Source organism: Callospermophilus lateralis, chromosome 11 (assembly GCF_048772815.1).
Source record: "Callospermophilus lateralis isolate mCalLat2 chromosome 11, mCalLat2.hap1, whole genome shotgun sequence".
NCBI classification, from domain to species: Eukaryota; Metazoa; Chordata; class Mammalia; order Rodentia; family Sciuridae; genus Callospermophilus; species Callospermophilus lateralis.
In genome coordinates this window covers 76446391-76518479 of record NC_135315.1, presented here as the reverse complement: position 1 = coordinate 76518479, position 72089 = coordinate 76446391, and the positions used below count along the sequence as shown (strand labels likewise).

At 37.5% G+C, this 72089-nt stretch overlaps 1 protein-coding gene across 1 annotated transcript; it reads right to left on the bottom strand.

Moving 5' to 3' along the window:
* Nucleotides 1-17479: 17479 nt before the first annotated feature.
* On the bottom strand, nt 17480-54635 carry LOC143410615 (A disintegrin and metalloproteinase with thrombospondin motifs 5-like). Its single transcript, XM_077110641.1, is given in 10 exon segments — nt 17480-17659; nt 19477-19620; nt 19622-19653; nt 20012-20195; nt 21623-21906; nt 29512-29679; nt 42704-42836; nt 53634-54234; nt 54236-54422; nt 54632-54635. Coding segments are annotated over 10 exon segments (1917 nt in total).
* Nucleotides 54636-72089: the final 17454 nt, after the last annotated feature.

Here is a 72089-nt window from a genome sequence, read left to right as displayed (position 1 = left end):
ACTCGTATTCTTTAACAAAACTTTAAGAATCCTTAAATAAAAGCTTTTTATTTGAAAGAACCAATATCTAACAGTGAGTGAAACTGCATTGGAAACTGAATTGGGATTATTGTTTATGGTGGCAAGTTTTTGGACTTCCTTGAATTCCCCAGAAACTGGAACATACTCATGCACAGCAATTACTATTTAAAACTACATGCTATTTGCACCTAAAGTAAGATTTTGAAGGAACAAAACTTTCATTTTTCTCAATTCTTTTCATTTAGCTTTATGGAAAATATTCTACCTAGCTCATTTAGAAAATGTGCAAGCCTGGCTTTGGGGACAACACTAATTTTCTAAAATGAATTGGCCAGAGCCGGTTTCCATAGATTTCTCACAATCAATTGCATGTGGTTGGAAATTGGACTTACAGTGATTTATGGTAATTGCCTGTCATCAGTCTATGCCATGCTCACCTGCATAATTCATCAAGTATCCCAATAATGCCCAGGGTCCATAATCTGCCTGAGTTTATTTGGTTCTCAGGAAATGCACACCAAAAAAGAAAAAAAAAAGGAAAGGAAAGGAAAAACAAAGTGATGTGTTCCAAGAATCAGCTCACAATCAAATCTGCTGTTCCATCTTCTATGGCAGCAAGAAGAGTCATAGGGGGCTGGGGATGTGGCTCAAGTGGTAGCATACTCACCTAGTATGCGTGAGGCACTGGGTTTGATTATCAGCACCACATAAAAATAAAATAAAGATATTGTGTCCACCTAAAACTAAAAAATAAATATTAAAAAAGAAAAGTCATAGGCATGTTGACTTACATCTGCTTAGAAGGTAAGAGGTACTCCCCTGAGAATGCTTAGCATACAGGCAGACCTGGAAAGAGTGATGTATTCAGGAAAAGCTTCTCATCCTCAGTATTATTGATACTCTGTATGGGATAATTCTTAATTGTGGGATGCTGTTCTGTATATTGCAGTTTCTCTGGATTTTGCCCACCAGGTATAGTACCATTGCTCTCACTATTGTAACAATCAAAACTATCTATATTCTGTATTAGATATCCCCCAGGGGGCAAAATTTCTGAAATGAGATAAACTATACCTAGGTGGTATGATCTGAATATGGTTTGTGTCCCCAAGGCTCCATTGTGTTTCAATATTGGGTCCCCAGCATGATGCTGTTGAGGATTGGTAGAACCTTTGGTAGATGGGACCTGGTGGGAGGTCCTTCTACAATTGGAGCACGGAGTGTTCCTTGTATGAACCCTCAATACTTTTTTGGTGACTGCTTTGGTAGTTCTCCACAGATGGTGGTTCTAGAAGCCAGAGTTTGACTTTGCCCAGTTCTATGTTCCTGGCTAAAGATGTGCCAGTGTGGTTACTTGCTCAGGCAAGTGGAATGGAAGTTACTGAAAGCAATGTGTCTGCATCATATCTTGTTGCTCCTGTAGTTGCCATCTGTCGTTTGCCATGAGGTTCTCAACAGAATTTAAATGACATTGATGCCATGCCTCTAAACCTGCAGTACTATATATACTTTTTATCTATATAAAGTTAGATGCCTCAGGTATATTTATAGTGATGAAAACTTATATACATAAGGAATAATTAAAAATAGAAATTTTAATAGGTCAACATCATGTACTAGTGTATGAAGTATAGAGCAGTCTACAAGATGAAAGAAAATATTGTTAATCATACTTAAAAGTAATGTATATAAATACACAGGATATACTGATACATTGGGGAAACTTTTTATTAGGGGAGAAGTATAGTTGAAATTGAACCTCTACTGTTACACTACTTCTGAAGCATGTGTGATTGGAAGAACTTTCAGAACATGAGAATGGTAGAAGTGTTCTTCTCCATTGATTCTTACTTTGACCAACTCACTGGTTTTTCATTCTATCCTTTCTTTTTGGTTATCCAAAGAAACAAACAAACAAACAAATAAAAAAAACACAATTGGCTTTCCTTCCTCTTTTGTTATGGTTTGGAGATAAAGTATCTCCCAAAGACTTACATGTTGCAGGTTTGGTCCCTAATGAAACAGGGTTCAGAGGTGATTGGGTGATGAGGACAATAGAGTCATCCATGGATTAATCCACTGGTGGATTCATAGCTGAATGAACTATTGGGAGGTGGTGGAAACATTAGGAGGCAGAGTCTAGTTGAAGGAAGTGGATAGGTCATCGGGAACTTGTGCTTGAGGGGTTAATCATACCATGTCCCTGCCCACAATCTCCGTCTGTTTCTTTCTTTCTCACTCTTTCCTTCTTTCTATTCACTTCCTAGCTGTTATGAGGTGAGTCCATACCCTCCCAACCTGCACACTCTACCTCACATAGGCCTAAACATGGAGCCAATAAACTATGGACTGAACCTCTGAAATCATGAGCAAGAATAAATATTTTCTCCTTTAGGCTGTTTTTCTCAGGTATTTTGTCACAGAAATAGAGCTAAGATATTATGTGTTTGCAACTATTCAAAAACACAATCTGTATCATTTTAATATTCTAACTTTTTCCCCACACAAAATAGAACATAGGTTTCTTTATCTTTCCAGTCTCTTTTCCCTAGTGTGCCTTCCTTCTGTTTACATTATTACTAATTTTTTCTATATCAAGGATTGAGAAATTCAATTCCCATGAGAAGATGAACCAAAAATACATGTGTCAGAAAGATGCAGAACATCCACTAGTTATCTAAATCTCAAAAAAAAAATGTTTTTTTTTTAATAACAAGGAATCCAAAGGCAGTTGATAGTTGGCATTTAATAGCTCAAAGACCTAGTCTTGCTGGGCACCTGCCCTACTATGGTTACTATGAATAATCAGGGAAGGTAAGTGGAATGAATGAGAAAATTAGAAGTTTGTTATATATTTTGTGAAGCAGAACAGGAAGAACATCAGTCTATAATTGTATAAATGTGCTTTAAAAGCTAAGTTGCTTCTATGGCAACGATATTACATAGTTGATACTGCATTTTACTAATATCATAGAAGAAATTACCTTGTAATGTAATTTTCTTAGCACTTATATGAACATTACCCCACATTTGAGCTGGAACTGTGTCTTATATGCTATTGCATCCCAATATTATCAGAGACCATATTACAAGGTACTCAGGAAACATCTTTTTTAAAGATTACCAATGTTTGCAAAATATGTTCTAATCTTACCAGCAATTTTTTCATTTGTAAGAAGATATTTACTAGAAAAATATTTTTACAACATATCTCTTGTTTCTGTTACATTGAATTCCCCTATTTATCTTTTAGAGTTTTGTGAATTCTTTAGAAATTGTATGCAATATTTTGTGTATATGTTCATTTATTAAGTAAAAAAACATAGTTTTAATTTAATCAGGTTCTTTTTTTCTTTATAATTGAACTCAGTGGCACTCAATCACTAAGACACATTCTCAAGCCTTATTTCATTTTTATTTAGAGACAGGGTCTCACTGAATTGCTTATTGATCTGCTTTTGATAAGGCTGGGTTTGAACTCAGAATCCTCCTGTCTCGACCTCCTGAACCACTGTCATTACAGGCATGAGCCATGGTGCCCAAATTTAATCAGGTTCTTAAAGAAGTATTCAGTCCCTCAAATTTTAAGTTCCTCTTCAATAAGAATTTTTCAGAAAAATGTAAATGAAAGATCAGAGGTAACGGGCCTTGAGAGAAGACTTATTTTCAGTAAAATAATATATCCCTCTAAGGCCAATTGTGCTGTAATTTATGCTTCTTCTGATGAACCCAAAGTGTTTTAAAAAATGTATTTACTATGACAGTTCTGGTTCTGTTACTGAGGTCAATGCCAAAATTCATTAAAGGATTTGGGAGTCTATCTCTAGTAGATTACAGTAATAGCAACAATGGGCTCTAGAAACATTCTACCAAAATTTAGTTTCATTTTCTCAATATGAAATGGATGCAATAGAGAAGCTGTCCTTTCAAAGAACTTCTGTTCAGCTGTAGATGCTTTTGAAAATCAGCCTGATTGCTCACATCGTTCATAATCTCTGACCCCAGTAGGACCAATAGCAGAGAAACTGACAGTATTTAGGAGTAAAGTTTGTCAATTTAGAGGAGTTGGAACTTGATTTTTTTTCATTAAATTGTTCCAGATTAAAGTGCTATAGACATTTCCTAAATCATGTATTTCCTGTTTTCATCCTTCTAATTAAAGAGGTTTCTATTGCTCTTGAAATGATCTAGCAGATGTTTGAAGATTTCTGTATAACACTCTGTACATCTGGCTTTGCATATTTAGGGGAATGATGATGTGTGGCTTAACACATTTAACTTTGTGTTGAATAACATCAAATTGATAACAACTTCATTTGCAATCTTAAATCTGGAAGCTCAGACATTCCTGATCTACAGATTTAGAAAATCCTTTAGAAATGTTAATTCCTCCCCCTCTCTCAGACTCCTAGAAAGACATGCAGATTGGTAAAAGAAAAGAAAAAAAAATATCAAAATTAAAACAACAACAACAACAAGGAAAAAAAAAACACCAGAAAACAAAAAACCTTCCCACCCAACCAGGAAGATTCCCCACTCTGGGCTGGTACACCAAGTTAATTACAAGCCTATGTGATTTACTGTCTTCAGGCAGCTTGTTTTGTACTCAAATGAATACAAAGTGTAATGCTTTCCATTTAATTGTTGACTGTTATGCTTTTGCAATTCTAAACATTGTTGTTTCTGAATGAAAGTCTCCTCTTCTTTTGTGTGTGTGTGTAAAATGATATGTTAGCAAAGAAAAATGAAGAAGTTGGTAACCAAAGAACAAAAGGTGGCATATTTTATAATTTTTAAACTTCTGGAAGAATCAAGGAAGGATCTTTGAGAGTTGTTGATTCACATAATGGAAAATTTTTACTTAGTGTGATTAAGAGATGGAACTTGAAAGGATGGGATAGAAAAAGCCTGGTAGATTACTCTTGATTCTCTGGAAACACCTGCTCTTGGAAATACAACATGCTGTGTAAGAATTTTGAGAATACTGCTGGAGAGGATCCTACTTGGAAAGATTACATGAAGACAGATGGACCCAGCTGGGACTGACCTCCTGGCTGTCCCTGCATCAACACCAGGTGTGTGATTGAGCCTGGCTTGGACATTACAGTTATGTGATGTGTGAGCAGTCATATCACTGGGCTGAGCTCTGACTCATGAAATCACTAAATTTGGGGATGGTTGGCTAACAGCACTTTATGAACAAAAATCTTCATTAACTTTTAAATTATGTGACCAACCTTTCAGCAACATTTTTACTTATCCCCACTGTGGCTACAAAGTCTTGCTCCACACCAAGATTTTAGATAAACCTGTCTTTGAGTCAGAAGGTATATCTGGACCCCTCGAGTAACTCTGTACAAATATTAGATTGGATGGTTGGTGGTCTTTTTCCAAGATATTGTGCCAAATCTAGTAGCTGTGATACTTTGTTTTTCTTATGCTCCTCCCTTGTAGTTTAGCCCCAATATCTGCTCAGGTTTCTAATGTGGCAGCCTTCCTTTTGTTCCACTCTAACTTGTGATCTTTATCTGTTTTCATCTATAGAATCACTTTCTATTAGTACCAAAACCAAAGTCAAGCATTCAGCACCTGTTGACAGCACTCCTTCATTATCTCAGGGTTCTGGAGGCTCAGAGTGTCTCAGCCAAGTCTCTGCTCTGGGTTTTACAAGGCTGGCATTAAGATATTGTAAGGCTGTGTTCTTCTGATCCCTCCAAACATGAATCTGATTCCATGTTTGGCTTAGTCAGTTTTCTGCTGCTATATTAGAATACTACAGAATAGGATATTTATAAAGAAAAGAAATTAATTTCTCACCATTCTGGAAGATTTGGAAGTCCAAGGTTGAGAAGTTAGCATCTGATGAGGGCCTTCTTGCTGCATCATAACATGGCAGAAGATGCAATGGTGAGAGAGAACTATGGGGGTTGAAGTCATATTTTTATAAGGAACCAATCTAGAGATAACTAATGTCCTCCCAGAGCAATGGCATTGATCCATGCATGAAGTCAGAGCCCTCACGACCTAATCCCCTCTTAAATGTATCACCTCTCAACACTGTTACACTGGGTATTGAGTCTGTAATACATGAATTTTGGAGTACACATCCAATTTCTTGCAGTTGTGAAACTCAAGTCCCTGTTTCCTGCTGGCTGTGGGTCACAGTGGTTCTTAGCTTCTAGATGCACCCGGATTCCATAACGTGTGGCTCCTTTACTCCATCTTCTAAGTCAGCAATGAAACCATGGAATCCTTCTCAGGCTTGGAATTCTCTGAATTTCCCCCTTTTCTTTTCTCTTTTGCTTTTTAGACTTTGTGAGATTACCTTGGGCCTTCCCAGTTAACTTGAGATAATCTTCCAATTGTTAAGTAGTAACAATTAAGTGGCACAATACTTTCACAGCAATACTAAGGTTAGTGTTTGATTTAATAATAAAGGGATGGAAATTGTGGATATCTGTAGAAGTCTGCTTTCTAGCAAAGCATCAAAACTGGAACAGAAGAACCATCCTGGAGTCAAATAGCCGAGTGTTTGCAACTATTCTGAATCCCTTGATTCCTTAGCCTAGACCTGACTTGACTTTTTTTTCTAAAACTTTTTTAAAAGCTACCCCTCACACCAATTTATACCTCTTTACACTTGCCAGTAACTTACTAGTTTTCCAAGTCAAATTCTCTCTCCTTTCTCCTTCAACAATAGTCTTTTGTTCCACTTTGGCTTCTGATTTTATCCATACTGCTTGCCTTATACTCTGTCGTTTTCTTGCAATTTTTATTGGAATTTTAAGACTGCTCTTGATTTACTGTTGGGGTCCACATTTGGGCCTTTAAACAGTACATTCAGTACATACTTCTGCACTTCCCCAATCTCTCACAGTTCTCCATTCACTCAGTAATCCCTCCCTCAGACACATAGTCCATAAAGATTTAAGATTCTTAGTGATTGATAATAAATATTTAAGATACTCTCAATTATGCCTGGCACTTGGGTGAATGCTAGATAACCACTGATGGTAGTCATATCATGACAGTCATCTGTAATACTGGAATCTTAAGACCAACCTCACAAGACCACAGAGATGGTTTGTGAGATGTTTACTACAATGTCTGACCCAATGAAATGCTTAACAAATATTAGCCATATTGTGATGACCAAGTTTATATATTATCTTTTTAAAAGTATAGGATTTTTTCAATGATTTCTTTGAAATATATATGTCCTACTATGGGTAAAATTTAAAGTATCATTATTCTAAACTACAGTTTGAGATGAGAGGGAAATTCAGTGTTTGCAACATACACTAAAGTATAATGATTTCAGGATTTAAAAGAAATAAATATCCTTAGGTAACTTAATGCTATAAATTTGTTAGCAAATATAGAGTTTTCTAATGAATTTCAAACTAAAAAAATATTCTATGCTTGTATTCATATCTCAACTCTTTCTGGAATAAGTTTATGCACAAAAAATTAAAATGAAGCCAAATTTGTTTGCTGTTTAATCTTAATACTAAGAAGACTTTAGAGAGTGATAGTCTGCTAAGAAGAGCTTGAAGCAATAATTCTATAGTAATTTAACTAAGAAAAAATACTGTCTATGACAAAGTGGTTGAAAGATGATAGAATTACAGATCACCTAGGACTTCCTAGAGACCTATCTATGTGCTACTGAGGTTATGGGAAAATTAAAAATATATGGACAATAGTTTTCACCTCCAAAACATTCAGTACATACTTTACCCTAGTTTACAATTTGTATTTATTATGTCCACTGAAACCACAAAATCAATGCTTAATTTTACAGTTGTTAAGTCATACACAGGGAAGTATTTTACAAAGTAGGATTGCTGGGAGCCATCAGCCAAGTAGGTATGACAAATTCCTTGCCAGCTTACTCCCATGCTGTCTAGTGGAAGGACTTCTGAAAGGTGACCTTGCTCAAGGACTAGGGCAGTTTAGCATAATAGGAGAGTAGGGTGTTCCCCCTTTAGAATAGGGCAGTTTAGCATAATAGGAGAGTAGGGTGTTCCCCCTTTAGAATAGGGCGTATCCTGCTGCTGAGTTCCTCTTGAGTTCTTAGGGTCAGATAGTATATTTTGGGAGACAGAAGCCCATGCGGAGTGGATTTGGGCAGAGAGTGGATTTGGGAGAGAGTGGATTTGGGCAGAGAGTGGATTTGGGAGAAGTGGATTTGGGCAGAGAACATGGATTCCCCCAGAATGTGTTTGTAGACGGCCGGTGTGAGTTTGGGAATAAAGAATTGCTGTTTGAATCTACAAGCTGTGTGGAGACTCGTGATTTGTGCCCAACCAGAGACTGCGGCATAGGATATTGTTCCTCAATGAAAAATATTACAGAATAAGTCCCTGGAGGCTCAGTTCAAGCGGTTTACCTGAATAACAGAGCAATTATGGAATGCAGGCTACAAGACACAGTAATGCTTAGAGTATTTATTCCAATTTGTAGTTTACCAAAGCTGAAGAGACATTTAAAACAAGATGGTCTTAGTTTTCCACAATTTTTGGTCTTTTGATTGCATTATACACCATCCCTTCTGGAATACTGAGGATAATAAGAGCTTACATTTTATATTTAATATTTAGTTATGTAAATCTTCATTATTATTGTCTACCATAAAGGTATGTTTCAAAATGAAACCTACTTAGATTTACTACTTGAATTTACTCACAGACAGTAATTCAGAATTCAAAAATCTGTGCCACTGCTTACATCAAATGTAACATATTTATGCAATCTACTTAGTTATCTGCAGTTTCTATTCACAAAGCATGTGCAGGATTTTCACTGACTGATAAATCATTGATAAAAGGTAAGCAGAGTTTGTCAACTGCTAATTGCAGTGAGACGCACCAATAATGCCATGCCTGAGTGCATAATGCGCATACTATTTCAATATTTCTTAATCAAAAGTTTAGCCTTACAAAGTTAAACAGAGTATAAACTTCTATTTTAAACATACCATCAGTTTAGGTAGCAATGCTTCTAGTAGATTGAGTTGTTAAAAGGCTAAGATATGATCACTAAATATTTAGTATGGTCATAAAATATTGACAAGTTTAAAAAATGTTAGGCCAAGTATACATGGAAATTTGTATGGAATGTGTAAAGCATGATTCATCTACTCATGAATCTGGCCTGACATTCTTCAAGTTTTGAATTTAAACATCCTCAGAGGTACAGAGGGTTTATGCTATTGACCATGGTTGGTCAAAAAATGACCATTGAATGTGCTTATTTATTGAATGTTCAGTATTAAATGATGCTCAAACTTGACAAAGAAGCTTGGAGGCCTTTCTCGAAAACTATAGACTCTTGTTAGAAAAAATAATAACTTAGAAATAGAAAAGAAACCAGGAGAATAGAAGAAGGGGAACAGGGGGATTGATGAAGAGAGGCACAAGGAGGGTTGTAGAGAATGAAACTGACCAGATTCTGTGGTGTGAATATAAGTATATGTAACAATGAATTACACTATGTATAATTATAATGCACCAATAAAATTTTTTTCAAAAAGATATAGCACATTTGATAGCTGATTAGGGAAAATGTTAGCACCTCAAAAAGAGTTAAAATTCTTCATTAGATGTGCCAAAGAAAAAATTTAAAAAATCAATTCCCTGTTTTATTTATAAATGAGTTTTTCCTCACAGTGTTGTACCATGGGTTGCTGATGTGGCAGTGCCTTAGAACATGGATTTTTATTTATCTTTTCATTTGACCTACACAGCTCACAAGTAGTTAATGGAGCCACAGAATAAGGATTAGAAACAGCAAAATTATTGCTAAAGTGCTAGTATATTGGTAAGGTGCAATTAACTGAGACAGCTACTGTGTATGCTAGTCTAACTCTATTACAAAACCAACAACATTTCACAACATATTCCTTTATTTTCCCCACAAAACCTGCACTAAAATCATACCATGACACCAGACATTTGCTTGATTAAATGCTTTGCTGATCCAAACACCATCTGTATTCCCATTTTTTGGTTGACTAGTGCGTGGTTTCATGTTTCAATATGTTCCTATATTTAATTGAATAGAAAGTATGTGTTTCAAGGTGATATAATTCAATATGTTCTTTCTATAATTCATGCTAACAGAGGGCTATTAGGAACAATTTTAGTTTTATAAATTGATCTAAAACGATATGTTTCTGACAAATGAAAAAAACAAATAAAAGAGAAAACATACAAGTACCTTTTTGGTGTACCTAAGTGATAAAGCACCTTGAATTTGGTTCTTTTATAGCTTTAGATGTCCACTTCTATCCTAGGGGTTATTTCGTTTATTTTGTGCTTTGAAATGTTAAAAATGTAGGGTATTTGTGTGACCTCAAGTTTAGTTATAAAGGAATCAGTACTGTTACCCATCATGCAATGAGATTTCACATTCAACCTGACTCCTAGTAAAATTCAGTTATTATTAAATTCAATCTTATTTTATAATAGTGACCTCTAAGTCAGAGACTTCTGAATCTAGCTGATGTCCTCACCTACACTGTTACAGAGACCTTGTTTGCAAGGAAGAAGTTTGCAGGGAAGCATCAGAACCAGAGAACGACCTTGGAAATGGTCAGTGAGTGTAAGGGTGCTTTGCCTCATTCCTGGCATCAGACTGAAGTCACAGTCAGGGACAAGCTGGTCTCAGCAATGGTGTCTGCCTATCCCAGGTACAATCACCATGCTCTGTGATTGGTAGTCACAAAATGTCACACACATTCAGTCAATGGATAGCCCCATTTGAAGAAACAGGACTACCAGCATCTAAACCACACAAATCCAATTTGTACTCATGTATGGAATCCTACAGATACTGGATATTAACTCATATTGCTTTTGGGAAGTATCTCTAACATCAAAAATCTAAATCATCAAAAGATAATTTCAGGTTTCATTATCATTCATGTCTCTCAGAGGTGTGCATGTGTAACTTTCAGATCATGCACCAATAACTCCTCATCCATGTTCATCAGTGATGTGAACGAGTCTGTCTTGTTGTTGTCATAGTTTCTATGGGAAGCTCCCAGCTATGTATTGTATTCGAGTTTGGAACTTGCAACTTATTTGATTGAATAAGCATTTTTCTTGTCTGTGACTTGGTAAAAAGAGTGTTATGTGATATGAAAGACTTATGAACAGAGCTACAGGTAAAGAACACCTCTAGTCATAAAAGATTAAAATTTTTCTTACAATGAAAAGTGATAGTGTCAGAGTAAGGGTGCATAAAGAATATATACACATACACATAAGTCTATTTCATGCAGAAAGCTTTCTGTAAAAAAAATACAAAAGCAACCAGTGCTGTATATCATGTAAACTCACAAAGTGTACTTTATACACAAACAAGAAGCATAAATTAAAAGCAGGACAACAGCAAAACATTTAAAATATAGAAGAATTTGCACATACTTTTGTTAAATAACAATAAATAATTTTATCACACAAATTCACATACCAGTTGCAAAAACAATAAATTACTTATTTTTCAGTGCTGCAACATTTTTTTTTAATTTGTGATTCATCCCTTAATTCTTACTTTATGGGATAAAACTGTTTCCACAGGAAGGCAAAGGGAGTTGAATTTGTCAAATAAATTATACCAACATTATTATACTTCCAAACAAAAAGTCAGGGGTTAATTAGATCTTTTATGATCTAGAAAAAATACATGTTATTTTCTTCTGGGCTCCCTTTGTACCTAATGAAACTTATGCTGAAGCATTTAGTGATACAAGTGAGATTAGATTCTTATAAACCTGAGCATTTTTCAAACAAACTATACATTTTCTTCTTCTTTTTTAACATCCTGAATCCTATACTTTAAAAAAAAATTTCAAGATGCAACAATGGAAAGGTAAGACAGTACAATACCAAACTGGACTGAATTAGATGGAGTTGTAAGGTACTTTTCCCTTTGTTCATTAATCTGAACACTCCACCTCTGAATTTCAGATTCCAGTCTGTATCATGTTTCTCAGGAGTTTAGACTTGCATTCCTCAGTCAATCTATTAAAACTTATTTTTTTAAAAAAAGATAAAGAAGCTCCTTATAAACATGGAATAGTGGTTTATTTGTTTTAATCCTATTAAAATTTTTTTCAAAGAGAAGTGTAAAACTTCATTATTTGGGGGAAGAATGAGTCATGGATAAATCCTATTAAAAATCTATGAATACAGTAAAGAAGAGTAGGAGAGCGCCTTGTGTACTCTTCAATTGTTTTTTTAATGTTGTTGGAAGTGAATCACAAAATATAAAAATGAATCTTGTGATATTTGAGTTGGTTGATTAAAATTATTTTTTAAATTAGGAAAAATATTAAAACTATAAAGTATCTTTGAATTAATGAGATTTTAATTTTTTTCTGACCCATTTGACCGGCTTTTGTCCCTGCCCTAGTATTTGGTGCTCACCATCAAATGTATGTATCAGTCTTATATAGACTCCATTTTTTTGAAATGATAATTTCTTAAGATAAAACTACTATTTCTAAAGCAAAGTCAGTCTGTGAAAATCTGGATAGTCATTTGTTTTGTAAAATATTATCTGTTTTACAAAAGGAATTTCCAGACAATACTTCAAAGAATGAGACATCCATATTCCTGATCCACTGAAACAGATGTGATAAAGCCAGATCAACTGGGTAATTCTTTTATGTTATAAAATATTATAATAAAAATAAACTCTCAATGGTTTAATGAAACTCCAACAACAATTCCCTAAGATTTTTGTATGCAAATTTTTTAACAATAGGCACATTTGGTACGATTATTATAAAATTTTATATAAAACAATTAATTAACTTTGTGATATCTCACAAAGAAGAAATACCAGTGAAATAAATACCTTTGATTTTCTGAGTTATGAAATGGGAGAATGCAGTTTACAGTATTTATTTTAAAAAGACTTTTATATGCATGATTGTAAAATATTTTCAATGTCTAACTGTTCAAACTTATAACCTACCTATGGAACTAAAAACAACAAACTTCCTGGAAATCATGATATTTTTTGTCACTCAAACACTTACTGATTCAACCAAATAGTTTCCAGTTGGGAAAAATCTTTAGTAAAGTAGAAATATATTAAAATATTAAGAAATTATTGCCTATGGTGTGGAAACAGTCTTATTCATGTTAAACACTATTTTTTTTGCATTGACCACATTAATGATAATGATCTCTTCTAGATATGACTAATTTCCAAGTGATTTTTAATATTCCTATTAAACCAGGTTGACAAGAAGTACAAAACATTGCAGGTGTTTTGGAACCCATCAATAAAACAAACAAACAAGCAAAAACAAACACATTTTAAAGGCTTGCTGGTAAGAGGTATACCAGTGTTGAGGGTGTGGGATGTGGTTTCTGCATGTACATTACACATTGTGAGATATCAAATGAGAGCCATAGAAAGAGAAAGAAGTTGTGAAAATCTAAATTGAAAACTGGATGACATGTGTTTTTATCCTTTAAATTCCAACACGAGGAAAACTGATTTTTAGACTCCTGAATGCTGACCACATACACATACACACACTACTTCTACATCCTAATCATATATTAAATTTGGCTGGCTGCCTGAAAAAAATACAGGCATTCAATGATTTAAGTAAATGGACCCATATGTGTATTTAAATGACTAGATACAATGAGATCCTTTTCCTTTTCAGAATTGCTCAAGAGATGCTTGCTGTTAAAATGTTTTTTGAATATGTTTTATCTCCTGTGTTCAGAAAACATACTAAATCTTGTTAAAACAGCAGCAAGTTCTTAATTTCCAGTAAAACATCCACAGCTCTTTCTGGAAACTGGTCACTACCCAAACATTAAAAATCCAAGTCTTTCCCCTGTTCCAGAATTTCATCTGGATGGAAGGGGAAGCTCATCCTAAGAAAGTGCCCTGTTTATTGGGCATCTGTTCCACAGTAATTGCCAAGTAGGTATCAGAGTTTCTGACAGTGTTGAAGAAAGAAGATGCAGGCTGAGGATATTGCTTATTCCAGCTTGATTCATCATTTCAATTTTCAAATATATTATGTATAATCCTTTCTTCCAGACCTTTTTTGTTTTTGTAGTGTCTAATACCAATCAATGATATGCAAACCCATGGTGGCTTCAAACGACAGCAGGAAGAATGTTGGGGAATCTCATCTTTCATTCAAAGCTAAGAAAAAGGGATATTTTCAAGTATTTAAACAAATTCACTCTAATTCACTAGTGGAAGTATTTAGCTTAGAAGTCATGTCTCTTGAATCCCAATTTGAGTTCTTTTTACCATGTCCCTTGCCTAAAATCCTTATGCATATTTTATAACAGTTAACTGAAACTAAGTTCTGGTTATAATGATACTAAACCAGATATAAGAAAAAGAAAAGCTAAATGGTAAGAAAAGTGGCAGGAGAGCTTTTTGTTTTTATCTTGCTCCTCAGAGCCTGTCTCATTTTGCTGAGAATCAGTGAGGTCAGCACCATAACAGGTTTTCAAGCTGAGTTTTACAAGGCACTGGTAAGGCTGAGGATTAGTGCCCTGATTTCATAGGCACTAATTAAAAGATGGGTTCCATTATCTTGTGATTAATATTTCAGTTTCTCTACATCCTGTTGGGTATCATTTAAATTCTGGAGAGCAACCAGGTTCCCTGACTACCATAAATAAATGAGGTTGTTTTCACTTAACTATTATAAAGTCTGACTGGCAGAGCAAGAGAAGTTGGGTTTTCCAGGGCTATCTGCACAGTACCAAGAACAGTGCCTGCCTGCAATGAAGGAATAAATTCATTCACATACTTAGCATTCTGTTACGGAAGTGACATTTTAGGGGGCAGTAATACCCCCCCACTCTTCCCCTAAATAAAATTTATATTTTCTGAAAAGAAACACAGCAAGGTCAGAAGACAGAGTAATGGCGGGATTGGGGGATGGTCTTCCTGCTCATTAGCGTAGCCATTATCTGGGAAGGTGATATTTGACAGAGGCCTACAGAGACCACAGCTTATTAATTGGGGAAAGTGTGCCAGGCAGAGGAAATGGCCCATACATGAAAGTTGTTTGCTTGAAAGGAATCAGGAGCAGAGCGAGAGGACTAGTGTCAATAAGGCATCACCCAGCAGGCCATGGGACAAAGCAGTCTTGGACACTAAGTGACATGGGGCCATCAGAGAGTGTTGACCAAGGAACATCAGGATCTGATTAGGTAATAAAGCAGCTGCTCTTCTCACGGGAGGAAGAAGAGGCTGTGAGGGGCCAGGGCCAGAGTGATCAGTGAGAAGACTGCTGGTCAGCCAGGCAAGACTTGGTGACTGGGAGGGATGGGGATATAGCTCAGTTGGAAGAGTCTTTCCTGGCATGCATATGCCCTGGGTTCAATCCCCAATATAAAAAAATAAAATAATAAAATAAAAAAAAAGACTTGGTGACTGGGGAGGAAGTCATGGTAAAGGGCAACACATCTGGATAAATGGTGGAAAGCAAGCCAAAAGGATTCACTGGTAGATCAATATGGGGTGTGAGAGAAAATGAGAAGTGAAAGCCAACTTGAAAGTGTAGGCTTAAGTAATTGAATTACCATTTACTGAGCTGAGGGAGGAGTGGTCATGTTTGTGAACAGGTGTGAACTTGAAGTATTTTAATTTGTATTGCCTCATTTAATCCTCACCTATGCTTTCATTAATTGCAAGATAATTGCTCTTATTTCCATTCTACTTTTGAGAAATATCATGACAAAAAATTTAAATGACCTTTCAAAGATTACATGGCTAGTGAATTGTTTTTTTGAACTAGAGCTTAATTGCAAATATTTTAGCTCCAAGATTAATGTTACTCCTAGGCAATTTATTTGGGACATTCAAACAGATTATTTGTATCACATAATGTAGTCTTGGTCAAACCAGTTTGCAAGTGGTTGTACTGCACATCATCTGTCTTTATCATGGATTTCTTCATCTTTTCATGTGACATCTAATGTGAAGATATTAGTTGTCAATATAAAGAAGTTAAAATGTTATATTTAGCATTTTAAATCTTTTTAAAATTTTAATTTCTTTCTTTCTTTCTTTTTTTTAGTTGTAGGTGGACATATTATCTTTATTTATTTTTATGTAGTGCTGAGGATCTAACAAAGTGCCTCACACAGTCGAGGCAGGCACTCTACCACTGAGCTACAGCCCTAGCCCTATATTTAGCATTTTAAAAGTGAGTTTAAACTTCATGTAGAAGAATACATAGAATATATATCTATGATAAATATTATTAAAATTAACTTTATTCCCCATACAGTTTATAAATCTTTCTTTCCTCCTTCCCTTACCTCCCTTCTTTCCTTCCTCTTTGCATTCTTGCCTTCTTTTATTATTATTTTTTAAATTACAAAATGTCCTGAACTTAAGTTATAGCCACTGATCAGCTCAACACCCATTAGCCACTTAGAAGTCTGTACGTCTTTCATAGCGCCAGTCTACTCATTTGTTAAACAAATGGCTAAATTCGTCATCTATAACATCTCTTTGAGATGTATAAAAATGCAGGATATAATTGGAGGTGCAGGATTTATCAACACAGATGGCTCAACACAGTTGGGTAATTAATTATTATTTCATTATCAAGTAAGATTGGTGGTACATATTTTAACCCAGAATAAATTTTTAGCCACACATTTTTTTTTTATCTTTTCAAAGATAATTTCCAGTGTTTACATTGACATGATGCTTAATCTTTTAATTAAACTCTTATAGTTAGTTTGGTTTGTGCTTCACTCTCTAAAGATAACACAGCACCTACATCAAGAATATAGGTCCACTCAGCTAATACCACTCAACAAAAAGTGGTTTTGCAAAGAAGAAAAATAATCCTGCATTCCATTAGAGTTAGCCATCCTATCTGTTAGCATAACATTTGATGCCGGAAATAGGTAATTTATACACTTACATATTTAAAGTGCAATTAAAGATGCAGAAGGCATTGTTTTACGAATTTTCTTTAGAATAGATATAAACCAGAATATTTATTATAAACCAGTATTGGTACCCACACCACTTCCATTAACTTAGTTTGCAAGAAGAAATGCTTTCTCAACAAAAACTCAGGCTAGTAAAAACTGCTTTGTTGAAAAAAAATTAGTTAAAATAGAAACCAGGCATCCTTTCATCAACTATGTTTTAGGGTAACAGATCTGCACAATATCATGGTAGCTGGATGCTGTCCTCTTGACCCCTACAGCTGTGGCCATCCATCTTTTTCCCAGAGGCACGGGGAGTTTCTCCTGAGTTATCAGGGCTTTATTCATCTCCTCTCCTTCCCTTCTCACATTCATAATGTGTTCCTACAGCCATGTCAGACTTCCCCTAAAAACAGCTTATGAGGTAATGTGAGTCCCCTGTATCAATTTTGCAAGTGTCTAAAGCTTTGTTCAATTCACGTAAGGGAAAGCAGTCTATCGTATTACCTTTTCTTATTGAAGGTCCCAATAACCTTTGTACAACTGGAGTTGTCTCCTCCGCACACGCCGCACTTGTCATACTGCAGTTTTGAGCCAATGATGCCGTCGCAGCCCGTGCGCACACACTTCCCGCGCACGCAGACGGAATTGCTGTAAGGCCTGCACTCAGTCCCGTCGGTCACCTGAAATGGCAGACACAGCAAGAGTGGGAACATGGGTGCATTGCTATTTGATTCCTTTGGTAAACTAGCAAGTTCTCATTTACGTTTGATTGGAATAAGTCATATATTGAAAAATAAACCAGCAATCAAAAATCAACCAACCACTTAGTTTTCAGGGATTTATGACTGAAACATCCATGCTATATTAGCAGTAAGAAGATCTGACACCTTTTCTCAACTTAATGTGCTGGGCCATCCTAGGTACTTATCTCTATTTTGGTATGAATAACATGTTCCCGCAGTATCATCTGGTTTTTATATCGATTGAAACTTTTTTTTTCATCTATTGTGTGGAACTATCATGCCTGTAGAGAACTGAATATGAGCAGCCTTAAGGGCACAGAGAATCTTCTTTATTGCATAACTGTTTTTAGGGTAGCACATTTGAAAATCTAAACTTATTCAAACCCATGTGACTGGTTGAAAAGCATTCCCCATTGTGCATTGAAGTAAAGATAAATACATTAATGTGGAAAATAAAATATGAGGAAGTCACAAAAATACTACTGAAAGAGAATGAATATATTTTGAATAAAGGAGTTAGTATAAACTGTCATTAAAAAGCTAGTTAAAAAACCATATGCATATAAACTGTGGCTTATGTATGCGAGTATATATAATACCAGAAACATACATACATGCTCATATATAAACTTGCATTTATTGTTTGTGTATAGACAAAACTCTTTTCATATATATATCTGAATATGAGTGAAGGTGTGCATGTATGTAAATTGAAGTAGAATAGACTTCTATAGATCAATGGTTCTCTATATAGTGCTATTTCAAGGTTATGTTTTTGTTTTTATTTCTCTGTGCTAATTATTTATTGGTACTTGGGTTTGAATGGAGGGGTGCTTTACTACTGAGCAACATTCCCAGCACTTTTTATTTTTTATTTTGAGACAGGGTCTTGCTAAATTGCTTACGGACTTGTTAAATTGCTGAGGCTGGTCTCAAACTTGGAATCCTCCAGTCTCAGCCTGCCAAGTAACTGGGATTACAGGTGTGTGCCACCCCACCTGACTCTATATTATTTTTTAAATGAAATGTATTATTTCATACTAAATGAAATATATTTTTCAAAAAAGCCACATAAATTGAACACTAGCTTAGTTTTCAATAATGTACATTTCTGAAGGCCATGAAGTATTAAATGTAGCACCTGTTTGCAAAATAGATAAACAATATTTAATAGTTGCTGCATAATAGTGAAAAAGAAAGAAAACCTTGCAGTATATTTCCTAAGCAGATATGTTCATCTTTGAAAAATAAGAGATGACCACAAACTTAACTTATACATAACTTGAAGGACACTTGATTCACATTAAAGATCCAAGACTTAGTCAAAACCCTGGGTCAGAGACAATGATGTTGATGCCTATCTTCCTGACTCAGCAGAAAAATTCTTAAGTAAATGACAGAAAAATAGAAAAGTTGTTTGCTTTATATTCTCCTTTGCAAATGTGCCTAAGAAATACTAGTTTTTTTCATGACTATTTTGAAGTTAAGGTCACACTTTGTTTGCCCTGACAGTGATTTATAATTTTCAAAAATAGCTTTTAAAACATTTACTTATTCTGTTGAAAAATAATTTTTATTCATTGTATAAAGTTTGAAAATATAAAAATTATAGAGGTGAAAATAAAAATCTCCAAAATTCAAACCACCCCCAAAATAATGACTATTTACATTTGGCACCTGCAGCCTTCATTCTACCAAATAATTTGCACTAAGCACACCTCCTGCATCTACACAGCCAGTGTGTAGTTAGTTACCTTTGGAGAAAACACTACGTAGTAGTCAGTGCCCTTGGCTCTGCAGGTCAGTTTGCACACGTCTGCTGGAAGGACGCCTGCATATTTGGGAACCCATTCTACGAATGTTTTGACTCCTTTTGCATCAGACTGATAGCCTTTTTTTGGCCTCACATTGCTCATGACGAAAAGATTTACCTAGGAAACAAAACATGTTACTTTAACACTTGACCTGTTCTGAGCCTTACATATAATCTTGTGCATTTGAATAATTAATTTTAAGGAGATGATGCTAACTTTATCACAGAGCTTCTTTATGCATCCACGCTGAAAGATTTTATATCATTGTCTTCCACTTCTGTCTGCAGGATCATTATCTTCCAGTTCCATGAATACACCAATTTGTTTATAAAAATAATTTAAAATCACTCACATATTTGTTATTGATTTGCATACTAGTGGAACTGTGCAGCCTAATATAAATGTTATTTCCCTAGCTTCTCCTATTTATTTCTGTTAGAGTTCAAACACTTGTGGCACAGGTAGAGTAACATACCATTGGGTGGGCAGGGCATCACACTGCAGGAGCGGTAGATGGCTCTCTTCCCTGTGCAGTAGCGGCCACTGTTTCTGGGTGCAGGATTATTGCAGTGGCGATAGGCAAACTGTACTCCTCCCCCACATGAGCGAGAACACTGGCCCCAGGGTCCCCAGGACCCCCAGTTGCCATGGCTTGATGTCTGAAATAAAAAAGAGAAGCTTTTCTTTCTTCTCTTTTCTTCTCTTTCTTTTTTTTTAACTCAGAAGGAAAACATTCAAAAGGTACCTCTAGAAATCACTTGCATATAATGAGACAGTGGAAACCTCATGACAGTTACATTTTCATCAGATTGAACACAATCGTGCTCTGGAATTGCAACACATTTCCAATTCCAAGCAATTCATCTTTCCCAGCCTTTATGGCCAGTGCCAGAGGATCTAATGCATCCTACTAAATACTAAGATACCACAAAGAACGTCTTCTGTTTTCTATGAGACATTTTAAATTATGCTTTCTGATATTGTACAACTCTGTTGGTAACCACTGGACCATGTTCTTTTTCTGTACACGCTGATCTCAGGTCTTTGATAAAGTGCACAATGTTGATAGCTTTGCAGGAGGCCCGGCATTGTTCAATTGTGATTGCAAGTCCCTGTCTTTCTCCGTCTTTAGCCCTGAAGCTCTAGGGTTCTTCTGATGATATCATGTATTCTGTCTGTTACAGACTCTGATCCATACATAAATGTATTTCAATGGCTTGGATGATTCCTAATTAGTTGTGACAGAAACTGAAGGACACCTGCACCCTACATGCATGTACCCCATAGGGAAGGAAGAGCTCTGTACTGACAACCTAGGTCTAGTCCCCTGGAAACATTGTGGGATGAAGCTGAAAGATTCAGAAAGGAAACATATTTCCCACAATTTTGTCCAGGGAATGTGTGCAGAACTACCTCTGGCTGCCTGTGTTGGGGTATCTGACAGCATTAAAGACTAGGAACCCATTCTACAAATGTTTTCTATGTGACAGCCTGTAGAAACACAGGTGATAAATACAAAGCAGCATTCTTCTGGGACGTGGCAACATCTTCCAAGTGAGAGAGAACACTCAGCATGATCTGGCCTTGAAGATTAAGGAGGCAATTTGTGACCTGAAGCTGGGGCTGTGCATTTAGTGCAAACCTATTTCCCCAGAGCAGCCAGAGGTTACTGCAATCCCTAAAGTTAGATGAACTTGCTATCAACGGAAGCAAAATGACCGTTTGGAGCTTGCCAAATACGTATAAGGACCATGGCACTGACTCTGCTACTATTTACTTACTAAATTTAAATAAATGTATCTGGAATCTTAGCAAGAGGAGTTTAAAAGTGAGCTTCCAAAAGATGAGTTCTGGGGCCCTACTTGGGGTCTCAATTAGACAGATTCTTGGTCATTGATTTACATGTGAAAGGCTATAATTCCTAAAGAAATACCTAATGTCAGATATTCTCCAGTGTTTGATTACTGACGCAAAAAATTGAAACTTATATAGATCAGAAAGGAAGAATCTTTTAACTAAGAAGCCCTCCATGACAGTACCCACACACATCCCATGCGAGGTCTCAGGGATTTGGGTGGCCACTTACTGAGTAGTATTTTTTCTTGGTTTTGTCCACACACTTGCCCTGCAGGCAGATTCTCCCCTTCCCACAGGGTGTCCCTTCCACAGCCGGCAGCTTCTTGGTCAGACACACCATCTGGCCCTGGCACACCACGGCACACCACAGGCGGGCACAGACGTCCATGCCAGGACACACTGAGTACTCGGGGCCGAATGTCAGGTTGCACTGCTGGGTGGCATCGTAGGTCTGTCCTGGGAGTTCCTCAGGGCCCTGGATTTGCTTGCGTGGTATGTCTAGCAAACAGTTACCTAAAAGAACAACAGAAATTGACCTCCGTAATAAGTTTAGGTTTCACATCGCTAAAAGGGGAGATCTAACAATTAAAGGCTCCAGATAAGGCCGAAGCACTGTGCACCCACAATCTCCATGGAAAAGGGACTCTGCAAGCCGCAAGGGTGGGACTCAGCAGTGCCCTCTATCACCCTTCGTGGGTGATGCTTGTAACGGAATGCCTGTAATGTAGGTGTGGCTGGCAGCATATAAGTACACAAAATTATTTGAAATAGTTTGAAAATATCCATTATGCTGAAACACCAAAACAAGAGAAAATTAGGAGGGACCTTGAGGAAATCTGATAGCATACTTAATAGCAACAATAAATCCTCTTCAACTTGGAGAAACAGAATTCACCCTTGGCATTCTATTTACATCCCATATCTACTTCTCACTTACCTTATCCCTATGTGTTTATCCCATGTCTCCTTTCCACTAGTTCCAAAACAGTCAAGTTCGTACCTCATTTATTATAGCACTCACTGAACAAGCATTTGCTTAGTATCTAGAATATTCTAGAAAGCATACTTAGTATCAAGAATATGGGAAAAAAAATGACCCACATCTACCCCTTAAGTTCTCCCAATAAAATGAAAGAGATAGACTAAAAAAGTAGTGTTCCTTTCACACTGATGAAATTTGAGTGAAATTCTTTCAAGATTCATAGAATAAAGGAGTGATGAGAGAAGAAAAGAAACAATTTTTGACAATTTAGGACTAGGCCAGCCTTCTGACTCTTCTTTTTCTTTCCTTGGTATCTATTCTTTTGAGAACAGGTATCTGTTGGGTGTTTGGAGTATATCTGTCAAAACCAAATTAGTGTCTTACTGCAAATATTAAGGATCAGGGTGGCCACAGGCAAACAGGGGTGAAATGAGAGGTCTACAAAAGGTGGGACACAGATGAAGCAGATCCACAGGTGACACAGGGCTTTCTCCCCTGAAAATGCTTCCCTGAGAATCCCTGCCAAGTGAGCTTTACTCTATTTATCTTCTTTTGTCATATATGCATGCATATTGCCCATCTATTTCTATATTTTTTTGTTTACTTAATTTTAGATTTATACACTGATGATAAAGCTAATGAAAACAATAACAAACATTTGTTCCACACATTATCTACATGTAATAACTTATTTAATCCTCACAAGAACCCTATGAGGCAGTTTCATTTATTTTGCTCACTTTATAGACAAGAGAACTGAGGCATATCATAAGAGGCAGATAATTTACCACATGCCACAAAGCTTAAATTAGGGTCTTATGCCTAGAATCTGCCCTCCTCATTGCATGCCACTTCGTCTTCTGCAAGCATGGGGAGGGCTGTCTAATGTTGCTGCTGAAGGGCAGCTAGGCTAATGGGACAAACACCTGGTCTACCCTCTAAGGCTGGTGAAACACTAACAAGGTGAGTGCTGTTGGTCAAGGCAGTTAACTTCTCCATTATTCACTATAAAGAAATGTGTCTCTCCTCACTTTAACAGTCTAAAGGTAAAATTGGCAAACAAAGATACAAAGGTAGACCAGAAAAATAGGAAACGAAGATAGACAGTTCTCTGTCCAACGTATCTGCCAACCTTTTAGATGTATTATTCTTTTGATTCAACAAATTCAAATCCTTATTTTTTATTGAGAATAACCACTCTTAAGTGTTCTGCAAATGTTTTTACAGTGACACTCAGGTTTCTTCAAAGTGAATACATTAGAATTGGTCCATCTGTGATGGAGGCATTATATGAAAATGAATAAAGAGCGAAGTTCCCATTTAACTTCTGAGCCAGGGTGTTTGAAGAGGTAAAGCTTCTGAAGGGAACCCAGAAAAAGCATTAAAAGTAAGAGGCCTGCCAAAGAGAATGTGTGGGAAAAACATCAAGCTGAAAGGAAAACATCCACATCAAGTCAATAGGAAAGAATGACAGGAAAACCTCACTAAGCTCTGTTTACAGGACCAAGATGAGGCACTTCAGAACTCCGTGGAGAGCGTTATCTTCATTGCTAGATGGAAAAAGCATGCTGTGGAAACCAGACTGGCTTAGCAGACTGCTGATGTTAGAAGACTGTCAATAAATCTGAATCAGCAAGAATGCTTTCCAATTCCTGAAACGTGCTGTCTTAAGAAACTTTTAAAAAATTTTACTCAAAATCACAGATCTTGGGACTGGGTAACTAAATATTATCTGGGAAGTCTTTACCAGGTGTGAATGCATGTGGCATGGGTCTACTTTACTTATCTGGAGGCAAAATGAGTCGCAAACTCACTATGGTTGCAAAGTCACTGACAGTGACTCTATCTCATCAGCTTACGATGAGTGAAGAGACGGATAGAGGGAAAACTATTTGAAATCAGCCAACAACAAGGAGACTTCAAGATGTGGGTTCTCTTCATGACAGAAATTATAAAATTTGAAAACCAAGAACATATTTGCTTTGCTATTAAGAAATAGGTATATCAGTTCTTTTTTTTTTTTCCTTAGAGGTTGTGTGGAGATAATCTTTAAAAATAAAATGATTTCTTTTTATCAAGTGATCAACATAACTAACTTATTACCATCATGTTCTCAGTCTTAGAATATGTTACTGTACTATTTCTGCATACTCTGAGTCATACAGTCTATAGATGTCCTTTTTAAAAGTTGATGTGTGTCCTTCTGCAATAAAATAGTATGGACATCTCTACTAAACGACAGACCCACTCCAGGGAACAAAAAATGCTTTTGGAAAACCAGATCTCTGAATCCTTTGCCAATTTTACAGCTTATCTGTTTATATAATTTAGCATAAGAGCTCAACATTCAGTTTTTAAGGTGGTATTAGTAAAATTCAAAGTCACTATGGTTGTACCTTGATAGACACAGAAAGAATGTGGTTGTTTCCATCTGGCCACTGAGGTCCACCAATGGGGTGGAAGATAGTCCTTTCCTCCAGGTGATCTCTGGTTTTACATACCTAACTTCTAGCACTATTCATCTTTCATATAAATGTTGCATGGAAATTATCAGATGAACGTTGCTGTTCTTTATATTTTCATTTTCCTTCTGTAATTCTAGCACTTCAGTTATTTCAATCTTTCCATCCTTTCAATACTCAGGCATAAAATTCAGAATTGACCCCCAAATAGCCATGGCATAGAAGAAATCATTGTCACCACTGAAGCATCCAAAGAGGCCCAACAGGACTTCATATGCTGTCTTGTTGCTTCCTACCTCATCTCTCTGCCTTTGTGCTTCTTCTTTTGGGTCTTAACTGAAATGTCTGAGATTAAAAGAGAAATGGGTGCATTTGCCTGCTTTTCGATGAGTCATTTGGGAGATAGAGGCAGATAATAGAACAAGGGCATTGAGAAAAGAACAAAGGGCACTGACCTAAAATAACTCTAAAGTCTGTTTGAGAAACTGTTAGAGGCATAAGGTGCACACTCAGCAGATGAAATGGCAAGGAAATAAGATTGAAAACTCCCCATCCTAAAGGGGGAAGCAAAGCTTTTGAAAAATATAGGTCACCATTGCCTTAGATGTCTTATTTGCATTTCCTTTAAAAGAACATTTATTGTGAAAATCAAGATACAACCATAGTGACTTTGAATTTTACTAATGCCACCTTAAAAACTGAATGTTGAGCTCTTATGCTAAATTATATAATCAGATAAGCTGTAAAATTGGCAAAGGATTCAGAGATCTGGTTTTCCAAAACCATTTTTTCTAACTGAAGTTCAATGTTCAGTGAGGGACTGTAAACTTTGCTTTTGAAATAAGCTACATGTTAATATTTTAAGTATGTCTGCAGATTCTTCTTAGCAGCCTGTGTTGTGGGTGATCTTGAACTGTCCCTACCTGGGTGGTGGGGTTTCGCATCATCCGGCACTGTGGACTCAGGGATACAGCAAACACAGCTATCTTTTTTGGCCTCAAGGTTATTAAGTATTGGAGAGAGGAAATTCAATAACCTGCTTTCACTGCACAATTTCTCTGGCAGTGCTTACCTTTATTTTAGAAGAGCACACTCCCAGCCAGCTTGCCTAGAACTAATGGGTATAAACACTCAGGACTTCTGCAAGTCTCTTGGCCAGGCATAGAGGAGTCCCAGGGGACATGGCTACTCCTTTCTGAATTACAAATCTCCAGACACAGCTACTTTTGAGTGTGCACATTGGCTTCTCAACCATAAATTAATTGCTGCATATTTCTTGTTGGATCTAAATCAGGAAACACTCAGTGCTAATGAATTTAAGTTTGGCAGTGGTTGAGTGCTACAAATGTCCAGCCACTTATAGCTAATAATTTTAAAATAAATCAAGTCTTCGAATTTAGTTTCTCATGTCTCCAGCTCTTTTGGAGGTGGGAAGGGAAGGATAAGATATTATATAGGATGGATGTTCCAGATAAAGTAATCTTTAGATACTAAGATGCCATCAAAAATTATGTACATTTTGGGTCTGGAGATGTGGCTCAGTGATAAAGTTTTAACCTCACATATATGAGGTCCTTGGTTTAATCCTCAGCAACACACATATAAACACACACAGACACAATTACACACATTTTGTATAACTGAGAATACTTACTTAAAATAATAACAATTGCTTTTCAGTCTTTATACTAGTTTTACCATTTAGCCTTCCTCAATAACTGAAAAATCATTCTTTTTCTGAATTTATTGCATCATGCCAAAATATAGAGGTAACTTTAGGGATAATACTAATGTGATAGCACTTTTGACCATTTGTAAAATGGGATCAGACCACTGGACATTTTATGGTTTGGGGCTATATTTCACTGTTTTTTTTTCATCTTTATTGTTAAACAATGCCACTTCTTGCCCTCAGTTTACCTATCTGAAGTCTTCCCCATCCCCTACAACTATTTTATTGCTTAACATTGTTAATGTCCTAGAAAATTAGAGCAGAAAAATAGTAAAAGTGTAAAATATTAATAACAGGCATCTGACTGGAAGCCTGCATAGCTCTCTAGGAGTAAAGTGAAAGGTTTTGTGACAAGGATCCTAAAATCTTTTGATCCCTAGACAAAATATATGTTCATTTTTCTTCCTTTCTTGAGCTTCAACATTCTCCTTGGTTTGCTCCTAGGTTCCTTAGTTCAAATGTCAGAACCTCAATCATCTAGAAATTGAGTTTCCTAATTCCTGTGGCTGGTTTTGCACTTCAAATGATTTAAGTCAGTTTGGAGGGTCACAATTAAAAAGTTAATTAAGCTAATTTGAATTCACAACTAAATAACAGTACTATAGTGTACGTGCTTCAATTCTGTGTATGCTATTTTTAGAAGAAATGAGACATAATTTAGCTTTGCCACTCTTCCACACTACTCTCTTTTATATTTCATTGTTCTGAAATTACTTTAATCATTATATGTGATTCATAAAATAGAATTCTTTGTTTTGGCTAGAATAAAACACTGCCTAACCAAACCAATGTATTCAAAAATGAGAGAATCTAAATTTGATGAAAAAAGTCAATACATAAACTGAGAATTTTCTGTTCAAAGAATTCTAATAGTTAAATATGTTTATTTAATATACATCTGGAAAATTCAGAAATTTTAATCAGTACAATTGAAAAAGATCTATGTCTACTAAAATTATGTTCTTTTTTTCTATCATGATTCTTTTTGAACAGAAACAGAGATTTAAAAAATGCAAATTTGTTGTACAACTGTTAAAATTCAGAGTATAAACTTCTTTAAATACAGAAATAATGTTAAAAGTTGAAGACAGTGCTGAAAGCCTATTTACTGCACAGAAAATAAGATCATGATTTTCAGAATATGAAATACACAAATCATTCCAAAATTATGGCATTAAAGAACAAAATTCTGCACAGCATTGTAATTAGTTGACCTAATACTTGTTCAGGAAAAAAAATTGGTCCCATTTTAGCCATAAGTATTTGCTGCCTTAGCAACTAAATCCATTCATTTAATGAGTCAAGGTTTAGCTCAATCTTTTGGAATGTACAAAGTGTGATTTTGAAATTAGATATTAATGTTATTTCATTCTCAGGAAAAAATAAAACAGCAAAAGTAATATTAGGGGTGAAGTGTTAAGGTTCCACTGAAGACAGACTTTATCAGATATTGACTTGATATATGTAGATAAAAGAATTAGGTAAACATTTATTTTAGGACTTTATCATCATCTAACCCGCATTGTTAATGAATAAAACATAAATGCTCATTATATTATTAGTCTAAAGGAAAAGCCTAATATATTGCTTTCTAGTCTATTCTGAAGTTTTTAAGTTATCAGGCTGACCTTTCACTAACAAACAACATTTATTTTGTATTGAGAGGAATATTACACCAAGCTGGACTCAGGTTAGTTTTAGGGATAGATAATGTAAACAGCAGCAAGTAGCAAAAGGCTTTAGAGTTCATCAATGATGTAACAAGAAGGAATAAATGAGCAAATTCTGGCTACATAATATCAAAGAACTGTGTGGCTGAAGTTCTTTCTGTCTGAAATGAATTTTATTATCCTCATTTTGACACTGTGTGGCCAAAGTTCAAGATGCCTAACACTCTTAAGAAATTACAAATATAATAAGTTATAAACTTTGTGGATTTGGGAAAGGCCATCATCACAGATGCTGAACCATACACCAAAAGGTAACTTAATGAAAAATTATTATGGTATTTGATTTAAGCACCAATTTTAGAAAAAGATGAATTTTAAAAGAGCAAAAATGAAGAATATTTTTTTTTTAGTAGATGATGTGAAGTGAATTATATGATATCTGAAGATCTCTCCTCGATGCTCATGTGTCCACCCTCCTAATTTCCTATTATTTTTAAGTAATAAAGGATGTGAGAAAATTTGCAACAGCTTGTTTCAGAGATTACTTCGGGGCTAGGATTTATTATTTCTAAAAATTATAACTTCCTCTATTTCTATAAAATTTACAGCTCTAATCCTAGTCTTAAAGATTTAATAAAGTGTACTATGTTCTTGAACTGTCTCTAAAGGATAAAGTCAAAGACTTTCTTTGAAGTTTTTAAAGTGCTTTCCCATCATTTAGATTTCTTTTCTGTTTCTGTTTTGCAGTTTTTATTCTGCTTTCAGGGGAATCTGCTGTCAGAATGAAATCAAATTCTTCCAGTCAATGAAAATCTAGAGCAAAAGCTTCCTTTGCGGGTTTTATGTTGCCATGAAGAGAATCCGGTAGAACTGTCACCTACACCTAAACCACACCCCTGTAATAGGCATGTAACAAATAATTCTGAGAGTTGTATTAATAGCAGGCAAACCAAGATGTCTGCCAAAGTTCTCACAGGAAGCCAGTGGTGAGAGAGGGAATAAAAGCCAGGCTTTCAGGACACCCGCTAGGCATTCTGTGTGGTCTCCCACACGGTTTCTCTTTTGAACTTTACAATTCAAAAGCAAAAATACCATAGCTATAAAGCCACCAGGGATGCTGGCATTACACACCAACAGACAATCAATTTCCTTGCTCCTATTTTGACACTGTCTAAACAACCAAAATGAACATTATGGGAAAGCAATAAAGTAAAGTGCCTAAGAATCCCAGCTTTCTTCCATTGAGCCTCTGTTGTCCTGAAGGATACATACCATGGCCATCATCCAGGAATTCTGTGATGGTGGCTGAGGTACATTTGGACCAGGGCTTGGATGCATCAATGCTGGTTAGGATGGAAGACATTAAGCGTTTATCTTCTGTGGAACCAAAGTTCTCTTCACAGAATTTGGAATCGTCATGGGAGAGGCCAAGTAGATGTCCTAAGGGAGAGAACAGAGAAGGCACAAATGTGGGAGCGAATAAAGGAAGTGCCAATGATGAGTGGTTTTGCATTTCTATTTTTTCCTGACAATTATGCTGACACTTGATTTTTTTGTTCCCCAATTATAAATGAGTTCATTTTAATTTCTTTCTCACCCAAAGACTGCACTCTAGAGAAATAAAAGCTGCATATAGTTAGTGGAACCATTAGTTGGGGTGAACATTTGGAAGAAAACTGAAAAATTTGAGAATGGATAGTCCCATAATTCATCTGGCTCACATATGCTCAAAGACACATAGAAACAAAGCCTTATTTAGAATCTAGAATTTGCGAGGCAACTGTGGGATTATGTCATAACCCTCACCACATATTATTTTGATTGTCTAATTTTCTGCCTTCTCTGATCAACCCTAAGCCCCATGAGATCAAAGTGCATCTGTCCCCAATTCTCTGTTGAAACCTTTGCATTTAACTTAATGCCATGCAAGTTGCAAACACTTGAGAGAGGGTTCTTGAATGTCAGAGATTTATTTTCTTGGTCAAGTACTTAAGTATTTATGTGAGATGTACTAGAGAGGGAAAGACAGAGAGGGAAAATGAGTAGCTTTTAGGTTCCACGCAAATGTAAGCTTACTTTATGTCTTCATTTCTTTTTGTTATTTAGGGAGCTGTGACTGATTACTAGTCTCACAAATAAATAGCTTATTTTGAAAGTATATTCATCTCCATATAAGAAATGTTGGAAAGATCAAGATGCCCTTGATGGAGTGTTTGAGACTGCAAAGCAAATAGATACTGGGATGTGATTGATCAGCCAGGTGGTACTTGTTCTTAAATCTCCCAACCAGGCTCTCTGTATCCCAGCCCACACTATTGCCATTCTGTTAGTCAGATACCATTACACACAGTACATCACCACATTCCTATAATCTGAGTAAATTGATTTTTATTACATAATACCAATTTTCAAGCAGTTTAAGGATAAATTGACATTCCCCAATATATCTAAAAGGCTACTTTAAAAAAAACTCAGTTAAGCAGTTCGAGCAGTTTGCAGAAACTCTAAAAAGTAGACAACAAATTACCCTATCAGTGTTTTTGGCAAAGCTTTGTAGAATTATATAAAATCCACTGAAAAGCATGCAGAATATAATAGAGCAAATTGATTCCTTCATTTTCCTTTGGTTCCTGAGTGCCAAGTACAGAAACTTGGGCCATTCTATCAGGAGTCCAGCATACACAGTCAAACTCAACAGAGAGGAAATCTTTCATGTTGCATTCCGACTACTTTTGGCCAACTTGTTAAATCACTGACACCTCATAATAAAATTGTTCACTGAGCAGCTGACTGCTGTTGTGGCTGAAATTAAGTGACTAGGGCTCGGTGACCTTCCAAGTCACCACATGTTTATGCTATTTATTTGGTAATTGACTTCAACAGTATTTATGAGGCTAGCAAGTTCTCTCTGGAAAACCCTCTCACTGTTTTGCTCAGTTTGTTTGGACAGAAGCATGAATGTGCATCAGACATTATAAAGTATGTCCTGGATAACGTGCAAAGGCAGATTAGGAGGGACCTTCTAATTTTTGAGTAGTGTGTTAAGATTTTTAGGATCACAGACCATGGAAAAACAGAATCTTCCTTAAAATTACTGGAAGTCATTTTGTCAAACAAACACTCACTGAGAATCCATTGCACAGATCCTGAACTTTTTCAAGGTAGAAGCCTTATCAGCTTGCACTGTGGGAGTTGTGTGGAAAAATTTTATATTTAAGTTTTTGATCTGGTACATAAGAGAAAAAAAGGAAAAGTGGCCCAAAGTAACCTCTGTAATACGATATATATTTGAATCCAGATTTTCTATTTTGAAAAATGTGATTTTTGCATTCTATTTCATAAGATATTCATATGCATTAAATGGAGTAACAGCCTTTTCCTTCAAATTGATAAAAATAGCACTTTCCATATGCAGTTTTATTACTGTATCAAGGGATTTTCACTTCATTTGGAGGCTAGATTTTAGATTTCTGATTTAAAATACAGGCTGTATGGCCAACATCAAATTCACTTTGAGGGGCTGGGAAAGTACCTTGGTTTTTTTTCTTTCATATAGAGGGGCAAGGCATATAAATGTAAAACATTTTAACTATTTCAGCAAGGCATCTTACTTTTAAGATGGCATAATTTAATGGATCATTTGACATGCTATGTGGCATCATATTGTGATATTTTCTTTTTGCTACCCAAATTTACTAGTTAATCCATGGAATCTTTTTATTTATTAATTTTTAATGCATCATAGTTATACATAAGAATGGAGTTCATTCTGTCATATTCATGAATGCATGTAACATAGTTTTCTCCATTTCAATTCCCAGTAACTCAATTGCCACTGAAGTTACATCTAAGAAATTGTACCACAGAAGATTGCCATGCTGATCATGAACAAATCTTAGCTCCACCTCCTCTAAAGCTGAAAAGAGATGTGAATTTTCTAAGATCCCCAGAGTCAGGCAGAAATGGATTGGACTGCCTGGGGGTTAATTGAAAGAGCAAATGAGCCTTCTGCTCTCCATGGGGTAAGCCCATGAGCTGGCTGGGAGAAGCAGACTCTCTCTAGATCAGGGAGAGTTACAGGCAATGGGATGAACCTGTGAGCACCCCTGAAACAGGCAGTGAGTTCCAGAGTGGCTGGAACCAGGTCACAGTGAGAGACCATGTGACTTCCCCTCAGGAGCTGGATGGAAATTGAAAAGGAAGATCAATGTGAGGAATGCTTGGATGCTCTTCAGGAAAGATGTAACACACATACTAAAGTATGTGAACAGCAAAAGGAGTAGAATTTTAAAAATATGAGTGCTCAATCAGTTTTGCTAAGATGTCTAATGTCAGTCTTAAATTTTCCAATATCCTTGAACCCTGAAATGACAAGGTCATATACCAGCATGAAGATACTTTAAAAGGAAGCTTACATGAGAGCTCACACTATGACCCTGATGCTTACTAACACAGGAAATCTGGACTCTAGGAAATTAAAATATAACATCACAGCTGACAACTGTGTATTTCAAACAGTTGCAAAGGTGAATCAAAATTTAGACTTATCATCCAGGATGGACTTAAGCTTCTCAGACATCTACCTTTTCAGGGAGAAATTTGCTCATAAATCATTTATAGGAATGTTCAGAATGAATGGTGTGGACAGGAGATGAAGGATTTCTGAAACAGGCAGGCCTCAGCAGCATCACCCACAGATCAGACTTAGACATTCATGCCCAGAAGCTGAAACAGCTCCTGGACCATCTGAAGAAGTGTTGGAGAAAGCGTTTACAACACTAAAGGAGTTTGTTGTTTTCATTACGTTGTATTTCACAATGAGCTTTTAGAGAAATACACAGCAGCAAGGTTGGTGGAAGGGACATAGGAATGGAATCAAGAAACACAAAGAAAGGCAATTCATGCCCTTGAAGAGATGAAGTTATTTCCTTCTCCAGAGTCACAAAGTAGGAACAGAAGATTGGGGAAAATTGGGAGCTAAAAAAGATCTTTGAGAAAGCTCCTTCAGTAAAACAGGGAGTGAAAACTAGTGAGAGAAAAGGTGGAGGCAGACTTAGGGGCAGCCATTCACTGTTGGGGCTTCAGCTAAATATCACAAAGTCTTGTTTGGGGGAAGAAACAGTATTTGTATTTACAGCCATTTGTAACTAGCAGACATGCAAAACACCGAAAAGAAATTTGCTTGGGCAATTCTGTTTACAATGCTATCTTTTATAGAGAATCCTTATTTTTGATGTAATTGTAAACTTCTCACCTGAAATTCTGAGGTAATGAAAGGCTAAACAGTCTAATATAGTGTATTCACTTGATAATAGTCTCAAAATAAATTGTGGAGCGGGTGACAGATCGAAGCCAGAATGAAATTTCCAGAATCATGCAACTATCTAATCCATGAGTATTTTCTGAGAGACTCAAGAGATGTGTTGGGGGAAAATGTGAGGTGTTCCCACAGTTCAAAATAAATTTTGATGTTTGAAGTCACCAGCAAAAGTCAAGGTATAATTTGTTAGGAAATATCCATCTCTTCTTAATACATACAAAAGCCATGCTAATAAGTACCCACCCCACAAAATAAGATCAAGAAAGAGTTTTTTTTCTCCTGAATTATACTAATGAAATTAGTTTAATGATGCATTATGTCAAAGCAAAGCCCCTAGTAACAATTCTCAGTTATATTGCTCTTGCAGAAATAGCAAACAATTGGTCATTTGAATATTCTTCCAGTGTGACAATCTTCTTTTTAAATTGGTACATAGGTTATGTTTTGTTAAATAAATTTCATCTTTGAATTCCCAAGAGAGATTTAAAGAACATCGAGTCTCTTTAATCAATGAATTCACTGTTGGAAAATCAGTGATAACAAGTGGAGGAGTCAGGACACATTAAGGGAAACTGGTAGGCAGGCTTCCTAGTCAACTCAGGTATTGCTGTACAGTTATGGCTGACTTACACTATTAACCTCAGGAAGGAAACTGCTTGTTTTTCTGAACTTTGGTCTGCGAATTAAACTAAATTTCAAACTCCTGTCTCCTGATCCTAAACTGACCAATGGTCAAGGGGACACAGCACCACATCCTATAAAAAGTTACCAGAAGCTCTGTAATGGGTTTACTTGGGAAAGAAGTGCTCAGATGAAGCATCTGTTTCTTAAGGAGGTCATGTTTTTATTTTACCTAATTTTCCAGCTGGGATTATGGAGGTACAAGAAGGTTTAGCCAGGGATTAAAATGTGAGTCAACAGTTCAAACAGGATCGGAATCTAGAACTGAAGAAAGCATCCATGAGCTCTAACAATTGGATGATCCCTGTTTAAACACAGATCCTTATATAGAAGTGATGAAATTCTCAAATGACCATTTGAAAAATTAAATATAAAAGGTAAACATGATATCAGTTACCCAGTTTGGTTGGAAGAAAATAATCCCCACCACTATATACCTAACTGTGACAATGTCCTCTTGAATTAAATTTGAGATTATTTCCTTTAAACTAAATACTATTTAAGAAAACATTCATTTTAGGATAGTATAAAAATTTGGGGCTCTGGAGCCAGGGGAGTTGAGTTTGAATCTTACCCTAGCAGTAATAGTTCTTAGGCTTAGCTTTAGAAAATTCTCTGTGTGCCAGTTTCTTCCTCACTTGAGTGAAATGTAACTACTTCCCCGAGCATTTTGTAAAGATTAAGTAGCATAAAAGATGTAAACTGTTTAGAACAGGTGCTTGATATATACCAAGGGACCAGCTGACTTTACTGTCCTCATTGATCATTGTGCTCTCACTATGGGTATATGCTAGTCTTTGGTGATTTTAATATTGCTAAACACCTTGATTTGAGAGGGGAAGAGAAATATTCCTAGTTACTAGAGGAGAAACCAATTACACAGTAAGTGCAATTTTCCATTTTCTGCCAACTTCAACTTGATTTCCACACATGCAGCAGAAAATCAAGAGGCCTCCCCTAGAGAAACACGAATCGGGATTTGATGTTTTAAAAACTTAACAAGCACTAAATCACTCAATACTGTTAGACATATAGCAAAGACCTATTCCTACCTTTCATCTGAGGCCAAAAAAGACAGTGTGGCACTGCTCCAAGCTGGATAGAAAAAAAAAATGTTCCATTCACATTGATTAAAGCGATGGGTTTGGGGATAAATAGCAAGTTAAATCCCAGCTTCCTTCTCACCTCACATCTCACAGCCAGTTTGGACATTTGATGCTGTGCACTTAGCTTTGGTCTATGGTGTGTCAAGGGCTTCCACAGCTTTTCAAAACATGGCCTTGTTTAATCTAATCATCGATGGGAGTAGTCACAGGCTGATCAGCACAACCAGAGAACACCCTCTAACCGCAGCAAAACACAGGCAACCATGCTGTTGTGTCTCGGCTATTTCCCAAGTCTTCACTGAATATTTGCTCTTGACTTTTTAAAATTGCCTGGCTTTATCTTAGGAAGCACATTGGAGTCTTTCATGGTGCAGAGATTCACTTAACACATTTTATAATTAATACTATAAAGCAAACCTGTGGCATGCTTGCAAATTATGGATTTCATTAATCTAAATAAAATCAGATTGTTCTCCCTAGTGTATTAGAAGCTGGCTTGACATCAATAAAACTATTGTTTTTAACAACCATGTGTGTGCAGCACGTGAAATCTTTATTATTACAAGTCTATAATAAAAGTTTGACAAGTTAAAAATATAAACTCAAATTGTAAACTTATATCAACTTGAAAACTTTCTGCAGTTCACATTTGGATTGTATAATGGCTGTAAACACATTCCTACCTCCACGCAAGGCGCATGGATGGAGACTGTGTTTTTGATGGTTGGAAGTAACGTTTTGAAATATTCTAAGAAGTTAAGGCAATTTATGTATTACTGCCAGTGCCAATAACCTGTTAAGGTCTGTAAACAAGTCAGATTGGCACCTGTTATTTTGCCAGAGAAATGTTAGAGTCTGTAAACAAGTCTGGATGGCGCCTGGCAAAATGCCAGAGGGAGTGGTTTGTGAAGTAACAAAAGCAAGCCATTAAGTGTGGAGATTCCTTATTGGTTGACTGCTGTATCTATTTTATGCTAATTAGATAAGCTGTGTAAAATGTATAAATACCGCTCAGATCCTACAATAAATGGCTTCCATTCCTGCTGTATCAAGGTACACAAGTTATTCGTCACCCCCAGGATATTCTGCTGCAGCCGGGCTGCGGCAGATGGTGGCCTGTTATGGGGAGCCCCGGGACACTCGGGGGTAAGTGACGAAAAAAGCTACCCATCCATAGATAGGACGGGAGCAATCTGCTCGTCCCTAGGCAGATAGGGCGAGAGGAAAAATGGCCATTTCGAGAAAATGGAGAAGATTGATGCAGTATGTTTGTGTCTTGTTTTGTCTTGAAATGTTGTATTGTCTTTGTCATGAAAATATGGAAGGGGTGAGAAGTAAATTGATAAGGGAAAAAGACACCCCAGTGGAACCAAGAATAGTTACGGCATGTGTTGATAAAAGCCCAGAAACTCTAGTCAGAAAGAAAAAGAAAGTTCAGAAGAAGGATTATCAGGAAAAAAGTTGCATCAAAAGGCTATTACTGAATACTTTTCGATACCGGAGGGTGCGTGAATCGACAAGTCGGCTGCCACCTGCCCAAGCCGATCATGGTGCAGCAAGAATTTTCTAAGGGGCAGTTGCCAGCTCTACCCCGCTCCCCTGCCCTGGGGAGCGGATCACCACTGTGAGCCCAAATCTAGACCTGACCTAGAGGCACAGTCTCGCAGGCTTTTGCTCCCTGTGCCTGGAAGCAGTTTGAATCTGGGACTCTCTCCAGGGCCATCTGGGGCTGCCTGGGATGCTACAGCTGGCAGAAGACGCTACCACATCGTCCCTGATATTTGGTCATTTTCAATGCCAATAACTAAACTACAATGGGTCTCCCACACCTGGAGGCTGATGAGTAATGAGTACTATTAAGGCTTATTTCAAATGTAAAAAACCTTGAGATAATGTACTAAATTGTTCCAAAGGTTGTTTTCTTAGTGAAATGCTACAGGATTTTCTTTAGCCATCCGGAGTTCCTGTCTTCGTTCCAGTGCCGGTGAAAACAAAGGTGGAAGAATTTACAGTGTTGCTGAGAACTGGAGGAAACTTCGGCTGAGAACCCGACGAGACTTTGGAGCTGTTGCTGTTTCTGCATCTACAACTTAAGCTAGCTGCCTGCAGAACTTACCTGGACTGTGATTTACCTGGACTGTGAGTTAATTTATTGAGACCCTGCTTTATCTGGACTGAGACAACAAACTGTAATCTATAACAAATTGTAACTCGGTATTTTTGCTAACAGTGTCATTGCTGGTATAATTTTTCCAAGGGCTTCTTGCATGGAGCCATCAGTTGGCTTGGTATTGTAACATTTTGTATCCTCCCTTTCTGTTTCTAGCAGGTTATTTATGGTGTTTCTGTAAAAAACACTATGGTCCTTATTTAAATTAAACAAAAGGGGGAAATGTTAAGGTCTGTAAACAAGTCAGATTGGCACCTGTTATTTTGCCAGAGAAATGTTAGAGTCTGTAAACAAGTCTGGATGGCGCCTGGCAAAATGCCAGAGGGAGTGGTTTGTGAAGTAACAAAAGCAAGCCATTAAGTGTGGAGATTCCTTATTGGTTGACTGCTGTATCTATTTTATGCTAATTCGATAAGCTGTGTAAAATGTATAAATATCGCTCAGATCCTACAATAAATGGCTTCCATTCCTGCTGCATCTAACGTACACAAGTTATTCGTCCCGCCCCCGGCAATAACCTACTACTCAATAGTTATTTTCCAGAAGCCTGGTCTTGGTAGATTATGCACCTCCAAAATTCAGCTGCTTTCTTGTCATTTTTTTTTTGACCCAGCCATTGCCCCATTTGACCCAGCCATTGCTCTTCTTGGACTAGTTCCTGAAGACCTTAAAAGAGCGTACTACAGAGATACTGCCACATCGATGTTCGTAGCAGCACAATTCACAATTGCTAGACTGTGGAACCAATCCAGATGCCCTTCAATAGATGAATGGATAAAAAAAAAAAAATGTGGCATTTATACACCATGGAGTATTACGCGGCACTAAAACATGACAAAATCATGGAATTTGCAGGGAAATGGATGGCACTAGAGCAGATTATGCTTAGAGAAGCTAGCCAATCCCTAAAAAACAAATACTAAATGTCTTCTTTGATATAATGAGAGCAACTAAGAACAGAGCAGGGAGAAAGAGTAGGAAGAAAAGATTAACATTAATCAGAGACATGAGGTGGGAGGGAAAGGGAGAGAAAAGGGAAATTGCATGGAAATGGAGGGAGACCCTCAATGTTATACAAAATTACATATAAGAGGTTGTGAGGGGAAGGGGAAAATAAACAAGGAGGGAAATGAATTACAGTAGATGGGGTAGAGAGAGAAGATGGGAGGGGAGGGGAGGGGAGGGAGAATAGTAGAGGATAGGAAAGGTAGCAGAATACAACAGTTACTAATAGGGCATTATGTAAAAATGTGGATGTGTAACTGATGTGATTCTGCAATCTGTATTTGGGGTAAAAATGGGAGTTCATAATCCACTTGAATCTAATGTATGAAATATGATATGTCAAGAGCTTTGTAATATTTTGAACAACCAATAAAAAAAATAAAAATAAAAAAATAAAAAAGAATTGAAAGAGAAAATTCTGTATACAACCATTTTATAAATCAAGTATGAATAAGAATATTTTTAGACCTTCAAATTTTATTTCCCAGGTACTTTTTTTTCCTCAGAAAGCTATTTTAAAAGCTTGTGAATATATAAACCAAGAAAGAGGGAAATACTAGTTTTAGGAACAAGATATCTAGCCCCCCCCCCAAAAAAAAAAAGAGTTAGCAAAGGGGCTGAGGATGTGGCTCAATGGCTCAAGTGGTAGTGCGCTCACCTGGCATGCGCGGGGCACTGGGTTCGATCCTCAGCACCACATAAAAATAAAATAAAGATGTTGTGTCCACTAAAAACTAAAAAATAAATATTAAAAATTTTCTCTCTCTTTAAAAAAAAGAATTAGCAGTAAAAAAATAATCCAATTAATATGTAGTACACGAAATCTTTTCACAATTGTTTATTCCATCCATGGCATTCTAACTTTAAGCAATTTACAAAAATTTCATTTTTTCCTCTATCTTATGAGTCTCAAGGTAATTTTTTTTCCTTATAGAGAGGGAAGAATAAAAAAGGAAATTTAGATTCACTTATTTATGCAAAAAATAAATCTGATCTTAAATTTGAAACCACTATGTAGAAAAAGAGGAAGCAGTTGGACTCTCCCATGAGAACTTATAAGCCAGTTAATGGAAGTGTTATTCTTAATCAGACATATCATTTTACTGCTTAAAGAAAAAAGACAGTAGAAAAATTATGGGAAGAGCCTGAAAATCTTCTCCCAGCTTGTGTTTTGAGTTCTGTAACACACATTTATACTCTCTGTTTGCATGAAGCAAAATGCACAGTTTGGAAAGAGGCTTACGTATATTCAAAACACTGGGAAACTGAGGTTTCCAAATGTCATTTTTGTCACTATACATAGCCCATCTACACAGCTTCTAAATATGGAAAGCAACAAACATGTAATAAAAGGAAAGAAGGGAAATCCCATGGAAAGAATACAGCAGAATTTGAATCCAGGGCAAGGTGAGTTTAAGCTGTGCTGAAGACTTGAAGCAAAGATCCAAAAATAAAAGCACTGGAAACAGATCAGTGAGCTGTATTATTTAAGATCCAGGAACTGTAGGGATAAGACTCTTAATAATACACAGAAGATTAGGTATATTTTGTGTATTTTCTAAAAATTTTATGGCTGATACTTTATAACATATGTTCATAATACGTAGGCAAACAGCAAAATTAAATATAAAGCAATTAGAAAATAAAGCAAATGAAAGCCAGATTTTTTTATGAAAAGGAAATTAAATCCATATTTCTAGACGTTTTATGTCTCAAATTAGGCCATTCATAATCCAAAAAGGGAAATTAAGCAGGCACTATTTGATTGGAGAATGATTTACAGAGAGTTTTAAAGAGGTAAACAAAGGTGATCCAACCAAGAAGTTAAAGGGGACCAAAGGATGTGATCATACATCAAAGATTGAGGTTTGATTTTGCATATGAAAGTCTACATTTTTCTATAACTATGTCCAATAATCCTGTGTCATTAAGATAGGTTCTCATTGCATATGTGTATATAGTTTTAATATAACATTTGTTCTTATCATATCTGACTTTCTTTCTACCACTCAGACTGTGTGCATGCTGGTGTAACCAAGGCACTGGCTGAGGAATTCAGGAAGACTGGAGAAGGTGACACTGCCAGGCTCCTCATTCCAGCCTAACTGGCTTTGGAGTCAAAGCAGTCCTGAAGAAGCTGCGTTGACAGCCAGGGCATTTCTCCTACAGAAGACCTCCCAGATGCTGCCATCTTGGGAAAGCAGATCACTACAGAGAGCAGAAGAGAGAAGAAACAGTCCTTCCCTGGAATGGCTGATCTCTCCAGTGAAGTGCAGGATCTGCAGCTCTGGGTCCTGTGGGTGGATGACACCAAAACCCAGTGTGGCTGCCCATTCCCTATCATTTCTCTATCCTGCTGAGACACATCAGGCTGTTGAGGGATTTAGATGCTTTCATATGGGACTTCTCTCACTTTGTATAGTGGTGATTAACAATGGTGTACTTTTAAATTCTCCTCCATTTAATTACAATCCTTTGGAAGACTTGAATGAATTCTTCTTCATTCCCATTACAGAATCTGGGTGTTGCCTTGAGCAGCTCCCTTGCTACATTCTCCTGCTTACTCATGTACATACATCGATAATGGAATAAATACTGATTAATGGTCTATATCCGAATGTGTTGTTATTAGTTAGTTTCATAGGCATAAGTGAGAGACAAGTGAAGACAAGCCCCTTACCCTGAAGATCAAATGGCTTATGTTTTAAAATCACCATCAGGCCTATGAGCTCCTCCAGTGCAACATGCCCAAATCACTTTCATTACACGGAGAACATTCAGACAGCACTTGGCACTCCAATTCAGATCTGGCTCCTGAGGCCAAGGATGCTCAAGGAATGTGGATTGAACACTCATCCGTGATGTTGTTGTACAGTTATTTATATCAAAGCTTTATGTTTGTGTTTTGTTGTTGTAGTTGAGATTATAAGAGTGTCAGGAGTGCTAGAAACATTACTGTCATGATTATTCCATAAGAGGTGAAACATAACTACTTAATTCTATTTAAGTGCTATAATATTGGGACTTATGAGATTATACCTTTACTTAGAGGTTACTTTGACTCCTCAAAGAAATATAACAGCTAGATATTCTCTGCCTGCCAAGATTGTGAAATAGAAGTTTTAATTTCCATTTAAAATTTATGGTTTTAGCTTTAAAGAAACTAAATCTGTTTTAAAAAAAAACACAGAAAAAAATTAAAGCTACAATAATGATCAAACCATATTTTGTCCCACCAAAACAATGATGCTAAAAGGTGATACATAAATTAAGAAAATAAATGAATTCTTAACTAAAAGGCACAAGAGAAGTACATGTGGATATAAATATCCATGAAATAATTCCATGAAATGGACATTATTATCTCATATTATTTCACATATAAAAATTAAAGCTTTGAGAAAGTTAAAATAATTGGATCCATGTGATCTAGGTAGAAGGTACTTTAGCAAGAAGTGAACCCAGAGTGTCTAATTCAAACACCTAGTCCAAAGTATTAAGCCAATTTCACAAACATATAGTAGTGTAGGTCAATGATTAGAAAGCACGTATTCCTTATGGCACATATATATTTTAACAGTTAACTGAGTCCTAAATTTAGAGTTGTAGGGTTTGGATGTTTCTTAAAACAAACAAATTGGGGAAGTGACATCTTAAAGCAAACCCTGTTGAGTTTGGTTTCCCTTGTCTATGCTATTAAGAAGGACACAGGAATATCTTCTACAAGCTACTGGTTACCTTTGATGGGAGTCTGCTATTCTCACTCACAATAGAGCCAAAACATGTTAAATCTCTGTGCAAACTGATTAGCCCTGGATGAGTCAGTTCTGTGCTGAATGACTTCCAAAAGGGACATCTCCGCATTCCATAGGCGACTGTGATACATTTCATCTAGGAGTCACTTAGCAAAGCTTAAAAGGACAGGAAGAAGATAGTAGCAGTAGCAAGTTTCTCTATAATGTTTAAGTGACACTGTCAGAAGGAAACATATACCGTGTTGCTGACTTTGTCTTCCTTCTCACATATTAGTTAACCCTAGAAGTGCAAATATAAACAAATTTAATCCCCAACGGGTTCATCTGAACCAGAAGAAATCTGGAATTAATTGCCAAATATTTCAGTTCCTGTTGCAGCTGCTACAAGTGTTTGACTTGGCGAGGGAGGAGAAAAGGCACTGCATACCAATTTCGTGAGCCACGGCGAAAGCTGCGTGGAGGCTGTCGTCTTCAATCACAGCGCAGCTGCGCTCCGGAGAACATATGGTCCCCACGTCTGCCATTCCCAGGGTGTCACATGAATGATGCCCACATAAATCCTGCCCGGGAGAAAGAAAGAAATCATTACAATCAATTTACATCCAGAGAGAGCCACCATGTCCAGCCACTTGCTCACCCCAAATGGCAAGGCTGGGATATGTTTATGGTATCACCTGCTCAGCTCTTGGAAAGGTTCCAAAGACAAACTCACTCTTCTGAGCTACTTTGGGACCAGAAGCCCAGAAGGATAAAGGCACTCAAGTACATTTAAAAAACATGTCTTAGGATTGTACCTTGTCCATTACAATCACAGCTGTAGTTTAAAAAGTCATAATGCACATATGATATGTCAACAATGGCTTTTCCATACCTTTGTGCATAGGAAAGCCCTAATATTCTGACCCCAAACATGCTAAATTTATCAGAAGACTGTCCTTTTCTTTCTGTCACAGGGGAAAACTACATCCACACATTCATGACAAGATAAATTTTTCAGTAACTTGAAAGGGAAATTCCAAACTGAGTTGTAATTCCATGCATGGGTTTCTTCTTCAGAAATATATGCACTCTCACTTATAGCATTTAAGTGTATCTCAACCTGACGAATTCTCAGAAAATATGTACAATTCAAGTGTATTATTTACACGTATGGGATGGATATGGGTATGTGGATTTTTTTTGGTGAGATATTAAATAGCTTTTAAGAGATTCAAAAGGGGAAATGATATCACACTTCACTAATAGTTTGGCTGAAAGGAACCTCAAGAAGATATTGAAAAATATGAAGATTTGGGTATTGAACCCAAGGGCACTTTACCACTGAGCTACATCTCCAGCCCTTTTTATTTTTTTATTTTAAGACAGGGTGTTGTTAAATTCTTTCCTTTTTTAAAATTTTAAGTCAGGGTCTTGCTTAATTGTTTAGGGTCTTTCTAAGTTATTGAGGCTGGCTATGAGCTTGTGATCCTCCTTAGTCTCCTGAGCCACTGTGATTATAGCAGCATATCACTGTGCCTGGCTCAGCCATAATTTTTGTGTAAAAGATTTGTAAACATAAGCTTTTTCTTTAAATGTTACTCAAAAAATTAACAGACATTAAATTGCCTATTATTACCTATTATTTTCAATAAAATTTAAAGAATAGTGTGTACATTTATATCCCCTAAAATAAGATAGTATTTCTAGAAAGCCATATGTTAATAACTGCAAGGAAAGTATTTTTTAAAATGTTAATTAATATGCAAAGTTGAGTAAAAAGTACTATTTCAATATATCGGTCATTTTTGCTTTCTCCTAATTGCCATAACTAGGAACTCAGTCGATTTTTGGTTAATTGAGTTTATTGGTGACATAGGGTCAGACTCAATGTGACTTTCACACACCTTTCCTATGCTGCCTGTTAGTAGGACCTCCCTACCCATGAGCAACACAGATGGCTGTTATTATCATGCAACAAGTGCCACCTACCCAGGCCAACATAATCTTCTAATTCTTCCCAATTTGGCTGCCTAAAAATTCAACCAAAGTGAAGATACATCCTATTTTATTCCCTTTACTGTGTTTTCAAGTCATTATTGTATCTGTACATTGTAAGTTCACAGCTGTGATGGATTACACTGTGGCCACTATATTAGCTTAGCAGCAGACATTGGCAATCTCAGCCAAGTGGCTTTGGTGAATCAAGGCACCAAACCCACAACACCCTCCAGAGTTTTCTGTGTATCCTCGTATGTCATCCCATGGGATCCCAAATTACAGCTGCTGAGAACAAATTAGTAGTTTTTAAAATTGAAATTGGAATATGCTTTTGCATAATAATCAGTCTTTGAGATAATAATACAGCAAAATAGATTTTTTTAAAAAATCCTCACCCTCCCCAATCATTTTAGTAGTTCTAGGACCAAATCTCAGGTCATCATTTAAGAGAGCTACTAGATACTTGTAGGTTATTTCTGCATGACTGTAAGTTTTTGTATGAAGATTTATGCTTTTCTTCATAATTTAGGCTTCATAATCATCAAATAATAAAATGCAAGAAATAAATTTTCCCTTCTTACTCCTTCTTCACTAATAAGGTTGGGTAAAGAGCCACAACTAAAGGGAATGGCCTTCCTGTTCTGAATGGCATTTCAACTAGAATCTTAATATCTCTCTGTTTACTGCTAATCAATTGCTCATTAAGGGCCATCAGCTCTCTTTGTCATCTCTGAATTGCAATAAATGCATCTGGCCTTTTGCCATGGAAATGTGTGTATGTGACAAAATTATGAACAGAAGCACTTGTTATTTTTTCAACCACCCTGATTAAATCCCTTGACTACATAGTCACACTATTATATTTCCATAGGTATAATTACAAACTGGCAACCTTTCCGTTTCACTCAAGCCTTAGCAATATATTTGTTGTTTTACACTCAAGATTTACAATGAACATCTGAGTTTCCTTGTGAACCAATGTTCATCTACATGTATGAAAACTAATCTGTGTATTAAATTATTAAGAATTCAGCATATCACACATGTTTGTTTCTATTTTCTGGTGGTTGCTTATAACTTTACAGATGCAAACCTTATTTCTTGTTTATACAATTTATTTTTTAAGTTCGGAGTAGGAGTATAGGTACTACTGTAGTAATAGCATATATCTGTGTTTATATATCTTTTTATATAATCTAGATTTGGAGTCAGAGGTCGCTGTAGAAATGTGGATCATCATGGAAGAGGTAAATGAATTAAATGTACTGACAAACACTTTTTTTGCTTTATTCATTGTGGATCTGAAGGAAAAGAATATCTTTGTTGTATTAAAGACAGCTCTTCTTATATAGGATCAATATATTATCACCACTGTTTGGGAAAAATCGCAATGGAAGATTTAGCAAAATGGAAGCATTGCAAAAGCATGCAGAGATTTAACTGTGGTCTTGTGGTATGGCATTGGCAGGGTTACAAGACTGAGACATGTGTCTAACTCAAAAATATATCTGAGATGGTCTGAAAAACCAACAGAAATTTGACAGGGAGATCACAGACATTATGACCATTCACCAGGTGTGCCTTTTAGAAGATTTGGCATGTGGCATATCTTGTGATTTATTATGAAATTTAGAAGTATTAATAAAGTCCAAGACCTGTTTGTGGGGATGGGAGGAAGGCAGGGAGCAAATAATGCTGCATTGAGGAGACCAATACCCAAAGAATAGTATGGCTTGGAAAATCCCAGTGCTCAGTGCCAGGTGGGAAAAATGAGCCAAACAAGTGTGAATATCCAAAGTGGAACAAATCACAGGAGTTGAAGGATTTCCTGCCTTGATTGAGAGATGGGTCTCCCATGCTCCATGCAACTGCTGCAATAAGAAGCTAAGGAAATAAAAATGCTGATAAAGATAGATACCACAATTGAAGGGGCAGCAGTCCAAGTTAAGGAAGAACACCTTATACAGGAATTAAAAGCAACTTGTTTCTGTAAATATTACCTCCTGGTAAGGGCAGGGGTGGTGCTCAAGCGAAGAGCAGAAAACAGGGTTGATCTACACTTGAGTTGTTTACACTTCTCTCCACATAGCTCTTACTGAGGAGTGATTAGTGATACAAGAATTAATAGGATGGTACATATTTTAATCATAAGTATTACACACACACGTGCACAACAATGTGTATGTGTTCCGATTTTTTTTTAAATTTTCTTTGATTAACATGTGTTACTTGTAAATGTGAATGGGTTCAGTGTGGTATTTTCACACGTGTATATGGTATGCACAGATCAAATACAACTTCTTTTTATTTCCGTGCCCTCAACATGGATCTTATTCTTGAGGTATCATTTACTCTTTTTGGCTACTTGTATAGCAATCCCTAATCACAAGGGTTTTATTTTGTCCTTCAACACAGACTATATTAATTGAGACTTTTAGACCCATCATTACCATGACTCATGTTATATTATCTCTACTCATACCTTTGGATACAACTGGCTGATATCCAATATTCAGAGCTCAGCTGCATAAGAAGCTAAGGAATCCAGGTACATTTATTCATAAAACAATTACTGCATGCCTATAATCTTCCACCTACTGTACTAAGTGCTGATACTACAATGAACAAATCAAATAAGATCTAATCCTGACCCTTAAGAAACCTCATAGTCCAGTGAGCACAACAGATATGTCAAGCAGGGAGCAGGCTGTGCTAAGATGAATAGACTGTTGTAGGAGTACAGGAGAAGAATTGATGAATTTTCCTAGAGAGAATCAGTAAAGGTTCCAAAGGACTGAAGACACCTTTTCATGTTTTGCAGACTGGGAAGAAAGGTACTATAATAAGGAAGGATCCATGGAAACATCATGGGTGGTAAAAGGCAGGCTCTGTTTGGGGAAGGATGAAAAGTTTGCTATGACTGGATTTCAGTATTTTGGGGGTGGACTAACAGGGTAATCTAGAAAGGCTGTCTGGATCCAGAGTTCCTAGACAGGACATGTTCTCTGATAAATATGGAGAAAGAAAGGGAAAAGAAAGAAGCACATTGGAGATTGAAGGACTTTGATGCTTGGAAGAGTCATTCTGAAGAATGTAAGCAAAGCTGTTAGAGATGGTGCATGGAAAGCTGATACTTTTTTCACTCTAACTCTATCAGTAAGAAGTATGGGGAGAGTGAAGGGGAGGGAGGGGAAATGGGAAGAGGATTCATTTATATATGAATACATGACCAGTGTAATTCCATATCATGTTCAAGCACAAGAGTGAGATCAAAATTGTAATGGGTTGCACCCCATGTATGTATAATATGTCAAAATACACTCCACTTTAATGTATATTTAAAAACAACAAATAAGACAAAAGAAGAAGACAAAACAACAAATAAGACAAAGTCTACAGACTTTGAGACAAAGTCCCTTTATCATTAATATAAGGAGTCTGGATAAGGTGTTCTCTAGGGCTTGGTCCAACTACATGTTCCAACTTATAGAGGAAGAAATTATAGATCAGAGGCAGCAAGTGGCCAAAGTCTTATTGGATCACTGGGAAGCTCAAATTCACACCTGTAACCAAACATTTTATTTCCTGGTCTTAGCTTACCAAGGCATTGTTAAATCAGTACATGCTATTCTTCATGTTAATCTTATCTTTTACATTTACATTGGCACTTTTTAATTTTTTAAAAATTTTAATAAATAAATAAATAGAATTTAATAAATAAAAAAACAGCAGGGTCTTCATCTCTATGGTATGTGTGGTAAAGCTCAGTCATTTTGGAGGGCAACTTAATATTTAAATTTCATTGCAAAGGATATTTCAGAAAACAAGAAAACTGAAGTGATAGATGAGAAACCTGATAGTGTCATTAACTTAACTCTGTCTCTCTCTCCTGCCACATCTACTGGCAGTCACTGCAGCTGCCCTCTATTTCTTACTCTTCCCATTATTCCTTCCTGCTCAGACTATAACCTGAGACTTTTAACTGGCCCTGAGTCTAAGTAACTTTCCTAATTCTACACTGTGATGGGTTTCCTTCTTAGAGCACAAATCTAACGAGAGTCCTCCACTCTTCCACACTGAACTTGGCTTGTCATTCAAACCCCTGAACAATGCAACCCAACCCTCCTGTTTGTCTCCAGTGACCCTTCTTGCTCAGTCCTGTCCACAATTTCCTGCATATCTCATGAATATTTTGATCCACAAACCTTAGACCAAAATATTCTTGCTGCTAGAAAAGAGTCATTTATCCACATCTAACTCCTTAACATTTCTTAACTGAACCTGTGCTCCTCAATTCCAAATGTCATTATTTTAGTTCAGACCATCATGAGCTCCTTCAGTTTAGATGACTGAAACAGCCTAGCTTCCTGTGAATCCAGTCCTGCTACTTAGGCTAGAGGGCTCACTCTAGAACATATCTCAGATCATTGCTGTTTTCCCACAAATATTCTTTTCATTGGTTATCACTGCATTTAGTTTATAATATATACCGCTTGCCAGGGTGCTATGGAGTGAATTGTGTCCCCCTAAATTCCTAAATTGAATTCCTAAATCCTAACCCTACTGTATCAGGAGATAGGACCCATAAGAAGGTAGATTGGGTTAAATGAGGTCATAAGGGTAGGTCCCTGATCAGGTAGGATTGGTGTCTTTAAGTGACACCAGAGCTCAGTCTTTCTCAAACTCTCCTGTGCACCTAGAGCACTCAAAGAGGAAATATCTTCTGAGCACATGTCAGGAAAAGAGGCCTCGCCCAAAAACAAACTGGCTAGAACTTAGAACTTTGGTCTTAAACCTTCTAGCTTCTGAAACTGAGAGAATATATTTCTGTTGTTCAAGCCCCCCATCCTTTGGCATCTTGTTATAGTAGCCCAAGCAAACTGAAATTACACAGTATACAATTTCTTCTGTATCTGTCATCTGGTTCTTACTATCTTCTCCAAGTTGTCCTTTCCACCCTCACATCCTGTATCCCATCACAGATAACTCCCTGAATTTTGCAGAATTATCACCATGCTTCTAAGCCATGGAACATGAAGGTCCACTGTGTTCCCAATGCCTAACTCCTCCTTATGAGCCTGGCTAATGCCTACCTTTTCTTCAAACCTGAACTGAAATGTGGTCGGCAACATTTCCCCGATGCCCTACAACCACATCTATGATAAAAGTCATCATGCTCCACCATGATTATCCACTTCACTGTTTCCTGAAATAGATTCTAAAGAAAGTGGTCACTTTTTAAATCTCAGAATCCCTGCCTAGAAGGAACATATTGAATGTTTGAATAAATTAGTGATAATATTTTTAGTTTAGAGAGCACTATCTTCTTTCTCTGCCATTTGTCAGCTGTTGCTCTAAGATTATCTGTTTCTCTATACATGAGTATCCTTTATCTGTCAAACTAAAAGAATGACACAGTGGTTATAGAATGCTGTAAGATTAATGATCATGTGGCTTACACCCCTTGGTAGTACCTATAAAGGGCTTGATCACAGTGGTTGAATCTAAGTCAAGTTTATCCATTTTTTGAAAATGAATTCAATTCTACATGTACAATAAGACCTGCATAAAAACCCACAGGCAGAATTCACAGTGCTCTCACTTTTTCTCTCATAGACTTTGCATTTAGCTTCGTACTGCATTTATCAGTTTTCCTAACACTGGACCAATTTATGCACATGCCTGTATATCCTATCAGCTAGTGATAAGCCCAGGAGGCAGGGACCAGGTGTTTTCCATCCTGCATCTACCACACTGCCTAGTGAGTGTGTTACATGTGGAAAGTACACACAGGCTCATGCCAAAGTAAGAAACACAGAAAGGCAATATCTCCTGTGTGTTGTGAGATCTTGTCTCTAATAGATTTTAGACTTTTCACAATATTTGTCATAAATTAATAATACTAATTAAAGCTGCTTAATCTGCTACTAGTCTGCCGATTTCAGGGTTATTTAGCCTTTTATTAGTTAAGATTGACTATAAGCTATGATTTGTTGATAAGGACTCCTTTATTTTCTTTAAATGGACTTGAATTCAAATAAGACACTGAGTCAGATGGTCTATCAGCAGGACAATAAGAGAAAAAACATCCCTCTCACTCTTTCAAGATTCTGATCTCTCTTTAGCACCCCCTATTGTCAGAACCTGAGAAGTGGTAAAGGAGAAATGTGTCTAAACTCCAGTTCCAGCATCCTAAGCTAAAGCAGAATAGGAGAAGATAGTTTTGAGCCGGGAGACAATAGCGTATTAAAGTGCACACTGATAATTAATGACAGTGAATGAACTTTTTATATGGCACGTCTCTTAGCTGGTTTAGTTTCAATCCCATATTTTCAATCATGGCAGGGTAGAGGTTTCACTGGTGGTACACAAGCGTCAGTTGGATTTTAAACAACCGCCAATTTTGTCATCAATTGGAGAGACTTTTGTTTCTAGAAAAGAGTGGATTGTCTACAAAATGGGTTTGAGACTTTAATTTAAATAAATTACTTTGAGGAAGTTAGGAACAAGAAAAGATTCTTGCAAAAATAAAGACTGGGGAGGTTGGATTTCAACTGTTCCACTGCAGAAGTAATGTGAAATCCAGCATAAGTGCCATTCCACAATGAAAATGGCTTCTGTGCCAGAAAATTGGCGGGTGCTAAGTTTCTCTAATTATAGCAGTACTGAAATGCTGGAGTATAGATATAACAGCAAATGTATTAGTTTGATAGATAAATTATGGACACTATTCTGCTGACTTCCAGATACAACGTTCGTTCAAGGTGGCCTCGGCTAGTAAATACAGTGGAAAACATATCCTCACACATTTGCTTCATGCCTGAAAAGCAAATAAATTAGAAGAAGACATCTGGAGACAAAATTTGAGCTGGACTCAGTGCCCATCAAAACACGGATTTGATGGCTTGGCGTCTGGCTGCTAAGCAACACACTTCTTACATTCAAAACAGAGTTGTAAAAGTAGAAGCCGGCAGCCAACTCTGTGTATTTCTCATTGAAATAGAAATAGGGGAGAAAGATTTTCTTAAGGCCTTAAGATATCTTATTTCCATGAGATAGATTAAGCAAGATCATCTCTCTTCCAGCCTCTTCTGTTTTTTTACTGTCTGAAGAATGAGGCAAAAATCAACTCTACATTTGGAATATTCACAAGTGAATAATGCATAGAGGTCTTGAAATACTTGTCTCAGCCATCTAATAATACTCTTTTAAAATTAGCTGCATATATTCATAATACCTTGTTGTAACTTGACTTTTCAAACTACTGTTTTTTGTGAATTCCAATGTGTAGGCTAGAAGGCCAACTGGAAACTCAGTGAGATTTTTTTTCCTTAAAGTATGCTTCTGCCTCGAAAGGAGGCAAGGGAGGACCCATGTCAAATACTTCTCATGTGTGAAGCAGTTTAAAAACAGTATGTTATTACAGTACTTATTAAAATTAAGATAGCTAGTCAATTTATTTCTTCCTTGCTTTCATCCATTTAAAAGGTTTGGATAAGTTTCACAGAATTAACTATCCAAGCAAAAAAACAAATCCAGAAAAAGCAAGATAGACATCATATACAATCACTGCCTAGTTTGTTTGTTTTTCCCCTGGGAAACATTAAGAAAATTATGGGTCAGAGGGATGAGCCTTCTATCAATTTTGACTTATATTAGAATTCTAGAATATACATTAGTAGTAAAGATGAATTATTAAAATAATCTACTCTTCAGAGCAGTATGCCTACAAAAGATTTTTTTTCCTATTTCTTTAGGGAGCCTCCTTCCATAAACTAGCCAAGCTTCCTGCTTGGCAGTCTCTTGTGATGTAGCAAAGCAAGGAAACCCAGACATGGAAAGTTACTTATGAAAAAAAAAAGGGTGGGAGGGGGACTTGGAAACTAAATGAGAAAGGGATAGTTTTACAGGAGAACTTCATAGGGCCGGCTAAAAAATTAATGTTCTATCATTTCAAAGACCAATGTTGTGCACAGGAATTAAAGGATGGATTCCAGAATATCACTTAATGAGGAGGAAGATTTTCCATTGTGCACCACACGGATGCTCTGCCTGGTTCTCTCTAAAGTGCTGCCCTTCAGTGTCTTTGTTTACATGTGGTTTACATTATGTCCACCCATGAACCACATGTACCACTCCAAATAGTAAAAATAGAAGAATCGGGTAGTGAAGGCATGATTCTGAAGCCTCCTGCATCATTTAATTTCTTATCCTTTGTTTATTCGATTTAGTGATTTTAGATAATACTTCAAAGTTTGTAATTCTTCATTTATTCTGGGTGAGTCTCAAACACTTCAAGAATGAACTTTAAAGGTCGATTATTACCAGTTATTTGAGAATCCAGAAAGCTGCCAATCAAAACAGAACTGTGAAAACTGAGGCTCAAAACTGTGAGCAACCCAGACCCCAATCCAATCCAGACTTTCTGTTAATGTCATTCCAAGGTGGTGGTCTAAAACAATGTAAACAGATATTGTGTTCCTCCTACAGCCTCTGGGCTTATAAAGATCCATTTCTTTCCTGTAAAGTCATCCTTAAAATGGGTGAAATCCTGGGAAAATACTCTTTCCCCAGGCCTTGACTCTTTGCCTAGATCTTTTGCACTGGAGCTTCAGAAACATTCTTCCAATACCCAAACCTGCAAATTGGATGTGACCCTTCCTTGGCCACTGAGTTGGCCAGGACTGTGCTTGTGATTTACTGGTCTACTAAGCAAAGAACTTGTTAAGCAACCTCACAAGTTTGTCCTGTCAGCTGATTGGGCTTCTGTGTCCTCTTGGCCCTCCCACATTCTTTCCTTCCCAGGAACTAAGACAGTAAGATAGACCTGCAAGGACTCCATTAGGAAGCCAGATTGGAAAGGGGGTCCTTAGGAAAATCTTTCCTTCGCTTATGTTGCAGAAGGAGCTCAACTAGGAAGGGAAATTTGCAAAGGAATAGCATCAGATGAACTATCTGGATGAACTAACAAGCCCTTTCCATTAGGTTAGACAAAGTTATTTGTTTGCTTTCACTGGAAAGCAAAAGATTGATGATTCCAAAAGAAATCTTGCTTTCCCCCTTTCCCATTTATCTATGTACAGTTTCTCAAACATTCTAGTTCTCTTTACCATGTTTGTGGCCCTGTATTAACATATCTCAGACTGGATGACACAGAGCATTATTGATTGCCTAAGCAGGTCTAGTCACTAGGCAAGAATTGCTGCGGAGGCTAATCTGAACACAGGAGCATAGCTCGCAGCCTGGGTTTTCTGCAAGATGCAGTTAAGCAAGTCCGCAGTGGCAGATGGTTTGTAGGAGAACAAAGCCATCAGCAAGACTGTCCCTTCCACCTACCTCCTTATCTCAGCGCCGGGTGCACTCACCCCAGCTGGACCTACCTCCCTGGTGAACAGGATGGCCGCATCATAGTGCTCCTCGTGGTCATCTTCCAGCTGGTCGTGCTGGTGCTGCCATTTGCAAAAGTTCTTGCTCACTTCCAAGCTCTTGTCCTTGTCTCCCAGCACCACCACCTTCACCACGACCAGGCGGATGTGGTTCTCGATGCTAGCATGGCTGTACAGTCTGTTGGCAATTGAGGCCAGGGTCAGCAGGTAATGCTGCAGGCCCCGGCCATACATCCGCGCCATAGACGCATCCGCCAGCAGGAGCAGCTCCACCTGGCTGGCCCGGGAGATGGAGCGGCGCCTACGCCGCCACCGGGTCTGAGGTCCTGGGTCCCCCACAGGCAAAAGAGCGGACTGGTCCCTGAGCTTCGAGGCCAGCGCAGTATGTGGGTCTGGACTACTATGAAGCTGGAGGCGCTGGTGGACTCCCGGCAGGGACGTGGGGGTCTCACAGCTGGCGCGTGGTGGCAGGGCTTCGAAGCTGAAACCTTCAAGGGTGTAGACGTGCAGGACCCGTGCTGACCCATCCCCGTACACTCGCCCGGTTTCTCCCTCAGGCCATGGCCCCCGCAGTAGAGGCTTTAAGGTGTAGCGCGTGCTTGACCCGGAAGAAGCCGTCAAGACCCCCACACAGGTCAAAAACAGCCAGGGAGCGAGGACTTCCGTCCACGGTGCCCCTGTAAAAGCAGTGGCTCCGGTGGCGCCGAGGTGCGCTTAGCCCGACACCTGTGGGCATGAAGCCAGAAGTGCCCACCCAACCATCCCGACCCAGAGTCGCTGTGACTTTAAATGAGACCAAGTAAATTTTATGTTTTTCTTCCCAAATAAAGAAAACCAACAAAGAAAAGTTAGCACGCTGGCACCGCGGCCTGGACAGGCTGTCGCTGCTTCTGGTCCCCCTCCCTCTGACACTTGACTCAACCTTGAAAGCAAGTGTGTGTGTGTGTCCCCATCCCCCCGCCCGGGTAACTTCCCTGGCGAATAACAAATACCCATAATGTCCCCGTCGCGCAGCCCCTCCCCGCGGGCAGCCCACTATGCTGCTCGGGTGGGCGTCCCTGCTGCTGTGCGCATTCCGCCTGTCCCTGGCTGCGGCCAGCCGGGCTGAGGCACCTGCCCAGGACAAAGCCCAGCAGTCTCCGGTTGCTGCAGCGGCAGCCCAGTCCCGCGAGCGGCAGGGGGAGGAGCCTCTCGGCCATCCATACCCCCTGGAGCTGCAGCGCAGGAGCAGCGGGCTTGTGCAGAACATGGACCAACTCTACTCCGGCGGCGGAAAGGTGGGCTACTTGGTCTATGCGGGCAGCCGAAGATTTCTCCTGGACTCTGGTATTTCACAACCAAGAGGGGTGGGTTAGCCTCGGCTTACCTCATCTTCTGGAGGGATGTTTTGGGGTGTTTTTAAAGTTATTGAGACACTTCAAGTCTCTCCCTGCCTTTCTCGCTTGCCTTTCTTGCTTTGGGTAGGAAGTTTCTGCCGCAATTTTTCCCCTTTGCAGGCCAGTGCGCTCAGGCTTTGCAGACGGTACCTCACCATCCACCAGCCAGGGCTCTCAGCTTCCCAAGCGACCGCCCGTCCCCGCTCTCCTTCGCTTCCTTCCAGCGGTCCGGGGGTACTGGGTTTCCTGCCTCCTCATTCCCTAGCCTATTCGAGCTCCCGACGCTAGCTCGGTTCGGCCGCGGGATGACTAACTTCTCCCAGCCACCAGCAGCGCGTCAGGGTTGCCGAGAGCAATCGCCAGCGCTTCCTGGCCGGTCCCTGAGCTTGGAGCGCGACGGTGCCCTAGGGCAGGGCTGCCTGCAGCATGGGAACTCCGCGGCTTTGTGTGCGAAGGATGGGCTCTCCGCTTTCTCCAGCGCGCCTCTAGTCAGTGCCCATAATCTGTCACTTAATCCCAGCCACTGGAACGCTGTTGCTTTAGAAAGGCAAGGAGGGAAATAGGTAGCTACTGAAATGAATTCTGCTCAATCCCCTCCCCCCCACCACCAAGATTTGTAAATTTTGTATTCTCACTTTCTCTTTTTATTCCTGCTTAAAAGATAATTAAAATGATAAATGTCCATATGTTCAATCACAGAAAATAAACACTCATTGTCATAGGCCTTAGACTACTAGTCTTTTCAGAAATTCCTTTTAGGAGAAAAAAGAATACTTTGTAGAGAAGGGGGATTGGTGCTTATTAGTATGCACGTGGCATTTACACACCGTTGGTCTTTTTCTCTGTCCTCTTTGTTTCCTCTAATTATCAATTCTAAAAAGGTAGAAGGAAAGTCCTAGGGCTTTCTGACATAATGACTAGAAGACCTACTGTAGCAGCAGGAGCACCTCCCCTACCAATGTTCTTCAGACTAATCCATGACCACATCAGTAAAAAATGAATCTGGTATAATTAGCACATTTGCATTTTTTTAAACTCTGATGGTGACAAGGGTAGCTGAGATACCTCAGTGGCCCCCAAGCTGATGATCGCTTCTTAGGGAGGGAACCATGAAAGTCCAGGACTAGCTGGAGGTTTATCCTCAAAGTACCAATAAACCTCTGGAGGACTTCTGGAAATGTCCAGTAATGATGTTCCCTCCGACTGGAACACCATCTGTAATCATCTGGGAGGCAAATAAAATGTGTCCTGACATCTGATCCTCACTCATAAATTAAGTGAACTTCCAAGTCCCAGGAATATTCAGTAGCTGCTGATGGATTCTGAAATTCATCAGAACCTGCAAGGAAGTTGCTCTTATTGAAGGCCTGTGGATTTCCAACCCCCTCAGTCTCTCAGTGGTCAGTTGTCCAAGGCCCATACTACCAGGCTGATAAGTCAGAATATAAAGGAAGAGAATCTAGGTTCCAGCAATCTCCAATTTTCCACCAATTGCCTTCAGCACTAAGCTCAGGACTTTTACTCCAGTGATCAGTACATTGTGCCTACAAATAGCAAATTTAATTTTCTTATCCAGTTTTAGTGAAATAATCCAGCATTTGGCATTAAACACCATTTATAAAGCAACCTCGATTCATTTCATCATTGTTAATCTCAGTGGATCATTTTGATAGGTATTTCAAGATGACAGTGGTTCAAATGTATTAATTATAATTCTTTTCATCCACAAAATATTTGTTATTTAGAATTTAAGGAAATTCCAACTGAATTTTCTTCTTATTAAAGCTTGTCTCTTTTGAAGGTGCTGAGCTTCTCACACAAATTTTATGCCTTAATTTTTTAAAAAATGACATTTATATTCAGATAGATTATCCAGTCATTTATGAGTACATTGAAGAACACTTAGAAACAAAATTCCAAATATCAATATCAAGTGCTGAATATTTATTAGAACCACATATCACAAGGAAAAAAACTAACAGAGCTTTTGAATAGAATGAATAAATTCCTACTCATACAGAACAATTCTTCTTGGAAGTAAGTTTTTTCCCCCCTATATAAGTTACTTTAACACTTTAGAAAGTTCATTTGGTGATATGTGAAAAAATTACTTTAGTGGATTAGAATGAGCATCTATGTTCTAGAAAAATAATGTTAGTTTAAGGACGTAATCTGCACTGGATGAAAGTAGTTGAAGTGTTTAATCATAGGAAGACAATATACTGGCGATCATGTTTAGGTGGGCTGATTTCTACTTCATTATCTTATCCTAAATAACAGCTTTATTTGTGCATATTTAAGGAGAAATCTTCACTGCATATATAGATATAATCACAAATTCAACTGATACATAACTTTTACATTTACTAAAAGGAAAAAAGGCTTTCTATTCCATCATGATATTAAGTTGGAAATCATCATAGAGATCCTCTAAGGCAACTTTCATTTACCAGGAAGAAACTGAGACCTAGAGGTCAAAGCGACTAATCTGTAGCCAAATTTTAGGAAGATTAAATCCTCTAACTCTAGTTTGTTGCTTAATCTATCCCACCTTTTAAAAACTATCCAGTATAACAAGGGGCAAGGGGCTTTGTGAGGCTTTCCAGGGTCTTGTGAAGACGAATAAGCCAAAATGATTGTTGTAAGGCAATCACAGTTTAGAGATGGAGCCAAATGGATCAACAGATTCTTGGTATCCAAACAGGAAAACACAAATATAGAGGGGATACGATGCAACAACAACAACAACCACCTGCAGGAGCTCTGAGCTCTGTATTTCCAGTATCGCTTCATAGGATTTCTATGTTCTTGAATGTGGTATTTTCTCAAATTTCAATTTGCTAAAGTGTCATTTCCTCATCCCTACCTCAAACTATGGTTTTAATGGTAAGAGTGAGGAAATATCTGACAGTAAAATATTCCCTGCCAGCCAAACACCTGCACCTTACCTCCCCTGCAGAAGAATCACAATTCCCAACTCTGTTTTCCTTTCTTACATCAAAACTCCTACCCATGCCTTACTGCACTGAGAGTCCTCTTGGGGTCCTCTCCCTTGGTAGCAGGATGCATGGTTAGCATGAAGTGGAAAGACTTCACTATTGCTCCTGGCCATTTATGCAAGCTTTGAAGACTCTAGGTGAAACTTTCCCCATTGTGTCTCTTCGCTTTGCAAATTCTAGTTCTCAGAATACTTTGCTTCAAAACCAAAGGTTACATTTTGGTGCAGGGGAAGGAGTATATTTACCACTTGGTCCCAAGATTTTAGAGGGTGAAACTGCTCCTCTACAATCCTTCCCTCCTTTTCCCAAACCTTCCTTTACTCCACAGTGGCAGAACATTCATCTTAATGCAGCAGTGCACACACACAATCTCATACACATTAGCACACACAACACATATTAGCATGTATAGTCATGCCCAAGCACCCACCCTAACTTAGGGTTCCCTCTAGGCTGCATTGATGTATGAATATGAAGTTTTGATCAAAGCTTAGACACCAGAAAAAGGGATTAGACCAATTGTTCCCTCTCCCTTGCAAAGAAAACTTTCTTGAGATCTGCAGTGTCAAGGTTCCCCCCAACACAAAGAAGTTTCCTGCATGCCTGATAAAATTCAAAATCATTTTCTCTGCTATCTGAATAGGACAAATTTTGACTATCTATCTATCGTGATGGATAATATATGCTTTGGAATCAGTTTTATTTAATATCATAAAAATAAATTCTTATAAAAGCTAGATCATTATATTTCCTATACACAGAAACTTTATACTATAAAAAGTCTTCAAATGAATAATGTGCATATGTATTATTTAAAACATACAGGTGTTATCTGTAAAGTAAAACCGACAAGTCATTTTTTATGCTGACCAGTTGTGAAATGTTGTTTTAGCTTTTCTCACACAATTATGCACATATAACTTGCTTTTATGAGTTACCCAAATTCTTTTTTTTCTATATTTTCCAGAAATTATCTTGAAATCAAATCTTACTGGAAACACATGGAAAATTGGGAATTCCCACACAAGAGTAATTTGAAACATTTGAGGTTTTTTATTTTTCCTTCATGATGGCAAATTTCAAGCACAGATTTCAAATAACTTAATGAGTAGTAGTTGTAGTTGTGATTATAATTGTAGTAATATTTGTTGTTCCTGAGTCCTACAATCACACCTTTTTTAGGCTAAGTTTGTGTCTTAATATCACTTTGTTCAAGCTTCGGAAATATCACAGTCTTCGTTGAAATTACTCAATATTTCCATTTTAATGCACTTGCTTTATTCTGATATGGAGCTAATGTGTGAAACAAAGCTGAATATAAGGAAATGGAGATACCAGCTGCCTGATCAATGTGTTTCCCCCTCCCCACGATGTGGAGGGTTCTGCAAGGTGCTTAGATGGCAGGTAGAGCCTCATTTACTCATAACTGTCAATGGATATCACATACCTCTCTAACACACCTTTCCTAGTAGGGTACTGGCAGGTGGAAAAGCAGTTATCTAGGTTACAATTCAGGCAAAGACATTGCAGTTTTGATTCACGTTCTTTTTGCCTAAGAGATGCCATTTCTTCCACATCCTGGCTTCCCAACTGTTTATCATTTTGGTAACAGAAAGTGATGCCCTGATTTACTGACTGAAGGAAAGTTTGATCTGAGTCCTAGGAAGGGACTCCCTTATAGGGGTCCACCACCCATCCTGCCCCCAACCACCACCCAGTTGGCAGGACCTGTACCTGTTGGTAGCATCCCTTTCACTCCAGCTGAAGCCCCACAGAGACCCAAAACTGTCATTGCTGCCCTTTGAAAATTGGAACAGATGAGCTTGAGGCTTCAAATGAGAAGCGGAAACAGGCTTTATTGATTTACAGTTCAGAAAACTCATCTTTGCTCATGGAATCCTGTGTAGCTCTTTCCAGAGCCAGCTTTTGTTCCTTTCCTTCTCATCGTAGAACCCTGCATCAGTTCATCAAAAAATCCTTTCCTGTCTCTGTTGGTGCCAAACGGGGTCATCACATTCTTTCTAGATGGAGGTGAGTAGGAAAGGATACGACTGTGGTGCTGTGTTGTGTGAGACTGTGGCCCATGTTCAAAACTATCCTCTAAAGGCAGTCCCTACCAGATTTGACCACGAAGGTCACCAGACCCTTAATGGCCCATGTCAGTTTGAGTTCAAACATTTCAGTGACTGTTGAACCTAAAAGAATTCTTCTGACTTGTGACTTTATGGAATTAACTGTAAATTACTAAAGACATATTTACAATTAACTATACAATTTCTAACCTGTTTTTTTTTTCTGCAGCTCAGACTCACACTTGTCTGACAGCAAGCATTATTTAAATAGGTAATTATTTTATCCATTAGTTTACTCAATGACTTTCTTTTAGAAAATTAAATAAGAAAAATGTTGTATGTTGAACCTAAGTGTGATGGAGGTATTGACAGAAGAAAACTTTCAGTATGATATAAAGAAAGCCTCTCATTTGTACTTCACTACTAAATCTGTTAAATATTCAGGGAATCCATAAATAACCTAAAAAATATGATTAAAGGACAAGCTAACTCATTAGAGTCTCTGCTAAAAGCTTCCAGCCCAGTCAGTTCACCCTCTGGAAAATGCAAAATTATATCTGGAGACTATGATATTTTTCCCCTAAATCTAGTTTTAGCTTTAGATTGTTGATAGAATTGTCCTACCGGACAACAAACTTTTTTTGCATAAAAATAACTCAATATCTCAGAATCGGTTTTGGCCTCCCCATCCTTCTTTCCAGATTCTTTCCATTTCTCAGTGGATCCCCTCTCCCTCTCTGTGTCTGTTTTCTTCATCAGAATGCATGCTCTATCAAAACAGGATCCCTGAAGGTCTTCTTTCCACTCTATCTCCAGTTCTCAGCTCAGTATCTGGTAAATGAGAGGCATGAATTGACATGTTAAGTAAGCAAAACACAGATAAATTATTTTTAAAAAATTATGTATGTGGGTGTTTACTGATATTTACTTATCACCTTTCTTTACCATTGTTTTTCTAATATAAAAATATATTTGTTCAGGGAAATTCTGTCCGTGTGTTTGAACAAAGCTATTTTTTCCCCATAGATCTGGACACTGGACATCAAACTTGGCAACCAAGAGTGCTCCTTACACCTGGCCAGAGCAGCTGGTTCTGCAAAGAACTCTGCCCATTGCAGTCTTGCTTGGAACACTTGCTCAAACCATTAGCTAAATGCACCCCCCCACCTTGTCATCAGGGAATCTAAGGACTACACATTTAAAAGGAAAGCTGAATGCTGTAACAAACACTCTTAAATTCTCAATGGCTTCACACAGAGTGCATTCTTTGCTCGTGGCATAGTCCATTATGGGTTGATGGCTGGTACAGTGCTGCTCTGTGCAGTTATTTGGGAACCAACCTTATTCTATCCTGCAATCATGTCCCATTCTTAACCTGTTGCCCCTAATAATACTAACATAAGAAAGAAAAGAGAAAGGAAGTAAAGGCACATCCTTCCTTATTTGCTTTTTCTTGGAAGCAGCATACTTGGAAGCAGCATATGAAATATAGTCCATATGGCAGTTAAAGCCATATGGCCCCACCCAGATATAAGACTGTGGGCAGGAAGCTGGGGAATATAGAGCAGCTGGGAGTCAAGAAGGAAGAGCAAAAAGAATCTACTTTAGTCCTGCTGATTACGCTTTTATCCTAGAGATGTCACCAAAGAGAAAGAGACTCAGAAAGAAGCCAACCAAAAGTGAGAGTGGGTGAAGACAGAGAAAAAGTAGGATAAAATATTGAGCAGTAAATCATTAGAATCATCGAATCCAGCCATATCAACAAAATATTTCCTTTTGTTTATGCCACTATAATTAGGGGTGCTGTCACCTAAACCAGAAAGAATCTGGATTAACACCCCATTTTTGCTTGCCATGTTATGTTTCCCTTAGTCTAGTACCTTGCATATGGTAGACAATTTAAATACTTTTGATTCAAAGAATTCACCAAAGAATACTCAATAAAATATATTGAGCTAAGATAGTCTATGTTTATTGGTCTGATGTTAGCAAATTTATCTGACATTATTCCTAAAAATTACAATGCCAAGTAATTAACTTACTCTATTATTGAAGTTTCTATTCTCTTCTGTCACTCACCTATGCAGATCCATGTTGGTCTGTATCAGAATTGTCAACATCTCTTATTTAGGCTGATATACTAATTGCAGAATTGTCACTTTTATGATTAATCAAAACTGATATTTAATTTTATTTCCATATTTCCATTATTCTGTCTGATTTATCTTATGAAATATTGCAATGCCTGTGAAATCCTGGAACTTAAGCAAATCCTCCTCCAATGAGAACTCTTAAGAGATACTTGGCTCACCTGCTTCATCTGTGCCTGACCCTACAGTATGGAAGAGTACTGATCACTGTGGCTCTTAGTAGTTAGAGCAAGCTACTAGACTGAGCATGATAACAAAAATTATTCTATCAAACTATGAGAACATTTACTGTGGACTAACTTTCTGTGCACTTTAGCACATCCTCAAAAACAGCAATGCCAAAATCCCAGCCTATCACTGTCTATGATACCAGGGAAACTATTAGACACTTTGTCTACTTATTTACTCATGTGCAAAAGAGTGACAACAGTTGTACAGACTTCACTGATTCTTATGAAGATGTGTGTATGTGTATGTGTGTGTGTGTGTGTGTGTGTATCTGTGTGAAATATTGTGTACAAAGAAAATGAACAATAAATTTATTATTATTCTTAAATACCCATTACAGTAGTTGAGGATTTTGTTTTAACTCTTTCATGTCTGTTTAAATTTTGCTTCAAGGAGTTTATCTCTGACTTTGTTGTGATAGAAGATTTTGAAGGAGAATCATTAAGGCTGTGAAGAATAAATACATTTGAGACATTTCAGGTCCCAAGTTTAGAGAAAAGCCTGATGTTAAAAAGTGGAAAGTTCAAAACAGTTTAGAAAACTGTCTATTCTAATAGACATTACCTCTGTTCTCTGGGTGAACTATTAAAAAAACAAAAAACAAAAACAAAAAAACAACTTTCTTATTCATGTCTTCCTGTGTCTATGGTCCCTGAGAGTATTAAAGCCATTTGTGTGCTTACCTTTGTGTTCCTCTTGCACTTGGTAGATTGTCATTACACAGAGAATAAGGACAATGTCCCTCATTGCACATGCCTCCAGCGCTAGAACTGGCCTGTATAGACCTTTGACAAGCACCTGCTTCTTTGGCTTCAAGTTGGTCAATATTATATAATCTGCTTTAAGATAGAAAATAAAATAGATCCATTTAAACAGGGAATTTAGTAATGACTCACCATACCAGAGGCATAAGAAAAGGAGGAAAACAGCACCTCAACTGGCCCATCCAATGCAAACTTTACACACTAGTAAACATTTGGGAAAAGTTGAAAATGGTGAAATGCATTGCTAGGCATAGAAAACAAACCAAAAAACAAAACCCATGTCTGAGTGTTTCCATTAGAATAAGCTTAATGTGATAGTCAACAGTATACTTTTATCAAGCTCAGGTGGTGAAAGCATGGTGGAAGCAGTTGAACTAAGCACATGTGGTATAATGTTGGCTGGAAGCTTCCAGAAGCATTTGATATTTTTACCACATGTAAAGTTAACAAATGAATTCTTTGATGCATTGCCTCACATGTATTTTCCCAAGTAGAAGAAACTCATAGAACAGAAATAGCATGTTCAACAAAGAAAATACTAGCCTATCCTGGATGAAAATACAGTCCCAAATATTCTCCATGAGATGGGTGAGAAAACATGAGGCTTTAAGGAAGCCAAGGATAAACTGACTCATCTAATTTGTGGCAGGGTAGCATATTTTGGGATTAAGACTCACTTGTTTTCTTCTTCTGTCATTTCCCAACAGTAAGGCACTTGAAGAAGAACTCCCTGGATGTTTATTGACATTCCATTAAAAAGAGCAGATGCCATAGCCAACTCTTCTATTTTTTCCTACAAAAATGTCCACAGGTACTTTGTGCTAAGGTGTAATATGTGGGCTCTCAATGTTTTCTTAACATAGCTTTAAAGTAGGAGAACATACTTTCTCTTTCATCATGTTTGTCTTGACCAAGGAAAAATAAACTTCCATACATCAGAAAGCAGTGAATCTCAAATGCTTGGAAAGCTTTTTAAAAATGATTGGGCATCCCCAAAACTTTGGCCATATGAATTATATCTACTGATATTTACCATAATACAAATAAGAACTGGAAAAAATATATTTATCTTATTTTGTAATGAAAATAAATCCATTACATGCTAATATGGATAACATTTTTATAAACATAATTATGTTCTTCAAAATAAGAAACTAGTGAAATGAGGGTTATAGTTTTAGATTCTTGTGAATTCCTTTCTTTCTTTTTTGTTTTTATTTCTTTTTTTTTCTTTTCAAAAAATGTACCAGGGATTACACCCAGAAGAGCTCAAATACTGAGCCATACACCCAGCCTTTTTTTTTTTTTTTTCAAGACAGGGTCTCGCTAAGTTGCTTAGGCCCTCTATAAGTTGCTGAGGCTGGCTTTGAACTTGTGATCCTCCTGCCTCAGTCTCCCAAGTTACTGGAACTACAGGTATGCACCACCATGTCAGGCTTATTTTTGTAAAAAAAAAAAAATATATATATATATATATATATATATATATATATATATATATATATATGTGTGTGTGTGTGTGTGTGTGTGTGTGTGTGTGTGTGTTTGTGTGAATTTCTTTATAAAAGATACTAGGATTCTCACATCTTTTATCTTTAGTGGATTAACCAACCCATGCCATGTACCCACCAAAACACTCCACTGAATGGCTTTGTATTATGAAAAAATATTTGTGACCTAGGGCATCCCCTGAATGGACATCGAAAGCCCCACTATAGGAAGCTGCTACTCAAAACCAGCATCTGCCTGACTTGGGAGCATGTGACAAATGCAAAACCTCAGGCCACACCTGGTTGGACTGGATCTGCATTTTCACAAACTCTTCAGATAATTCACAGATATATTCATAAATAAGAGTATACCGCAGGTTGGTTTCCCTCTCTCATTGACTTTTCTCCTGAGAAAAAGAGAGACAAACATTGGTTTGCATTTGCCAGTTGGGTATAAATAATGTGGTGGCTTTTGCTAAGGTTTGCATAAGTATCCCCGAAAGGTCATGTGGTAAAGATTTCATCATTAGGTTGGCACCATTGGGAGGTACCAAAACCTTTAAGGGATCTTTTAAGTCAACATTGCTGTGACCAAAAGACACAAAAACAATTTAAAGGAGAAAAAAATTATTTTGGCTCACAATTTTAGAGATTCAGTCTATTGATGACTGACTTTATAATTCTGAGCACAAAGTGAGGCAGAACATCATGGCTGAAGGATGTGGAGGAGGAAAGCTACTCAGTTCATGACAGCCAGGAAACATAGAGCTCCACTCACCAGGGAAAAAATATAACCCACAAAGGCAAGTCCCCAATAATTTACTTCCTACAGTCGTATCCTATATGCCTACAGTCACCATTCAGTTAATCCATATTAGTGAATTAATCCACTGATGAGGTTACAATTCTCATAATAATCTATTCATTTCGCTTCTGAACATTCTTACATTGTCTCACACATGAGTTTTTGAGGGACACCTCATATCTAAACCATAAAAGGGGTAAGATATAATGGGAAGCCTTTGGAGGTGTGTCTTTGAAGGGAATAGTAGGATCCCAATCCTTTCCTCTTTCTTTCTGTCCTAGTTGTGAATTGAGCAGCCTTGCTCTGCCACATGCTCCCTGCCATGAAGGTTGCTCCTTGTTACAGACTGAAAAGCAACAGGGCCAAGTGACCATGAACTGAATAAAAATAATTTTTTTTCTCTTTACAAATTTTTTGTACCAGGGATCTGCTATGGCAAACAGAAAGCTGACAAGCACAATTTTGAGCATATGTGACCTTTTGCAGAGGGTGTAGTATAATTCTCTGTGCTTAGAAGTTCATTCCACAGGCTTGCTAGATGTCTTGTTTATCCTATAAGCTCTCTTGAACTAAACAAAAAAAAAGTGAATCAAGTTCCAACCAGGTTCCAATTGGGTTTCCCTATGTATGTTTTGATCCTTATCTGCCTCTGACGCTTATTTCTCAGTTGGTTCAGAAAGAGTTGTGACTATTACTCCAAAATGCGTCAGCATTACCAGCTCATACCAAGAGTCTTCTGTATAATGCTGGGTTCAGTGTTTATGGCTCTTATATGTGTTGTTGTTGTTGTGAGAGCTATTAGAGACAGAGTGGTGATGTATAACTTGACATTCTTTTAATTATTCTTTTGTTTTGAAAAATTCATATTTTACAAGAAAACAAGGCATGAACACTTATGGTCAGGAAGGCACGAGAAGTTTACTCTTGTATTTAAAGTTGCATTGATAAGCACATACATTTGTAAATTAATAATTACACATGGAATAAGGATGGGTAAGCTAAAATAGAAAATGAAGAGAAATAAGCATTCTTTAAAGAATACCTCTTTGAATCAGAAACTCTAAGTCATAAAGTCAGTCATTTTGAATTCTATAATAAGCAGACAAGTGACAACTAAAGTTTTTGACCCTAAAGGATAATAGGGCAAAAATAAAGTGATATAAATAAATAGCGCCTTGCAGTTAGCCTTATTACTCAAGACCCTAAACTTCAAGACACCATCCCTAGGTCTTGTCAGTGAGTTTAAGAAAGTGACAAGTAACTGCTGTCTGTACCAATGGACTGTAGTAAGCTCTGAACTAGGTTTGTGATAAGACCAATCTCAGAAGCCAAAAGATAAACCCAGGAACATAGTGGATTGGTAAACATGTCTGTGGTCCCCAGTGTTTCTTTCAGCAGGAGCCCTCAGATGATGCAATCTTGACAATTAATGATGGTTAAGCAGAGATTGATTAGCACAGAGGAAAATGAACGGAAAGGCAATCAAACAAAAACAACCTCACTGAGATACGGGAAAGATGTTACATGGAAATCAGATGCTAGGCATGATTGAACATGCCTTTAATCCCAGTGATTCAGTGGGCTGAGGCAGGAGGATTGCAAGTTTGATGCCAGCATCAGGAACTTTGCAAGGCTAAGAAACTTCTTGAGACCCTGTCTCAAAATAAAATACAATATGACAGTTCAAAAAAAAAAAAAAAGGTTGGGAATGTGGTTCAGTGGTGAAGAGACTCTAAGTTCAGAAGGAAGAAAGGGAGGGAGGGAGGAAGGGAGGGAGGAAAGAAAGAAAGAAAGAAAGAAATCAGATGCTAAAATACATAAATTTCCCTGATTCACAATGGTCTAACTTGCAATTTTCTGAATGATGGTATAAACTCAATACACATTCAATAAAAACAAGACCAGAAACTAGAACTTGATTTTGATCATTTCCCAGGCTAGTGATAATGTGGTACAACAGACACTCTGATGTAGGGCAGTGTCAGTGATATGATCAGGAAGGAAAGCAACCGAACATGGCACACTGTGTTGCTAACCTAGAATGCTGTGTAGCTTAAGGGTGTCAAAAGCATCTTTGATTTGTGATATTTTCAACCTATGATTAGTTTATCAGGATGTTACTCCACTGTAAGCTGAGGAGCATCTATACATCTAACAAAAATATGAATTTCACTTCAGGGGAGGTTGACACAAACTTCAAACAAAGTTTCTAAGAAAATTGAAGAGATAAATGTAGAAATAAGTTCTACTAAAGCATAGAATATTATAAAGTTGCATTAAGGTAAGATGAAAAAAGAGAATTATGGAAAGGAATTGATTATAAATTTTGAAAATCAAAAATATTCTTATGTCAACCTATTGTAATGGATTTAATAAACTACATATAGTAGAAGACAGCTAATGATTTTAAAGAAGTTTCAAAAGAATTCATGTGCAGTACATAAGTGAAAGAAAAAGTAAAAGAACAGTAAGAGATGCACATGTTAATTAGGAAGAACTCAAGAGCATAAGGGAATGTAGAGAATGATAGGGAAGTGGTATATGAAGAGAAAATATCTGCCTATTTTTCAAAATTCATTTGATAAGTTTGCTCTGAGTACAAAAGTGAATTAATACAAATATTTTTTATTTAGGCTCATTGCACTTACTCTTCCTAACAAGAGAGACTACTGTCACTGTTAATAGCCACCAGAATGGGGGGAAACCCAGACTGATAAATCTTTAGTGAACCTGAGTCAACAAAAATGCATAACAAAAATAGCAAATTTTAGTTCTTAAATGATTAAGGGAAAATAATTGTTTAAGTATAAAATTTTATACCCAACCTTATTATCTTCCACAAGTAAGTGCAAAATAAAGGTTAAAATATTTGTTTCCAAGATTAAGAATTTTATCGTCAGTCAAGAGGACCTTATGTAGGAACTGTTTAAAATATTAATTATGAAGAAGGAAGATAAGCACACAGGAAAAACAGAATGAATGCTGAAAGGAAAGCGAGAAAGCAAGAGACAGGCGAGCATGAAATGAAGGACTGAAACCAGGCAGAGATCCACATGAAAATTTATTTGTCAAAGCTGACAAATAAAGCCCATCTCTCTATATAGAGGAGAGATGTTTGGGGGTTCAGCTTTTATGGGGTAGGGGTTTGGAGTCATAGCTGTGGTGCTGTGGGAGAGGCTCAGGGGTGCTTGTGTCAGAGCTGGGCGGGTGGGAATAGCATGGGATTGGCTTAGGTTGATGGCTCCATGGGCTTTCCAGACCAAATGGGTCCTGTCTCTCTGGAATTGGCGCAGGGTTATGGTACCATGGGGTAGGTCACTAATGGGGGTGCGGGGAGTTCCGGTAATAGGAAGTACTGGAAAGCAAAACTTACTTCATAAGAATGACAGTTGACATTTAAGATGGCTGCTCAGATGTTAAATCAAGACCTTATAAATGCATAAAAAAAAGATAAGTATATTTAATTTTGTCACATGACAAAAAGGGTGCATCACATATGTTTTTCCTTCTTTTAACTAAAAAAATAAAATGAGGAGAGATCCAAGATAGCAGAATAGAGATTTCTGTTAAGGTCTGTAAACAAGTCAAAATGGCCCCTGGCATTTTGCCAGAGGGAGTGGTTTGTGAAGTAACACCAGGGAGCCATTAAGTGTGGAGATTCCTTATTGGTTGACTGCTGTATCTTGTTAAGGTCTGTAAACAAGTCAGATTGGCACCTGTTATTTTGCCAGAGAAATGTTAGAGTCTGTAAACAAGTCTGCACGGCACCTGGCAAAATGCCAGAGGGAGTGATTTGTAAAGTAACAAAAGTGAGCCATTAAGTGTGGAGATTCCTTATTGGTTGACTGCTGTATCTATTTTATGCTAATTAGATAAGCTGTGTAAAATGTATAAATACCGCTCAGATCCTACAATAAACGGCTTCCATTCCTGCTGTATCAACGTACACAAGTCATTCGTCATCCCCCGGTTATTTTGCTGCAGCCGGGCTGCAGCAGAATCTAGTTTATGTTAATTAAGGTAAGCTGTGTGGAATGTATATATACCCCTCCTGTCCTACAATAAATGGCTCTCACTCCCGCTGTATCAGTCTTCACAAATTGCTCGTCACCCCCAGGTTATTTTGCTGCAGCCGGACTGTGGCAGGTTACATTCCTGGGTTCTCCATGGAGTGAAATCAAAAAAAGCAGACTGTGGCTCTGAAAGATGGGTGAACAAAAAAAAGGAAAGACTTCACTGAGACATAAAACTAGACATTCAAAACAGACCAGGGACAAAGGAGGTTGGACATAATAAAATAAGAAAAAAATTCTTGCAGCACAGCCTCTACCACAGTCAGGCCAGAAGCTCCAGCCAGAGGGGTCCCTCCGTGAGCATAGCAGAGGGATAAGCAAATTAAAGGAAACTGAATTTTGGGGAGGCCTGAGGCATGTCTGGTCACAGAGCATTTAGAGACCAAGGACATTGCCCAACAAACCTGAAAGACTTGCTCCTCGATATCCGTCCATGGGGAAAGAAACCACCATCTCTCCTGAGGCATGTGGAGGACAAAGGAAGGAACAATTTTGCAGTTGTGGTGTGGGGACTGGCAACTGAGAAAACCCATCTCTGGCAAACCTGGGTTTGGCCCAAAGTACAGGCCAGGTAAACACACACTGCATGACAGAATGACATAGAGTGTGCTTAAGTGCCCAGAAGAAATTCAAACCTGGCAAGAGGTTTACACAGGGGACAAGCGGTCTCAGAAATTTGCCCAGGTCTACCCCTCCCCCTCCAACCTGACTGCTTTCAGTACTGGCTAGAGAAATGGTAACTTGGAAGCATGGGGGTAGAAGAAATTGAAGACTTAACCCAAGACCAGGAAACGTGGGGTCTGTAGGTGACATAGGGGACAAAGAATTGGGTCCCCCACCACTCCAGTGGAACCCAAGGGAGATCCCTGGGTAAAGTCTTCCAGCATGGACCAGAAAATACTGATTACTGAAGATGTGCTGATCTAAAATCTCCAGATCAATTGGAATTCAGCAAAGAGCCTGAAGCCCACCTAAGCATAAGCCCTGCTTCCAGAAACTCCGCCTGTGGGATTATCTCTCTCACTCCAGCAATCCAGAGTGTGGAGCATCACACTCCAGGAGAACCCACCTAAAACCAGTGAGAAGAGAAGCAGATAATATTTTGAAATCCAACAGAAAAAATTCTTTAAGTTTTCACCAAAATTCTTTTTTCTTTTCTTTCTTTCTCTCTCTCTCTTTCTCTCTCTCTGTCTCTCTTTGTCTCTCTCCTTCTTTTAATTCTTTTTCACTATTTAATTGTGACCTTAATGGTCCATGGACATTTATACAGTTTTCTGTTTTTATTCCTTCTCATCTCTAATATTTTTGAAGCCAGTTATTATACATGGATTAGTTTTTTGTCAACTAATTATTTTTGTGTTTGATTAATATATTTTAGTTTTGTTTTGTATTTTTATTTTTGTGTATTTTTTTTTGCTTTATATATATTTTTTCTCCTACCTGTTTCCCTTGATTCTCTCTTTTCTTCTGCTAATAGCCAGTCGCTACCTGTTTTCTCCTACCTGTTTCTCTTGTTCTCTGTTTCACTCTTCCTTTAAACTTGTACTTCTCTTCTTCTCTCCTCCTCCCTCAGAACCATCACATCCTATATCACTTCTATTCTCTCCTGTCCATCATTTTAAAATGTAAACCCATTTGCAAACTTGCTGTTTTTATTATAGAGAGTAATTGATCATATCATTTCTATTTATTGTGATAATTAACATTGAAGATATCATAGTAGGAACTATTTGGTTTAATGCTGTAAATTGTTTGCAATGGTCATTGTTCTTATTTGTCTCTCCCTAAACAGTAAGGTACGGGAAACCTTCAGGGGCAGTATAAGTTTACAGAGTAGAAATTCTACTGCCTCAGATCCGTACTCTTAGATGGGTAGACACAAAAATCAACATGAAAAAACAAGGAAACAAATTGCCCCAAGCAAACCAACACATTCTAATAACAGAATCCATTGACACCATAGTGTAAGAGATATCAGAGAAGGAGTTTAGAATGTACATAGTTAAACTGATCTGCAAAGTAAAGGATGATATAAGAGAGCAAATACCAGTAGCAAAATATCACTTCAATAAAGAAACTTTGAAAAAACAGAAATTCTTGAAATGAAGGAAACAATAAATCAAATTAAAAATTCAGTAGAAAGTACCAGCAATAGACTAGATCACTTGGAAGACAACCTCAGGCCATGAAGACAAAATATATAATCTTGAAAATAGAGTTGACCATGGAAAAAAGATTTTAAAGGCAACAGAGTACAACAGACACTAGTATGGCAGTATGTTAAAATGTGGATGTGTAACCGATGTGATTCTGCAATCTGTATACTGGGTAAAAATGGGAGTTCATAACCCACTTGAATCAAATGTATGAAATATGATATGTCAAGAGCTATGTAATGATTTGAACTACTAATAATAAAAATTTAAAAAAAGAAAAAAAAGATTTTAAGAAACCATAAACAGAACTTCTAAGAAATATGGGATAACATGAAAA